General features: G+C 39.1%; 1 protein-coding gene and 1 long non-coding RNA gene across 4 annotated transcripts; one reads left to right on the top strand and one right to left on the bottom strand.

Annotated features, from left to right (window-relative positions):
* Window positions 1–20,335: 20,335 nt before the first annotated feature.
* On the bottom strand, window positions 20,336–43,351 carry LOC110680373. Its single transcript, XR_002502851.1, has 2 exons — window positions 43,282–43,351; window positions 20,336–20,465 (listed from the first exon to the last, which is right to left on the bottom strand). It is a non-coding gene; the product is annotated as an uncharacterized LOC110680373 (long non-coding RNA).
* A 1,953-nt stretch (window positions 43,352–45,304) lies between these two features.
* LOC110680374 (protein suppressor of sable-like) lies at window positions 45,305–58,034 on the top strand. 3 transcript variants are annotated; one of them, XM_021856182.1, is made up of 6 exons: window positions 45,305–45,584; window positions 52,418–52,784; window positions 52,857–53,002; window positions 53,074–53,379; window positions 53,739–55,562; window positions 56,278–58,034. In XM_021856182.1, the coding sequence occupies exons 3-6, from the start codon at window positions 52,925–52,927 to the stop codon at window positions 57,310–57,312; spliced, it is 3,243 nt and encodes a 1,080-aa protein (XP_021711874.1). In that variant the 5' UTR covers window positions 45,305–45,584; window positions 52,418–52,784; window positions 52,857–52,924; the 3' UTR covers window positions 57,313–58,034. The 3 variants fall into 3 exon arrangements, with proteins under 3 accessions (XP_021711874.1, XP_021711873.1, XP_021711872.1); XM_021856181.1 differs by having other exon boundaries at window positions 45,305–45,593; XM_021856180.1 differs by lacking the exon at window positions 45,305–45,584 and adding an exon at window positions 45,694–45,904.
* Window positions 58,035–72,089: the final 14,055 nt, after the last annotated feature.

Here is a 72,089-nt window from a genome sequence, read left to right as displayed (position 1 = left end):
TTTCATATGCAATCATTCGTTTAGGCTCAAAATGAGCATCAAGGGCAGCAATAGCCACATCATAATATGGAGGATCACTGAGCACTAGAGGTACTCGTTTAGCATCGGGAAGGTTATCATACAGCTCCTGCAAGTCGGGGCCGCCGAGAAAAAGTAATTTTGTAAGTTTGTCTGACCGATCCGTGACATTACAGGCATTGAAATAGCATTCAAGTTGCCTTTTCTATTTAGACCACTCCGTTGCTTGTCGATTATCTTCGACGTTCATGTCAAACGGCCGAACAGGTCTACTGGACTCCATTGCTCTAACGAATTTTGAGAAAGGAGAAAAATAAGCTTATTTATTTTTATTATTTTAATCTCTTGACGATTTTACTTCATCTTCCAGCACCAGAGAGCATGTGGGAATTAAGTTTGCGTAGTATAAATATGTTCATATTACAATTCGCTATATAAAAGATTATATAAACCCCAAATTCTATCATATCTGCGAATTATTCTTCTTCATCTCTCACCCACGCTGCCGATTTGTTTTCAATTTATAAGATTTAAATATTCATTGTTATTACCATCCTTCCCAACAAACCGTTTTACCAACTCTTAAAAACGATTCTCAACTAAATAACCTGATATTAGACTACTTATGTTGCTCGGGCTTTATTATAACTAGACTAGCAGTTCAGTAACCCTCCCATATCCAGGACTGACTGTCCTATTCCAATCCCTGAAACCAACAGTTTTAGGATCACATCAACGAAACAATTAATTAATCTACTAAAACCTGCAGTTTTAGTAATCACTCATCTCTGAAACCAGCAGTTTCAGAATACATAATAATAAGACCAACAGTCTTTTCCAGTCTGATACCAGCAGTTTCAGAGTACATAGTAATAAGACCAACAGTCTTTTCCAGTTAGAATCTCTTTTCTAACCATCCGCATTAGAATAAAAAAAAGTATAAATTTGTTGTTCTTTTATCTTTTCCTCTGAATCCAGCAGATTTAGAATATACAATACTAAGACCAACAGTCTTTTCCATTTAGAACCAACAGTTCTAGACAACTGGCGAAAGTAGTTCCCCCGTTTCCACCGCTTCCAACATTTATCGCCCAAAGTATCAGCTCTCATATCACAATAGGTCTAAAAAATGGACGCAGTGATCTCACACCCCACAGAAGATCAGCTCTCATTCATAAAAAAAATTTCTGAATTTGGCCCTGATTCCAGCAACCAATCAATTCCACATTCCAGCAAGTACCATTTGCAATAGTCTACTATCTCTTGTTCATCATTAAAGATAACGGTATAACCACAAGTAAAACAATTCGTTTAACTTACCTGCTTTCCATAGTAACAATACAACCAGCACATAATCAATTTTAAGGTTTTTAACTCGCAGCCACCGTAACATCAATATTTCACTCCCGATTGAGAAAATCAAGTCATACACGTTTACTCCTGTTCACTTCATGACAATTGCTGCAGTACTTATTAAATTAACATAACCTCCAATTGACATAATCCCCGGAATAATTGTCCATCCCATAAATCCACATGTTCTGGTACTAAAAAGCAATCGCTCAGAGGGCGTAGCCTCCTCAATCTGGTGCTGGTAGTAGCTTCGTGCGAAAGGAAAAAAAACTAACCTGTATCAATCCACCAGACGAACCAAAATAACACCAGCCGAAACTCAGGGCGGAATCCCACCTCGTACGCCAATTGTTGTGTCCGGATCACAAAATAAAACACGTCTTCTCTCGTGTATGACTCAAACTAAACTCATCTTTATTATGACATTCACCCCTGTGACTCATATTACTTAACTCTATACAGTATTTACCCAACCCTGTAGCTGAACACATTTTACACTGAGAAGTTATACTCTACACGTTCAATCCCTCACATGAACCTCTCAGCAAAACATGATTGAGTTTGCATCACATCGAATCATAAATAGCCGTTTGAGTGAAATTTCATGCCAGCAAACGTAGCAGACATTACACGCAAAAAAAATGTGCGGTAGAAACTACCTTTTTAGGGGGTTAACTTAAGCGCTCGCACCGGCAATTTTCAGCAGACTAGAAATGCGCTTGATTTTACTATGTCTGTAGTCGAAATAAGATTGTTGTAAATTATTTCTGTCAAATGTACCAGTAATGTGGTGGGATGTACCGTAAATTGGTCTGAAATTGCATGGTAGTTTCAAGAATGGGCGTAGTCAGCTAAAATAGTAAACTTTACCACAGATTTTTTTCCCGTGTAGAAATAATTATAATTATTATTATTATAATCTTATAATCTTCTGCTTAGATTTATCAGCAACTTTGGAAAAAACTGCTCCGCTGACTGAGGTTTTTAATAACAGTTGATTTTGAACACAATACTTTTTACTTTTTCAGCCATAAAAACGGTGGGCTGCATTTGACGTTTCGTGAGAGGGGAATCTGGGCTGCATATGACGTTGATATTTTTCCTCTTCGCGAGTCTCTCTCAGGTTCCAACTAACGAGTCGGATTCGCAAGATGGAAGGCAGTCGTGTTCTAACCAGTGAATCTCCGCTGTAGAGCAAAATCTAGAATGCCGTGAAAAGTGTATTTCAATCTGTCAAACTTGGGTACCTTTTGCAGTACCAAGGGGCCAAATGTAGTACTAGACGTGGTATCTATTCTGAGCCCCACTACTATGTCATTATTTCGTCTTTGTTTTGACTATGACCAGAATTGGGAAGGGTTCTGAGATTCACACTACACGCAAACAAATTTTGTAGTATAATCTACTGAATCCATGGTAGAATTAGGAACTCCACCAACGATTTTCAACCGACTACAAAAATCTGTTAAGTTTACTATAATCAGGTGAAAATCACTGACCAGTGCAGTAAAAGTGACCATGTCCATAGTAGTCTCGACTACACAGCATTGTATTTCAATCCGTGACACTCACCTTACAACACAGTGTGGTCAAAAGTACAATGCCAAACTTGTCAAATCAAGAATGTTTCTAGTCATAAATGCTGCAACTGTGGTTAATTAAACCGAAAATATTTTCTTTTGTTGTGATGTTGACTATGTTCTGGTAGAGTTAACAGATTAGTGAAGTCGGTTGAAAATCGTTGGTGCAGTTTTTAATTTTACCATGGATTCAGTAGTTTCTACTATAAAATTAATTTCAGTGTACAGTAGGCAAGCGTACATTGATAAAAATCATATGGTAACAGTAACCACATCAAGAGTGAAATTAAAACACTTTTACCACTTGATTTCAACGGAAAATAATATGTTCTTAAATCTACATTGACAAGGGTTTATTTTACCATGTCGCTTTTATTTACATTTGCATTGTATTTTCAAACCACATTTTCTAGTATATGTTACTATGTGCATAGTACGAAATGTAGTGCACAGTACAATCCAACACTGAAAACAGCTATGTAGTGAAAATCACTACAAAAGGGGTTAGAATTAATAGACTCGCACCAACGTTTTTCAACAAAAGTGATCTCATGATTATCATAACAAGATCTATTGTAGTTTTTACCATTATGACAGAATTTAGTCAAGGTTGTTGTCTACACTAACGAATAAACTATTGTGTAGTCAAATATACGAGATATGCACCGTTTTCGAGCAGCTGTATTTTCGGGCAGTCATGACTGATGATAGCCGTCTATTACGTAGCCACTCAGTTTCAAAGATTCCGAATTCTGCCGACGATATGAGCGTCTCCGAGTTGGCCAAAATTATGAAGTCACAGTTTGCTTCCTACAAGCAGAGCACTGTTGAAGAGATACGTCGGATGGAATACTCTCTTCAGACTCAAATGACACAGCTGCGATCGGATATCTCACTGGACCTCGAGAAAATACGCAAAGAGAATCAAAAAGCTACAACTGATCTACTCAATACCGTGGAGGTAAATAAATCAGAATGTTTGACGGCTGTCGATAGAAGCATGCGAGCAAATGATCTTGTCGTGAGCGGTGTTCCATTCATCACTGGAGAAAGTTTGGCTAATTACTTCGTCACCTGGTGTCGTTCTCTGGGATATGCTGTAGAAGCCGTTCCATTGGTCGAAATAAAACGGCTCGCAAAAGGTACACCAATGAATGGAAAAGTTTACATGATCCTGATTCAATTCGCAATCACCGTGCAGCGCGACGAATTCTATGCACGTTATTTGCGATCAAGGAAGCTGTCTCTCACGGACATTGGGTTCTCAAGTGAGCGACGCATTTTCGTAAACGAAAATTTGGGACCAGTTGCAAGAGAGCTCCGCACGAAGGCTTTGCAGATGAAAAAGAAAGGTGAAATATTTGGAGTCTACACAAGGATGGGTGTTGTGTACATCAAGATGACCGCCAACGATCAAGAAAAACCCGTATCATCCGAGATTGATCTTCAGGGGCTGCTTTAACCCTTCCTCAATAGCTATTGTTTAATCCTTGCCTCCTATCCTTTTTCCCGTGTTTCCTTCCTAAAAGTCAAACACCGTTGCTGTTGCTGTTGTTGCTGATGCTGCTCAGGTGCCGATTGCTGCTGGAAATGCTGGATTTGCTAGGGGATGCCGATGTCTGCTACCGATAATTGACCATCTCTAATCGTGGTTTGTAATTCAACTCAAGTTTTTGCGTCGTACATGAATTAATACATAATGATTGAATTTTCGGATATGAATTCTTTAGTTTGTAGTCAGCTTCTTGTACTCCTTACTTATTTCCTCTTAATCGCTAAGATCAAAATTTATCCTAATGGCTAGTAGATCTGGTAGAGATGCCTCGTCGAATTGGTGTTTGCCAGGGATTGTGATGAAAAGTGCACTCGTTAAAAATAAACTCTCAGTGTGTTGTATTAACAGCCAGAGTATATGCGCTCGCAAGTTTTGTAAATTAGACGAACTGCGTCAAATAGCTCAAACGAGCTCTGTTGACATTATTTGTGTAACAGAGACATGGCTTAATGAGAAGATCGACGATTCATTGCTGACAATCGAAGGCTATAAAATTATAAGGCATGACAGAAAAGGAAGATTAGGAGGTGGTATCGCAATTTTTATAAAAGAAGCAATCCACTTCAAAGTACTCGAAAAGTCATTAGATAAACCTGAATCGTCTTATTCTGAATATGCGGTAGTCGAGATAGTTACTGGTTCTGAAAAATTATGCCTTGCTGTAATGTACAACCCACCTGTCGTAAACTGTGCTCTAATATTTGATGAAATATTATCTAGTTATGGCACTCAATTCAACGATATACTATTTGTCGGTGATTTGAACACAAATTTGCTGAACCATAATTCAACGAGAACAACAGAACTTCTAACATCAATGTCCATTCATGACATGTTTAGTATCGGATCCGAACCAACCTTTTTTTATAACAACGGCTCATCGCAGCTCGATCTTATGCTTATTAATTGTAGATCTCGAGTTCTAAGATTCAACCAAGTCGATGTCCCATCATTTTCAAATCATGACATGATATTCGTTTCGCTCGATTTCGACACAACTCATACACCTAAAAAAATTGAATATCGCGATTACAAGTCCATTGATATCGATAGTCTCATTGATGATTTTGATTCTCTAGATTGGTTTAATTACTATCGTTCAAATGATGCAAATTTTCTTCTTAGTTTTTTCAACTCAAGTATTTTAGCATTACATGAGAAGTACGTTCCTATCCGTTCATTTTTTTCAAGGAACAACAAAAACGAATGGTTCAACAGTACAATCAGTAAAGCAATTGTGGATCGGGATCTTGCTTACAAAAGATGGAAAAACTCGAAAAGCCCCGATGACCTAAATCTATTCAAAATACTCCGCAATCAGGTAACCATGAAAGTTCGGCAATCTAAAAAGTCACATTATGAAAGAAAACTGGATACTAGTTTGCCTTCCAAAGAACTATGGAAAAGATTAAAAAATATTGGTGTAACTAAAACAGCACAATCACCCACAACTCTGTTCAACTCAGACGAAATCAATGCCAACTTTGCTAATAACTTCACAGATAGTAGTGATGAATCTGAGGTCAACAGTATCTTCAACGAATCTTTCAGGAGCAATCGTTTTTACTTTGACCAAATCAATGAAATTGATGTTGTCAATGCTTTATATCACACAAAATCTAATGCTATAGGACTAGATGAACTTCCAATTAAATTTCTGAAATCAATCAATCCATTGATAATTAGACCTATTGCGCATTTGTTTAATTGTATTATCGCCACGAGTATATTTCCGGATGAATGGAAAAAATCCAAAATAATACCATTCAAGAAAAAGGCTAATCTAAATTCTATACAAAATCTTCGTCCAATAAGCATATTGTCAGCGTTATCCAAAGTTTTTGAACGAATCATCAAGGAGCAAGTCTGTCTTTTTATCAATCGGGAGAATTTGTTGATTTCACACCAATCTGGCTATCGTGCCAAACATAGCACAAAAACTGCAATGCTGAAAGTCTTCGATGACATAGGTCTTGTCATAGATAATGGACGACCAGTCGTTTTATTGCTTCTTGACTTTTCGAAAGCCTTTGACACCATCTCACACCGAATTCTTTGTCGCAAGTTAACAGAAAATTTTGGTTTTTCCAGCCACGCAATGAATCTTATAAAATCGTATTTAGTTGGACGAACCCAAACTGTTTTGAATGACGGGGTTTTCTCTAGTTATCTCCCTATTTCTTCCGGTGTACCCCAAGGTTCAATTCTGGGACCTATTCTCTTTTCTATATACATTAATGATCTTCCAAATGTTTTAAAATATTGCCAAATCCATATATTTGCAGACGACGTTCAATTGTATTTTGGATGTTGCGATGATTCTTCGTCAATTATATCAAGAAAAATCAACGAAGATCTTACAAGCATTGCTGGGTGGTCGATAAGGAATAAATTATTATTGAATGCGAATAAGACTTGTGCTATATTTCTAAGCAATTCTCGATCTAACAGTATCCTTAAACCAATTTTGAAAATAAACAACACTGAAATTGAATTTGTAGATCAGGCAATCTGTTTGGGAATTACGATTCATTCCTGTTTTAAATTTGATAATTTCATATTTGGTCAATGTGGTAAAATTTATCCCAAGTAACCGTACAGCTGTATATAGTTGCATCAATATCACTTTATATGCTACTATAAAATATGGCATATAAAGTCATACTGCATTACATGTCTCATTAATGCAGTATTAAAGTGGAAAAGGGCGCTATTAAAGTGTAAATACAGCTACATTTCCTAGCTCTATGTTGGCAATTGCTAAAGTATAGTTACTGTCTGTACCGTATAAAAGCTTTAGCCAAAGTGTATTTAATGCACCATTATTTTAGATCAAAAATAGAAAAACAAAAATATTATTGTATATTTTTTTGTTCGTTGGATGTAAGGTCAGTGTTGCTTACGAAGTTGTTTGTCTGTTTTTTTTTGTGTGACTGGTGGGATTCGAACCCAAATTAAGTGAGATGTTTTCGATGACTCGCCGCGCCTATCCTCCGGACCATGGATGCTGCATGTTTTGACCGGGAAATTGTCCCAAGTAACCGTACAGCTGTATATAGTTGCATCAATATCACTTTATATGCTACTATAAAATATGGCATATAAAGTCATACTGCATTACATGTCTCATTAATGCAGTATTAAAGTGGAAAAGGGCGCTATTAAAGTGTAAATACAGCTACATTTCCTAGCTCTATGTTGGCAATTGCTAAAGTATAGTTACTGTCTGTACCGTATAAAAGCTTTAGCCAAAGTGTATTTAATGCACCATTATTTTAGATCAAAAATAGAAAAACAAAAATATTATTGTATATTTTTTTGTTCGTTGGATGTAAGGTCAGTGTTGCTTACGAAGTTGTTTGTCTGTTTTTTTTTTGTGTGACTGGTGGGATTCGAACCCAAATTAAGTGAGATGTTTTCGATGACTCGCCGCGCCTATCCTCCGGACCATGGATGCTGCATGTTTTGACCGGGAAATTGTGCAACTTCAAGCAGCGCCCTTTCGTTGCCGGTGGCAAATACTGTCGATTTCACTCCAAGTTAACCCATCACAAGTGTGTAAGCTCCCTCAAAGTGTGTAGTAGGGATACGTCGAATCATGATAATGTTTTTAGTGCACTTATTCCTTGCGGTTCAAGGAACAAGTGCACCAAATACGTTTAGATGATCCGTTGCAAGCGTGCACCATAGTTTGTCATAGTTCAATTGGGGGTGAAGTGCGCAATAAGTTGGCGAACGCTCTTTTGCTGTTGAGATTTTGTTTGGTTTTCATTGTGTTGGGCTAAAACGGTTGCTCATCTTCACGCTTTATGTATCGTTTTAGCATCTTGTCACATCGAGTTGGTGATAGGTGTGTGGTGTACGCATGGGCCTATCAATCGTTAGGTTTTTGGTTCAATTCCAGGGTGATGCAACATTTTTTTTGATTTCAAATTCTGGTTTCTCAAAAGACAGACCTACGAATTTCAACCAGATTTCTTGTGGGAGTGAAAGAAAGATCGACGATAAATACTGCATTGAAGTCTTCCCGTTTTTCTTGCGATGAAGCATTGAGTAAGATGATGCAATGAAGCATTGAGCGGTGACCGTATATCACCCATTAATGCACATTTCATTGCTACAATAAAGCAATGCTACATTGCATTCATAAAATCGAATTAAAGCATTATTGCACGCATATTGCAGAATAAAAGCAATGATGCATTGCTCTCGTTGAATTAAAGTTAAAATACGATAATACCTTAATGCTTGTGGTTACTTGGGGTGCAACTTCAAGCAGCGCCCTTTCGTTGCCGGTGGCAAATACTGTCGATTTCACTCCAAGTTAACCCATCACAAGTGTGTAAGCTCCCTCAAAGTGTGTAGTAGGGATACGTCGAATCATGATAATGTTTTTAGTGCACTTATTCCTTGCGGTTCAAGGAACAAGTGCACCAAATACGTTTAGATGATCCGTTGCAAGCGTGCACCATAGTTTGTCATAGTTCAATTGGGGGTGAAGTGCGCAATAAGTTGGCGAACGCTCTTTTGCTGTTGAGATTTTGTTTGGTTTTCATTGTGTTGGGCTAAAACGGTTGCTCATCTTCACGCTTTATGTATCGTTTTAGCATCTTGTCACATTGAGTTGGTGATAGGTGTGTGGTGTACGCATGGGCCTATCAATCGTTAGGTTTTTGGTTCAATTCCAGGGTGATGCAACATTTTTTTTGATTTCAAATTCTGGTTTCTCAAAAGACAGACCTACGAATTTCAACCAGATTTCTTGTGGGAGTGAAAGAAAGATCGACGATAAATACTGCATTGAAGTCTTCCCGTTTTTCTTGCGATGAAGCATTGAGTAAGATGATGCAATGAAGCATTGAGCGGTGACCGTATATCACCCATTAATGCACATTTCATTGCTACAATAAAGCAATGCTACATTGCATTCATAAAATCGAATTAAAGCATTATTGCACGCATATTGCAGAATAAAAGCAATGATGCATTGCTCTCGTTGAATTAAAGTTAAAATACGATAATACCTTAATGCTTGTGGTTACTTGGGTATGCTAGTCTACGAGTTGTCCGTGCGGTTTCTTCTTTTTTAAATGTCGATATAAAGCTCAAACTCTTCAAAAGTTTAATTCTTCCACATTTCATAGCCTGTGATTTTATTCTTTCGAAATCTTCAATGTACGCTGAATCTAGATTACGAATAGCTCTTAATGCTTGCATTAGGGTAGTATTCAGCCTTGATAAATATTCTAGTGTCTCCCATCTTCAGCATTACTTGTTAGGATGCCCATTCGACAAATTTGCTCCATTAAGATGCTGCTTATTTTTGTTTAAACTTGCGACACATAAAACTCCAGGTTATTTATACGCAAAACTAAAGCCTTTGAGAAATTCCCGTGCAAAAAAATATGCTATTCCGCGACACAACACATCCTCTTATGGCAATTCCTTTTTCGTGAGAGGCATCTCCTATTGGAATTCATTACCCAATGATATAACCCTTGAGAGTTCTTTATTTGCGTTTAAGAGGAAATGTACGGAGTACTTTAATAGTTAGCTTGAAGTTATTTTTAAGATTGTATAAATTATTGAAATGTTTGAATTTTTATTTTGAATTAGTAATGGTAAACGACACACCTTTCTACGCATTCCTAACATTATGTAACAATTCAAAAAGACGCTTGTCTTATGTTACGAATTATTAGTGAAATAAATAAATAAATAAATAAATAAGCTTATTATTTTGACTGTGTTGAAATGACTGCTACGTGATTATTTGAAAATCTTGGTTTGATTATTGAAACAACATTTTGTTTTTCATTTTATTAACTTAAGATGATGAAACATTACACGAGCATAATTTTATCTTTAATTAAATGCATATTCTACGGTATGTTGCCAGCTAATACATTAATGTATTGGGAACCATTTTACGTTTTCCGAATATAAGTATATTGGAGAAGATTTTCGTTCGAACCGTATGTAAGGTCAGTAAAAGCGAAATATTCGCCGCTGAAAGTAATACAAAAATTGAAGGATTGAGTAAACAGACAACTAAATTTACAGATCGATGTAAACTTACCACCGGAATAATAGATCTCCATTTTATGGCCGGTACGCTGATCATAAGTACTGCCCAAGTAACCGTACAGCTGTATATAGTTGCATCAATATCACTTTATATGCTACTATAAAATATGGCATATAAAGTCATACTGCATTACATGTCTCATTAATGCAGTATTAAAGTGGAAAAGGGCGCTATTAAAGTGTAAATACAGCTACATTTCCTAGCTCTATGTTGGCAATTGCTAAAGTATAGTTACTGTCTGTACCGTATAAAAGCTTTAGCCAAAGTGTATTTAATGCACCATTATTTTAGATCAAAAATAGAAAAACAAAAATATTATTGTATATTTTTTTGTTCGTTGGATGTAAGGTCAGTGTTGCTTACGAAGTTGTTTGTCTGTTTTTTTTTTGTGTGACTGGTGGGATTCGAACCCAAATTAAGTGAGATGTTTTCGATGACTCGCCGCGCCTATCCTCCGGACCATGGATGCTGCATGTTTTGACCGGGAAATTGTGCAACTTCAAGCAGCGCCCTTTCGTTGCCGGTGGCAAATACTGTCGATTTCACTCCAAGTTAACCCATCACAAGTGTGTAAGCTCCCTCAAAGTGTGTAGTAGGGATACGTCGAATCATGATAATGTTTTTAGTGCACTTATTCCTTGCGGTTCAAGGAACAAGTGCACCAAATACGTTTAGATGATCCGTTGCAAGCGTGCACCATAGTTTGTCATAGTTCAATTGGGGGTGAAGTGCGCAATAAGTTGGCGAACGCTCTTTTGCTGTTGAGATTTTGTTTGGTTTTCATTGTGTTGGGCTAAAACGGTTGCTCATCTTCACGCTTTATGTATCGTTTTAGCATCTTGTCACATTGAGTTGGTGATAGGTGTGTGGTGTACGCATGGGCCTATCAATCGTTAGGTTTTTGGTTCAATTCCAGGGTGATGCAACATTTTTTTTGATTTCAAATTCTGGTTTCTCAAAAGACAGACCTACGAATTTCAACCAGATTTCTTGTGGGAGTGAAAGAAAGATCGACGATAAATACTGCATTGAAGTCTTCCCGTTTTTCTTGCGATGAAGCATTGAGTAAGATGATGCAATGAAGCATTGAGCGGTGACCGTATATCACCCATTAATGCACATTTCATTGCTACAATAAAGCAATGCTACATTGCATTCATAAAATCGAATTAAAGCATTATTGCACGCATATTGCAGAATAAAAGCAATGATGCATTGCTCTCGTTGAATTAAAGTTAAAATACGATAATACCTTAATGCTTGTGGTTACTTGGGTGTGCAAAAGGATAGGACAAGAAACGGTCAAGGAATGATTCCGCTTCCGAAATTACTTGAGCTGTACGCTGCTGAGAAGTAGAGGTGATTTCATAACATCGGTAACGCCTGCTGTACAAATCAAACGGAGGTGTCACTTTTCCGTACGGAAAAATGTGCCGCTCAATTATTCCGCAAGTAAAAGTGACATTTCGCTCAATAGAAGTAATAAACCATAGAAGGAGAATGTCGCTGGCGTCGCTGTCGGAACATCTTTTGCTGGCGGAGATAGGCGGGGCTATAAATGTCAACGCGAAAATGTATTCAGTTTGACACTTATGTACCCAACATGTTTCGGAGCAAGAACAAAGGGAACACCAGCGACATTATTCTTCTATGGTTTATTATTTCTATTTTTCGCTCATACTGGATAAGCTGTCAAAATTACTTCGGTAAAAAGGATAAATTTTTCTTGAGCGCTTTACGTTTCAGGTGCATACTACGCATTAGCAGGAAATAATTGGTTATAGGAGGAAACGATCGTTCAACTTCACGCGATTGGTTCCTGGTTGGATCTGGAGACGAAATAGCAGCCAATAAATAAGTAAAACAATTAGCTTTAAAAAAAAAAACAATGGGATCCGGCTCCCTATATTGTTAAATTGTTGAAAACTTTTTGAATTAAGTTTTGTCCCGCATTGTTTGCTCAATATATGTTCACTTTAGATTACCTACACAAATTTATTGAAAATCAATTTAAACGCACTTTTGTGACACGCGTCTTTCAGTAAAAAAAATTGTTAACACCTTGTAAGTTACCGAACGTAAAAGGAAATTTTTGAAAGTGTAAGCAAAGCTTCCCCCAGAAGCTATTCATCAAATTGCACGCTAAAAATACTGCACAGCATTGTTCTTCTCAAATTTGTTGAAGTTTCTACCCAAGTAACCATGGAGCATTATATCATTGCATATATAATGCAGTTGCATTGCCGTAAGCCTACCATCACGGAGAAAAATCATCCTAGTTTGAAACAACCAAAATGTTTGTTGAATTTCAAACCATCAAATTTGTTATTTCCAAGCCAAAATTTGTTGTTGTAATGTTAAGATTTTGTTTGAAACTAACTTGTTTCATAGGTTGTTTCAATTTGAAATCTTTATGTTCATATAAGGCATATTATGGTTGTTGCAAACTAAATTATTAGTCAATTTTTACAAACAGCTAGTTTGGTTCTACCAAAAAATAGTTTGTTTGTTTCCCTGATTAATTTTTAGTTTCAAAATAGAATTATAGGTTGATGCAACGATTACAATATGTTGAATCAAACTAAGATTTTGTTTGAATCAAAAACAACCAAAATTTTAGTTTGAAATAAATCAACTTCATGTGTTGCTGCTGTTTTTGTTTTGGATCAGCTCGCAGTCAATCTAAACATGTCCACCGGATTCCGTTTATCACCAGTAAATAGTGTTTAAAACGTTTGTACATTTGCTTCTGAGGTAATTTGATTGATTATATATATTGTTTTTATTGCATTCATCTAACATGCTTTCATTTATCAAATTTGCAGCTGAAACCATCCTAGAACAATGAAACATGTTAGAGCTGCTTGTACTTTATTATCCCAATTAATTTCTATTATTGTCATAAAGACATTATTGTTAATCATCATTGTTGCGACCGAAATGACGAACCAGCCTAACACCAGTCATCGAGGTTGGTGCTATCGGTCATCAGCAATCCATCCACAGTACAAATATTACGTAACTCTTATATAAATTGAATTCATTGTTCTTTTGCTCATCATCTTCTCAAACACCCCATGCTACCGGTTGAAATATCAGTATTGTTGAATTCGTCTAGTAAGACACGTGTTTTTACTGAAAATCTACTCCGAAAAACTACCATCTCTCCGTCGGTCAGAATCACGATTTTTTTGGACCCTTGCGCTAACATATGGTCCTTCGGTAGCCGGATAGCGAGAAATTCGCCGCGAATCGCGTCCTAAGTGATCATCAGTGTCCGTACGGTGGCCTCGTCGCAGTAGTGTCAACTCCAGTGCTTCTGCCAACCCAGACAATATTAAGAGAAGAACTAGCTTATACGTTAAAATTCTCGTTAATAAAGAAATAAAAAAAAAAAAAAAAAAAAAAAAAAAAAACCCAGACAATAGTGATCAAAAGGACAGTGTGAACCAAAAAATAGTGACTGACTCTATCAAAGTTCGTGAAATCCGCAAACATGGAAAAGCTTTTTCGTGAGCGCAAGTCGCTTGAACCGCGGCTGACGCGAATTTCTGGAGTAGTGACAAAGTTAAGGCCTGAAGAAGCCGAAGAAATTGATGTGCAAAGTGAGATTGATGCACTAAGCGAAGTGTGGTCTAGCTACGGTGTCGTGCACCGCAGAATAATAGATGCATGTTCTGATGACGAAACGTATGATAAAGCTGTGAAACATCAGGAGATCTTTGAGGGAAATTACATTTCGGTGAAGAATCGGTTACTTAAGATCATGAAAGCAGTCAAGAACCGGAACATTTCGGCTTCTACACAGCAATCAACCTCTCAGGATATCATCCAACAACTCGCCGCCCAACAAGCAGAACTTCTTCGTGTGATGTCCACCAACATGGCTGCTGCTAGTGCTTCTACCTCGTCCGCCATTGCAAATCGCGAAGCTAACCAAATTCCACTCTCGGACCTCAAGCTCCCTCAGATGAATCTGCCGGTCTTCAACGGCGACTATCTTGAGTGGCAATCGTTTAGCGATTTGTTTGATAGTATGGTGCATCAGAATACATCGTTGAAAGACAGTCAGAAATTGTACTTTCTAAAAACAAATTTGGATGGCGAGGCCGCGTCGTTGATCTCGCATCTTAAGATAGAAGACGCGAATTATCAAGCGGCAATGGATAAACTAAAATCTCGGTACAATAAGCCACGAGAAATTGCTAATAAACATATTCAGCGGTTTCTGACGCAACACGCCTTGACGTCATCTTCGGCTCAAGGATTGCGTACCTTGCATGACGTTTCGGATGAAGTCATTCGGGCTCTCAAAGCCATGGGAAGAGAGGATCGAGATACATGGCTGTTGTTCATCCTCAGTGAGAAAGTTGATCCCGAAACAAAACAGCTGTGGTGCCAGAAAATTGCAGAAATGCGAGATGCTGATATCACTCTGCAAAGTTTTCTAAACTTCATAGAATCTCGAAGTTTCGCACTGCAATCGGTGCAAGCTATTAAACCGAAACCTAGCACCCCGTTTAGGCCACCACCAAAGTTTCCACCACGAGGTGCAACATCATATGTTGCCACCCATATTCCTTCATGCGAACTATGTGCGAAACCACATTTGTTGTACCAATGCGGAAGGTTTCTGCACATGAATCCCAACGATCGAATTGCTCATGTCAACCGATTAAAACTCTGTGGAAATTGTCTAAAATCCCATCCTGGTGAAAGCTGTAGAGCAGGTATGTGCCGCAAATGCAACTCACCTCATCACACATTGCTTCACTTTTCCACATCATCAGCATCCAACGAGGCCCACGCAAATGGAGGAAAACCGCTGCATTCCTTGATTTCGGCCATAGAAGAACCTTCAGCTCTCGATGTTTCCAATGTCCTTCTTGCGACTGTCGCCATCGATGTCTTGGACCACTACGGGCGGCCTCATGCTTGCCGTGCCGTCTTAGATAGTGCATCTCAAGTCAACTTTATCAGTGACAGTTTGTGCCGCAAACTTGGCACCAAAACGAATGTAGCAAGCATGGTACTTGAAGGCATTTCATCAACGCCTGCTCACGCCGATAAATGTGCGGAAATCGTAATTTCATCACGATGCACAAACTACCGGGCAACTGTGCCCTGTTTAGTCCTTGAAAAAATCACAAAAACACTGCCCTGTAAACCAGCTCACATCGACAAATGGCCGATCCCGGGTTCAATAAACTTAGCCGATCCACTATTTCATCTCCCCGGTCAGGTCGATGTTCTACTGGGTACGGAATTATTTTTCCAACTGCTGGAGCCTGGTAAAGTCACTCTCAGCACCGACGATAGCTTACCAACACTTCAGAACACCAAGCTAGGCTGGATAGTCGCCGGCCGCTATCACGACTCAAGCCCGATGATCAGAACTCACCCCTCAACATGCTTATTGACCACTTACGAGGACGATTTGTCTCTCCAGCTTCGCAAGTTTTGGGAGCTTGAAGAGTACAGCGCGAACACCAATCATCTTTCCGACGAAGAAAAACTCTGTGAGCAACATTTCACCGATCACACCTTTCGGAATGACTCTGGAAGGTTTGTCGTCAGGCTCCCCTTTCTCGTGGATCCCAGCCAATTGGGAGAGTCACGGAAAATGGCAGAGAGAAGACTCCATCACATTGAGCGAAAGCTCGATCGTAATCCACCCCTCAAAACTGAGTACCATGCGTTCATGCGCGAGTACCTTGAGCTCGGTCATATGTCCCTCATAGAGGAAACGAGTGCCGCATACAAATCTGTTTATTTACCGCATCATTGCGTTATTAAAGCAACAAGCTCGACCACCAAATGTCGGGTTGTATTTGATGCATCGGCAAAAACGACTAGTGGTCTCTCGTTAAATGACGCACTCATGTGTGGCCCTGTTGTTCAGGACTCGCTGATAAACATTTTAATAAGATTTCGCTTCCCAGCAGTCGTTCTGGTGGGAGACGCAAAACAAATGTACCGCATGATTTGGTTGGATGAAGTTGATCGGGATTTTCAGAGAATACTGTGGAGATGGAATGTAGATGAGCCGGTTAGAGAATATCGGCTGAATACAGTAACTTTTGGAACTAAGAGCGCATCGTATTTGGCCACTAAATGCGTTCATGAATTACTAGAGTCCAATAGAGAAAGGTATCCAATGGCAGTTGAAAGGGCTATCAAAGGCATCTACGTTGATGATGTTCTTATTGGAGCATCGTCCGAGGAGGAAGCTAAAACGTTAAGGGAACAGCTTACGGAGATTTTTGCTGCTGGTGGGTTTCACCTGAGAAAATGGGCCTCAAACAGTGCAGGTGTGTTGGACGGCGTTCCAGACTCAGACTTGGAGCTAAAAATATCAATTGAAGAAGGAGGAAGCAGTACCGTCAAGGCCCTCGGAATGCAGTGGCAGCCGTGCAGTGACGTCTTCCTCTTCTCTTATCATCAAAACGAGATCCTTCAGCCCACAAAGCGCAGCATATTATCACAAATTGCCAGTCTATTCGACCCTCTTGGCCTTCTTGCACCAGTCATTGTTAAGGCCAAGCTTGTGATGCAGCGAATGTGGGAGCTGAAGGTGGCCTGGGACTCGACTCCCCCCGGTGAGTTATCGAAAGATTGGTTTGATTTGGTCCAGAGTTTCCCACTTCTCAATACATTTCAGATCCCTCGGCGTATTATCGATATGCGCAATTGGTCACGACTATACCTGCACGGCTACTGCGATGCATCCGAGGTGGCAATGGGGGCCTGTCTCTACGTTCGCGCCATTGACGATGAAGGAAACACGTCTTCTCATCTCCTTTGTGCCAAATCGAAATTAGCACCAATTGGGAACGGCAGAGTAACGACACCACGACTGGAGTTATGTGCTGCCGTAATCCTAGCGCGCCTAATGGCAAATGTTCAAGCAGCATTGTCAACGACTACTTTTTACGAGATTCGAGCATATTCCGACTCCAAAGTTGTATTGGCATGGTTGTCGGGAGGCGCAGCGAGGTGGAAAACCTTCGTGGCAAACCGGGTGGCTGAAATCACCACTCACATTCCTGCTATCAACTGGCATCACATAGGAACTGAAGAGAATCCCGCGGACTTGATCTCACGAGGCACCTTTCCTGAGCAGCTACAACAAAACTCTCTCTGGTGGTTCGGTCCAGATTGGAATCCAACAGAAATGGAAATGATAACCGCACCTTGCGACGATCTGGATGGCAGTGCATGGCGTCAAATTGAAAGAGAGCAGCGCAACGTGGTATCAGTGTTTCTTACTGTATATGAAAATCAGTTTTTGGATAACATGATGGTTCGTTACTACCCGAACTTCAAGCTTCTTCTACGTGTTACCGCTCGCATGCTTCGTATTGGCCACCGTGAGTTCCGGGATAGTGAGCGGCTCTCGCCTAGTGAAATCGAGTTTGCTTTCAACAAATACCTACAACATACACAAAGACAACATTTTGCGAACGAGATCGACCGACTGCAGAAAAATCAAGAAGTCAACCGAGGTAGCTCATTACATCAGCTTCGTCCCTTCATGGACGAAAACGGACTTGTTAGGGTGGGCGGCCGTCTCGAGCAATCTGATCTTAGCTACGATAATAGACATCAAATACTATTGCCACGACACTCAATTTTGACTTCACTCATTCTGCTGGATCAACATCAAGAACAACTTCACTGTGGGCCTCAGTTGCTCTTGGCATTCTCTCGAAGGAGGTTCTGGATTCTTCGTGGCTGTAGTGCCGCGCGCAAAGTATGTCGCGATTGTGTCTTGTGCAACAGATCCAGACCAGTCCGTTTAATGCAACAAATGGGACAACTGCCTGCAGATCGGGCGAAACCTTCACCACCTTTTTCGGTAACTGGAGTCGACTATGCCGGCCCCGTCAGCGTTGTGGGGCGGAGATCTCGCGGTGCGGTACCGTCCAAAGGATACATAGCACTTTTTGTGTGCTTCGGAACAAAGGCCGTGCACCTCGAAGCAGTGTCTGACCTTAGTGCATCTTCATTTCTTGCGGCATTTTCCCGATTCGTCAGTAGATATGGACTTCCCTCTAAAATGTATTCGGACAACGCAACCAATCTACGTTCTGCCGCAAAAACACTTCGTCAATTGTACCGCCAAATTGATGTTGCTGAACACAGCTCCGACGTGTGCGATTACCTGGCTGATAAGCGAGTGCAGTGGTCATTCATTCCCGCCCGTTCTCCTCACCATGGAGGTTTATGGGAAGCGGGAATAAAGGTAGTGAAGGGATTCCTCAACAAGATTGGTAACAACTACAACTACACATTTGAGGAACTTAGTACTCTACTTGCACAAATCTCCGCTTGCATGAATTCACGCCCGATATGTGCTATTTCGGACGACCCAAAGGATCCTCAACCACTCACGCCCGCCCATTTTCTGATTGGGCGTCCGCTGAATGCTCTACCGGAGATTAATCGTCTTGAACATCACATAGGATCGCTTGCGAGGTGGAAGTACGTACAACGAATGGTGCAAGAGTTCAGAGTACGATGGCAAGAGGAGTACGTAACATCGCTTCAACGTTTAAGCCGATGGCAAAGTGCTTCATGTAATATCGAAGAAGGCGATTTTGTGATGCTTGTCGGAGCTGACGATAGACCTCAGCAATGGCCTATAGGCCGGGTCTTAAAACTATTCCCAGGCCCTGATGGACTCGTAAGAGTCGTTTCCGTGAAAACTGCAAGTGGGATATTTCGCCGTGACATAAGAAAGATTCGACGGTTTCCATTGGACAGCGACGAATATGTACCTGGACGAAATGGAAGGGAAATTCCTGCAAGTAATTTGGTGGGCGGCGTATGTTGCGACCGAAATGACGAACCAGCCTAACACCAGTCATCGAGGTTGGTGCTATCGGTCATCAGCAATCCATCCACAGTACAAATATTACGTAACTCTTATATAAATTGAATTCATTGTTCTTTTGCTCATCATCTTCTCAAACACCCCATGCTACCGGTTGAAATATCAGTATTGTTGAATTCGTCTAGTAAGACACGTGTTTTTACTGAAAATCTACTCCGAAAAACTACCATCTCTCCGTCGGTCAGAATCACGATTTTTTTGGACCCTTGCGCTAACAATCATTTATTAAAATACAAATAGTTTTACTTTCTTATCATGAACGAATTTTTTTATCAATAATAATTAAGAAATAAATAGTATGAAACCACAATCAAACCAAAAACCCCAGTTGAATCAACTAATAAATTTGTTTATTTTAATGTGATTCTTGGTTATTTCAAACCACTTCTTCTGCAACAAATTTCATGGTACACAGCAAAAAAAGTTGTTGAATATTACATCGAAACCGCTGCAACCAAGTCATTCCCTCGGTCGTGCTATATTACACAGCCCGACGTACTCGCGAGCTATTGGTGTAATAAACACGACCGATGTAATTTTTCCGATGTAATAATTTCAACGTACATAATACGATGTAATCGATGCGATGTAAAATGGAAGCTATGTAACCTAAGCGATTGAAAAGAAAAATAAGTAATCACAAATTCTGTTCAATGGTCGATTAAATTGCTTTTTATCCTTTTTCAATCTTCAATCATATTTATGATTTAAAATCGAGTTTTCCCTTGCAGATTGAGTTATTTAGTATTGTAATTTGGGAATTGATAAAAGCAATTTAATCAACCATTGAAGAGAATTTAACGGTAGAAAGATAAAATATGTTTCAAACAAAAAACATCAGTACATAGTTATTTAAATCATAAATTATTTTATTGCATCATTTATAACATTTTTGTTGCATTGAATAGTTATTCAAATGATGGAGCATAATGGCAGGGAAGCTTCAACAGAACCCGTTCATGTTTTCGTACCGATCTAAAAAAGAAAAGAAAATACTGAATTATTATATATGTACATATCCAGGATTTTAGTATTCTACATAAACGACAGGTCTATAGTAAATATTCGAGGAAGTATTGTTATGTAAAACGGAAGATTTCTTCGAATATTTCACAGAAATGTAATTTTGATTTAGGAAAATTCCCAAATGTTAGGCTTCAACAAATTCGCTTCAGGAAATTATCCTACCATAACTTAACCTAAAATTTTAGAAATTCTGAAACAATTTTCTCATCTAGAAATTTTTGAGGAATTTTTCTTCTGGTCATACTGTTGAAATTACATACGCATTTATTCTATACATGGAGATTTCAATGCGACGGTACTCAGACGTCAAAGTCTGTTTGACATTTTCTGTTGACATTTGAGTGCTTTTTAGTTGGAATATTTTCAAACCAGCGAACATCCAACCATCGAGTCATTTCATGTAGCGGACCCCCAACGAGCGAATTCCCACTGTATATATTTTTAGACATTTTTAGTAGAAATTTTTGATATATGATTTTCAAATTATTTGATTTTAAACTATAGATTCCAAACCAACGTTTTCAAAAAAAAATTTTCACCGATCAAAAAATCTATGCAGTTTGATAACATCAGAATACCATTTCATTTTATGCTATAAATTGTCAATTTTTTTAAGACCTCACGTAAGAACTTTATGAATAAAATATAAAAGAATAATTTAAAATACTGTGGATTATGAACGTTTTCAATTTTGAAATAGTTTGAATAAACAGATATAAAACAATTATTGAAAATATAAAAGACCTAGAGATGTTTTACGCAAACTATCATGAATTGTCAGAACTAGCTGAAATTACTCTTAGAACAGGTTTTCGTTTTTTAAATGTATCAATTCGAAGTTTTGTCAAAGAAATACATTTAACTTTGGAATTAATGAAAATATATGGTATGGTCGAATAACCTTCTTCTTTCTGGCGTGACGTCTCAACTGGGGCAAAGCTTGCTTCTCAACTTAGCTACGAAAATCAATAATGTTTATCAAATCATCTGAAAGTGCCTTAAGGTGAAGATGAATCGAAGGCAAACCTCAAATTTCAAGAGCACAAATCTGGAGAACCGAACACCTTTTTGAGCTGAAAACTTAATCGATAGGTCACCACCAGATTATTGACAAATCGATTAAGTTTTCAGCTTAAACGGATGTTTGGTTCTCCAGATCCGTACTCTTGAAAAATTGAGGTTTGGCTTCGATTCATCTTCACCTTAAAGCATCGAAGTCAGATATGACTTTCATTTCATGACATTACGACAAGTATAACAGCTCGATTGCTTATAGATTTCTTTCACATATTACTCCACAGATCTTTCCAGGAGTTTTTTTTTTTAGATTTGTCACGAACTTTCTAAGTAATTCTTCCATGAATTTCGTTATATATACCTTCAATAATTCAATCTGGATTTTTTATAAATAATCACATCAGGAATCATCCATCAATAAAATATTCCATTGATTTCCCTAGGACTTCCTCCAGCATTCAGAGCAGCTTCAAGAATTGAAAATTCCTTCAAGAACGCCTCAATCTTTTTTTTTTTTTTTGAAGATTGCTTAATGAAGCCTTCAAATATTGTTTCATCTAGCAAAAGATCAAGGTAATTTTTTAGATTATGAGAAAATTTAAAAAAATGCGTTGAATTTTGAAAACAAAAGTGTGTGATTTCCAAGTACGCCTTGATGGATTCCTACGAGTATCTCTGAAAGACCTTCTAAATTTTTGATAAAATTCTTCCTAAAATATTCAAAAATATATAAATGAATTAGAATCTTCAAATAATGTCCTACAAGACGTTTTCAAGAAATAATCTGGAAAAAATCGGACCGAATCCCTCAACCTTGGCTAAAGTTTTGAAGAATGCATGGAGATTGAGCAATTTCATTGGAAAAAATATTTGTGAATTGTTTCAATCGCAGCAGATATGATATGCTGGAGACAACCCAAGACAAGTTTCTGGAGGAACTTAATGAGGAATCCTTTGTCAAATTAATCGAGAAATTCTTGGAAACGTTTATAATAGATATCATCAAATAATGCCTGCAGGATTTTTGGAGCAATTCCTGAGAGTAAAAGTGGATGAATATTTGAAAAATTCTTATGAAAATGCCTGGAGTAAATGAAAAAATCGGCTTAGGAATTATTGTAGGATTTTGTGGAAAAATGTTGAAGCTATTTTTTCCAAAACTTTGGAAAAAACTTTTGTGGAAGCGTTGGAGTGCTCTAGGTTTTTTGTACCTAATTCTGACGATATTCTTCTAAGCATCCATTGAAAAATCGCTGGTAGCATCTCTGAAGTATCTGATAGCATTGAAGAAGTAGTCACTGGAGAAATTACTAGGATTACTGAAGCATTCCTCGCGATATCTAAGAAAAATATCAATAAAACTTTGTGGAATAGTTGTCAAATAGTTTTTGTGAATTTTTTTGGAGCCTCTAGAATTTTGCGTTAGAATTCACTGCAGGCATATCAAAAAAGTGACATTAGAGATATTTTTATTGAAATAGAGAATTTAGAGACCATTATCGAAAATAGAGACTTACATTAAAATAATGATCAAGACTTTAAAAAAAATTGCTTACTTGAAAAATCTATTATTTTTCGTGCCTGTTGTTATTTTTCCAGCAAAGTTTATTATTTCTATATAATAGAAAAAAAAAACATATTTTTGTTTTTATTTTATATTTTTTTAATGTTTTCATCTTATCAACTGCTTATGAACAACATCCAACTGGAGCTATAGTTTCTTTTACCAATTTGGCAATCTTAAAATTCCCTGTCTAAACATGTTTTATGCTTAATAATTAAAAATCGTTGAAAGGACTGAACATCCCTGGCCACGATCACAGGGTTTGACGGTGCCAAAGTAGAAGGTGCACCATAATAATACCCGTCTGTGAAACATATCACCTTCCCAATACTTTGGCACACCTCCAACGGTTCATGATTTATCATGAAACGGCTGCATTCAGGCGGAGGATCTGTTAATATGTTTCGGCATATTATCAGGTCCTCTTCGAACGGAGGGACCGCCAGGGCTCATTAGTTACTTATAAACCAGTGCTGGTTGTTTGATGTTTCAATTCGTTTACACGAGCTGTAGCATCCTTTGTACTAATCAGCAATGGTGGTTAAGTTTTGAAGCCAACGTGTGATCAATCGTTTTATAATGCAACATAAGAATGGGTGTTTGGTGGAACTGTGCGTTACACTCGTCGTTATTAAATTTAGTGATTGTGAAGGTGCTAATAGTGATTTTATAATTAAATCTATAGTGATGAAAATTTGAAAATTAAGGTGAAGTGATTCTGATAGTTTTGTTAAAAATATAATAATAATGATGTGAACTTTATTAATTTAATAATGGCCATAATACATTGTGCAATCATTTTTCTGAATATAAACTTAATTGCCTAGTTCTTCAAACGTGCATGATAAAAATATTAATACATAATGACAGCGAGTGCAGAAGAATGGATCGAATTGATTTTTTTTAATGTAACTTTCTTGATCATAGTGCTAAATCGTAGTTTGAATTGTAATGACTCTACAGCAACAAAAATAATGATACATTTAAATTGAATATTTTTAAATTACTTAGTAATGCTAACAGATGGTAATGCTAACAGATTTACATGAAAATGGTGTGATGTGAAAAGTGATATAATAGAAAGTATATCTGAAGTGTATTACGAAAGTTGATGAGTAATAATCGGTGATATACGTGATAGTGTCGAAAATAAAAGTGACGAAAGTGAGTGATGAAATGAAATGGGGAATGAGGACCTTTTAATAAAACTATTTCGTTCTTCACTTTAACCACTCTAGTAGCATTTCAGGCCTTATCATAGTTTGATAGTATTTTGAACTACTAGACTGCAAAACTACGGCAAGGGCTGATTGCTGCTAGCGTACACAGTGACCATTTGAGCAACATTGCTTAGGAACGTCTGTGTGATGAACGCAATAGAGGCTTATAAAAGCAAATGCTGGGAAGGAGCTTAGGGCAGATTAAGAGTGCCAGTACTACCCCTATCGCTACCGACAAAAAAAAAAAAAAAAAAAAAATCGTTGAAAGGACTGAACATGTTAACTAGTGTTTTGATAGCGGCGCAGCCAAAACAAAAATTCGATTCAAGAGATTTTGTGTCATAAAACGACATTCTACCATATATTACAGTTTCAAAATAATTCCCCAGAGTGTAGCCGAAATTCTCTGAGATTTCCAGGTTTTTTTCCAGGTTGAAAAAAATCCTCTTATAATTCCAGGTTTGCCAGGTAGTAGACACCCTGAACTCTCAATCAATCTTCTATTCGAACTAAAAATATGATGTAATCTTTCGCAGAATACTCGATAAAAAAGGTGTGATATTCAGTTGAGTCAGTCGTCGGGTGTAGACGCATTTTTAAGCGCTCCGTAGTTATTTTAATTTTTTTCTTTGCTGTTTACAAACATCGCGCGCGACCGGTAAAAATGCAGTGCAGTGTTAAATCATGCAATATCAGTGACGATCGCTTCCTATGGAAGTGCGAGTTCTGCTTTAAAAATTACCACGCGGCATGCATTGGTGTGCAACGCCATCAGGAGAACTTTGTTTTATCATATATGGTACCTCTATGCGGCGATTGCCAGCATAATTTGAAAACCGGAATTGACACCCGCAAAGTGCTCCATCAACAGCAGCAGCTAATCGATTCAATTAGAGCACAAACTGACGCCAATCTTCGAGTAGCCGCCGATCTTAAAAAACTTAGTGCAATGGGGGATTTATTTGACCAAATTGAGCATCAACTGAAGGAATCGGTGTTGTGCATTAATAATAGCACATCGGCGAGCGTGTCAAATGCTGTATCGGTATTATCGCGTGTGGCCGAAAAGCATTCAGAATATAGGAATGATATGCCCAGCAACGATTTGATTGCATTAAAAAACCATTTGACTGGTCTATTAGATATTTCAATGAAATCTTCAAAACAACATATTGAAGATTTTGTAGAGGCTTTGACGGTAGATCTGACTGATGAATTAAAAAAGATCTGTACCGAGGTTCAGTCTTTGAGTAGCCTAACCATTGAGATGGCTGCTCATTGCAACGAACGCAATGCTAGCATTGGCAGAGACCGATTTGCGGAAGATGAGTCACCGCCAAGCCTATTACAAGAGTTGGCTGAAACTGCTGATGTAAACTCTGGTTCGAGTTCCGGTACCGCAGGTTCACCGCCCAGTTTAAATTCTGAATCAAATGAAAACAAAGAAGACAACTCTGGCTGGCGACTCTTAGGCACGAGGAAAGTATGGAAAGCGAATTGGGCGGAATACGACAAACGCCAACTCCACCGATTGAATCAGCAAAAGCAGGCCGAGAAGGCCAGAAGGCGACGTAAGCGGAACGTGACACGCAATGCTACAACCAACAGTTTGGGTTGTAATGTAAACAACGTTTGCAACAACAGTTCTGTCAATACCCCTCTCCGCTTAAATTCTATGAACTCCCGCCGTACTGTTTTCGGCAATCGCAGGAATGCCACTGCTAATAATGCAAACTCTTTCCACCTTCCACCCGATCGTGAGCTACTTGCAGCAGCAAAAAATCAGTTTTCACGTCCACCGCTAAACTACCAACCAACGATACAATTTGAAAAAAGGGAAACCATGAATCCCTACCAACCAAGCGCCCCCACAACTTCACGAAACATGCCACAAGGAACTTTTTCAACTCCATCATCCTACGTAGAGTGCCCCTGTAGACACACGTGTTTTCGCCAGAACTGACGCTCTCTCCAGAGGAAGCAAATTATGACGACAATAATTGTGCGGAAACCGATGCTCACCAGGACCTGATGACTTCTCAGCCGTTTACGCTCAACCTGACGCAGTCTCCAGACGTAGACCATGACGATCCAATAGTGGGTGATATTCAACAAATTGTTCTAGGTAATATTTTAAATAATAACGATGTGTCTAATGAAGGATCTGGAATTTCAAGTAATGCTGTGCAAAGGGGTGTGTTTCCAAAAACTTCTTCAGAAGCTACCGAAATTTTGGTATATTGCCAAAATTTCAATCGCATGAGGAGTGCATCAAAAATGAACGAAATTTATAAAAGAATAGTAACTTCATCCTTCTCGGTTGTTTTGGGTACTGAAACTAGTTGGAACGAAAAAATTAAGAGTGAAGAAGTTTTTGGTAATGATTTTAATGTATTTAGAGATGATCGCGATCTGGTTCTTACCCAAAGAATGTCTGGTGGGGGAGTTCTCATTGCAATATCTTCGAAATTCAATTCAGAATTAATTGTTTCATCAAAATATAAAGAGTTTGAACACGTATGGGTAAAAGCACATATCGCCGGTGAAACACATATATTTGCTTCTGTGTATTTTCCGCCAGACCATGCTTGCAAATTATCATATGAAATTTTCTTTCAAACCGCTGAAGAAATTTTGTCGCAATTTTCTCCAGAATTCAAAGTGCATATCTATGGCGACTTTAATCAGCGTAATGCTGATTTTATTCGTGATTCCGAAAACGAAAATGTTCTGCTGCCGGTTGTTGGTGAAAACGAATCATTACAACTTATTTTTGAAAGAGCTGCATTTTTAGGTTTAAATCAAATCAATCATGTGAAAAACCGACAAAACTGTTATTTGGACTTCTTATTCTCAAACATAATGGAAGATTTCTGTGTGAACGAATCTCTTTCTCCACTATGGAAAAATGAAGCGTTTCATACAGCTATCGAGTACTCAATCTTTGTTCATAATTATCATAATTCCGACTACTATGACTTTGAGAATTTCTTTGATTATAAAAACGCCAATTATAACGGCATCAAACAGAAATTGAATAGTATAGATTGGCAATCCGTTTTGAAAAATCAGGAAGATTTGGAGTATGCAGTTACGGGTTTTTATTCAATTTTGTCGGAAATTATTCAGATGGATGTTCCACTCCTGAGGAGACGTCGTAGGAATGGGTCAAAAAATCCTGTTTGGATTAATAAGCAAATAAAAAATTTGAAAAATCGTAAGCAAAAGGCTCATAAAATTTACAGACAACAAAAAACTCAAGAAAGTTTAGAAAATTATTTGTATATTGTCAACCAACTTAATCAGGCCATATCCACTGCACTTGAAGAGTACAACACAAAAATTGAAAATGATTTAAAATCTTGCCCAAGGAATTTCTTCAATTATGTTAAAACTAAGATGAAGTCTAACAACTTTCCATCTAAAATGACATTGGATGATAAAGTAGCAGATAATCAAGATGACATTTGTAATCTCTTTGCTGATTTTTTCCAAGAGACTTATACAAACTTCTCGGATAATGACCGTGATTTTGAGCACTATTCTAGTTTTCCTGATTTTACAACCGATGTAGGCGTTAGTCAAATACAGGTACAAGACATTTTAACAGGACTGAAGAATTTAGATTCCTCCAAAGGATCAGGGCCTGACGGAATCCCACCTGCTTTACTGAAAAACTTAGCCAATGAATTTACAGCACCATTATTTTGGCTGTTCAACATGTCACTTGAAAAGGGCAGATTTCCAAAAGAATGGAAAAGGTCATTTCTTATACCCATTTACAAGTCTGGTAAAAAATCTGATATTCGAAATTATCGTGGAATTGCTATTATTTCATCCATTCCAAAACTATTTGAATCAATCATTAATAAAAAAGTATTTAGCCAAATAAAACATAGGATAACGAATGTACAACATGGTTTCTTTAAAGGTCGTTCTACTACAACGAACCTTTTGGAATTTGTTAATTACACTTTAAATGCAATGGATAGAGGTAACCACGTCGAATCACTTTACACCGACTTTAGTAAAGCATTTGACAGATTAGATATTCCTATGTTGATTTTTAAGCTAAATAAAATGGGAATTGCAATGAAACTCCTCAACTGGATTGAATCGTATTTAACAGATCGCCAACAAATAGTAAGATTTGAGGGAAAACTATCTAAACCTGTTCATGTTACATCAGGAGTTCCCCAAGGTTCACATTTAGGCCCATTGTTATTCATATTGTTTGTTAATGATATTTCATATGTGATAAAACATGTTAAAATTCTTATTTGTGCTGACGATATGAAACTTTTTATGGAAATCAATAGCAAAAAAGAGAGCGACATTTATCTGAATGAAATAAGTATATTTGATAAATGGTGTAGTAAAAGCTTACTTAAATTAAACGTCAAAAAATGTAATCTAATCACATATAGCAGAAAACGTAATACACCACAGATTACTGTATTTTTAGAAAATCAAGACGTTCAAAGGTGCGATAAGATTAGAGATTTAGGTGTTATATTAGATTCTAAACTTACATTTACTGACCATTATAATACTATTGTCCATAAAGCAACCAATATGTTAAGCTTTATTAAGCGTTTTAGCTTCAATTTTCGGGATCCATATACGATTAAAACCTTGTACATTGCTTATGTAAGATCAGTTTTAGAATATTGTAGTATTGTGTGGTCCCCACATATGAAAACACATGAGGATAGAATCGAATCAGTACAGAAGCAATTTCTTTTATATGCCTTACGCAAATTAGGCTGGACAACGTTTCCACTGCCATCATACGAGGCTCGATGCATGCTTATTGACATCCAAACTTTAAAGGAGCGTCGCGAATTAGCCATGATTTCATTTGTCAATGATATAGTATCGCATCGTATTGATTCCACCAATCTCTTATCTAGTTTGAATTTCTACACGCCCGCCAGACAGTTGAGGAATCGGAATTTGTTCGCATCAAACAATCATCGAACTAATTATGCCAAGTTCGGACCAATAAATCAAATGATGTCTCTTTATAACCAGCATTACACAGAAATTGATTTGACCATGTCGCGAACTAAGCTTAGGCAATATTTTAATTCCCTTAGATATAATACAACATAGTATTAAGCAAACATGTAGTCTACAATTTGATTGACGAAATAGATAAATAAATAAATAAGCCTCCATACATAGGAACTTATAGAGGAACTTATGGAGGAATTCCTGGATGAATTTCTGGAAACTGCTAGAAAAATTGGAGGAACTTTTGAAGGAACTCTTGAAACTTGGTTAAACCTATAGAAACTCCTGGAGAAATACTGGAAAGAAATCCAAGAGCCCTCCCCTTGGTTATGCGACCTTGCCGCGATGGGAGGGCATAATCCATTAGCCCATATGATGGAAACCAAAGGCGTAACCTGTAGCGGTGGTATCACATTTTGGCATTTTTTGCTTAAAGCCGCGTCATAATTCAAATGGCATAGACGCAATAATATCTCGGATGTGATCCAACGGACATTCTGCGTCATTGATAGAATTGATGCCCATTTCAAATAATTAATCTATTCGAAGTGGACATTAATACTATTGGTGACGATTAGTTTGCCTTTTGCTAACCAGGATGATCCGTAGCCACTCTTACTATTAGCTAGCGAGAAACGGTCTTACTATAACGATATCATGTACGACGTAGGGAATATTACCTTGAGGAAAATGACTAGTAGAAATAAGTGGCGACAATCTTATTTTAATATGATTTTTACATTGCCATAATAAGAAATACCTCCTTTGTAACAACGGTAAATTTTCGCAAAATTTACAAGTAGAAAGTAGGCGTTGTGAAGCATTGCATTTGCCACCGAAAAGTGAATCTTGTAGGAGAATGTAATAGAAACCTAAGGTAACTTTAATCTTAAATATTCACTATAAAAATGACTATGAAAAGTAAGACGCTGAGATCGATCATTAGGGTACACTTGCTAGTTTCGAGAAATTGTTGAACATACAAGGAAAGAGACTTTTTTCTTTAAGGATATTTTTTAGGCAATTTAATGTGAAATTCCTAGAGAATAACTTCTAATGGAATTTCTGGGGCAAAAACAAAAGGAATTCCAGAGGAATCTCGAGGTAGAATTTCTTGAGCAACTTCCTTGAGGAATTCCTAAACTTCTGAACAAATTTCTGGAGAAAGTCCTTAATCAATTTGGAAAGGAATTCCTTAAGAAATTTCATGTTTTCTTTAGGAATTCCTGTATTCCTGAAGAAACGCCTGTAGCAAGGGAGTTGTATTCCTGTGGCAATTTTGAGTCCTGGCAAGTTTTGAGAGAAATACTGGTGGAATTCCTGACAGAACTCCTGGAGATACACCATGGAGAACCTTGGAGTTCTGTTCCAAAGATGGAATACCTAGAGAAATTTTGAGAAGAACTCTAGAGGAATTTATGAATGAACTTATAGTGGAATTCCTGAGGAAATCTTAGTGGAATCTGTTGCTATCGCACCTGTCGCACCTAGGTATAAGAATCGGTTGAGAAGCATGCGTCATCGTAGGTAAAAGTATGGAATATTCGTTGAGAGAGATATGATATTTGTGGATTGTGTTGAATTGTAAATACCTGGTTTGAATAAAAAGAATGCTGATTGAGGTATCAGTCAGTATCTGTCTGGGTGATAGGTACAACTTCTGCAACAACCTTCTTTCTACCTAAATGATTTTCAATCGGTTATGGACGGGACAGCCTCGCTAGTATCTGGACGCTAAGACCACACTTAGCGGAATAGCTTCTCAACAGAATCCCTAGAGGAACTCCTGGGGGCATTCCTAGAGAAATTCTCGAAGAAACTTCTGGATGAATTTCTGAATGAATCCCTAATAGAATTACTGGATAAACTCCTGGACAAATTTCTAGGGAACTCCTAGATGAATTCCGGAAGGTATTATTCAAAGCAACTTTTTATGGAATTTCTTGAGGTATTCCTGGATCCCGCGTAATTTTTTTGAGGAAGTCCTGGAGGAATTTCTAGAGTTATTTCTTTTACAGTTCTTGTAGGAACTACTTGTCGATTTCTTGATGAAATTCGTGTAAAAATTAATGAAAAACTCTTGGTGGAATTGTTTGATAAAATCCAGGCAGATCCCCCTTTCTGATGAAACTCGTGATAGAATTTCTGAAGGAATCCCTTTCAAGGGATGAACAAATTTCTTGGTGGAATTCCACAGGGAAATCCTGGAGGAATTCCGTGAAGCATCTTATAACGGAACTCCTCGGTATTTTTTTTGTAAAAAGTCCTAGAAGAATTCCTGAAGGACCTCCGAGACGCATTCTTAACACCCAAAAGGCCAAGGTAATTTCGGTACCAAATTTTCAAATTGAAAAATTCATAACTCAGGTGAATTTCAACCGATCTTTATGAAAATTGGAGACAAGGTCCAGTTTTTATTCTAGTTTTGATCTAACGGATGGTATGGACCAAAATGCGGATGGTTCCGGATTTATTCCAGATTCCCTTGGGGTACCTAGCTTAAGCCATTTGGGGTATTTCAATCAAAACTATTTTTTTCTCTATGGAATCACATGGAACCATTATTATAAATCGAAGCGTTATCAATGGTGATTCTAACAGAGAATATTCTGAATTTCTAGAGAACCTCCGGATGTTCCGAGGACCTCTGGAGTGCCCCGGGGGAACCAGAAATATGGACACTTGCATTTTTACCTAGAAACATGCCTTGCGACAGCTTATTCTTCATGATTTCTCATAACTAGATGTCCCGTTACTGCTAAAAGGGTCTTGGACCAGTTTGGCCACTTCCGGAACATCCGGGGTGCCCTAGCGGAACCCGTAGTAGAAGACATTGTCAATTTAATTCCAAAACACATCGTGTGACAGCTCATTTTTCATGATTTCTCATAACGAGATGTCTCATTACTGCGAAAATGTCTTGGACCAGTTTAGCCACTTCCGGAATCTCCGGGGTGCCCCAGCGGAACCCGTCATAGAGGACATTGTCAATTTTATTCCAAACCACATCGTGTGACAGCTCATTCTTTATGATTTCTCAAAATCAAATGCCCTGTTACTGTAAAATGGTCATTGGCCACTTTGGCCGCTTCTGGAACCCCTGGGGTACCCCGGCGGAACCTTTAGTAGGGGACAATCCCGGTTTTGCTCAAAAGTGCATCATGTGACTGCTCATTTTTCATGATTTCTCTTGCATAGGCTATCAATCGGCATAAAAACAGTTATTGGCCACTTTGGCCTCTTCTGGAACCCCTGGGGTACCCCGGCGGAACCTGTAGTAGGGAACAATCCCGGTTTTGCTCTAAAGTGCATCATGCGACTGCTCATTTTTCATGATATCTCTTGCATAGGCTATCCATCGGTATAACAACAGTCATTGGCCACTTTGGCCTCTTCTGCAACCCCTGGGGTACCCCGGCGGAACCTGTAGTAGGGGACGATCCCGGTTTTGCTCAAAAGTGCATCATGCGACTGCTCATTTTTCATGATTTCTCTTGCATAAGCTATCAATCGGCATAAAAACAGTTATTGGCCACTTTGGCCTCTTCTGGAACCCCTGGGGTACCCCGGCGGAACCTGTAGTAGGGAACAATCCCGGTTTTGCTCTAAAGTGCATCATGCGACTGCTCATTTTTCATGATTTCTCTTGCATAGGCTATCCATCGGTATAACAACAGTCATTGGCCACTTTGGCCTCTTCTGCAACCCCTGGGGTACCCCGGCGGAACCTGTAGTAGGGGACGATCCCGGTTTTGCTCTAAAATGTAGTTTTCAAGCAATATCTGTATAATTTCTTTTACCTTTTATTACCAGGATTTCCTTTGTAAAAAAGAGTCGTTTCTGCTTGTAGACATAACGTGAGATATCCCTTTTATTTTTTTTGAATGCAATTTTTAAATTATTGTAAGATTTAAGAACTTCTATATTGTTCTCTACAATCGTTGGACCAAACAAACAACTGTTTTGCATCGATACAGAAAACGAGATTTTTTTGATAATTTTAAATTGTATTTTTTTTTTCTTTCTTGTCACTTACAATTACAAACAATTAGAACAAAATTTCATGGTCTGTTCTTCGTGCTCATGAAGAACACACACATATTTTGTGCGTACACAGCAGTATACGCTGGTTTTTCGATCTTTTGAGCGATGACAAAGCTGACATCGCTTTTTTCCAGAGGTTGTGGAGATCTTTGATGGAGTTCCATTTTTGCAGTCTGCACTTTTGTAAACCTGCTTTAGTTTTGTATGGACGTTGCAAGTCGTAATTCTGCATTTTGAGCAGCTTGCCATCTCTCCCTGTTGTCCGCACACCCCACATTTTGCGGTTGGTTTCAAACAATCCCCATATAAACCTTCGTAAGTTTCAATAAAAGTTTTTATGTTCTTTCTCAGCTCTTTGTCATGGCCAATGGTGTCCGTCCGCTTCCTGACGTGCTCAATGGCTAAATCCTTAGCCAGCCACTCCAAAAATTTCCGTTTTCGGGATGGGCAACCCTTTTGCCAGCTTGGATTCGCTGATGTGAATAGTATATATGCATTATGCACACATAAATCGACACAATTTTCCATCAGCGCCAAGGTCCACCTCCTCGTCTTTCGCTGACAGGTATACTCTCCAGTATGCCGGTCAGTTAGGTCCACTCCAGCCTTGTATTGGTTGTTTAATAACACCACCCGAGGTTTCTTCATGTCCTTCAGAATCTTATCCTAAAAGTTGGAATATATGCAAATGATGTACTAGACAGTCAACCTTCAAGTAATCGGCGAACAACCTTCGCTTTCATAGGCGTTTTAGTTACCGATCGTTTCGAATCACTTTTTGGAGTCCTTATGGATCGAGATGTGCTGGCTTCAGAAGAACTGTGCTCATTCATTCCGTTGTTCTCAATTTTATCAGTCTCCTTCTCCATTGCATCAGGATCTGATGATAACAATAGGATGTTTTTTCCTACTTTTGGAATCCATGATGTTAGCATGATGTTTTCGTGATACGCCTGGAGACATGAACCAACTTCACGCTGAACATCTAGTTTTTTCGTTCTGTAAACAAGAAACTCATCCGGTATTTCCCGCTTGTTGGCACGCAGTGTGCCGACGCTGGTGAAACCAATGCTCAAAAGATCTTCACAAAGCGGAACACTGGTGAAAAAGTTATCGAAGAACACACGTCTTCCCGTTTCCTTGAACTTTTCAACCATGTCCAGAATAACACGCCGACCTTGATTTTTATCGCTTTTGCCTCCAACTTTTCCTAAGGGAGAAAATTACATTCAATTGTTGAGTCTTTCATAAATGTATAATTATGGGTCAATTTAATTTGAATGTTATATAGAATTGAGTGACTAATAAGTGTAACCTTACTGAACATATATTGAGTGGATTTGTTGGAGTGACCTCTAAGAAAAAGTAACTTGATATTTCAATGAAATTTGAATGTAAAAAGAAGTAAACCAACGATAATGATTTTGGCTCCGTTATGCCCTGTGGCGCCCGAGCCTACCAAATAAATGGATAAGTAAAAAAAAATTCAATGAAATTTGTACTCGCATGTTCCAATATATCTGATGAGTGGCAGGAGATGATTTGCCCTTGTAATTGTAAATAAGAAACATATCCGTTCTAACCTTAACAACTGTAAAATATTGGCTTTCAGTATTTCATGTTAGTCACTTTTTTGCGAAAAGAAATATTTCCTTTGATTGACTTACCAGAGTATACCTCGAAAAAGATGAAAAACGAATTCTCTGCATCAGAAATGCCCCAATTTTTTATGCCATACGGATGTGGTTTCGCTTTGATGTAAACGATGAAAAAACATCGCCCACGGTATGACAAAATTTTCTCGTCAACAGTCAAGTTCTTACTAGGATTGTACTTCGAAGAGAAATTTTCTCGAAACTTGTCCAAGAACCAACGAACCTTCAATAGGCTGTCAGATGATGCAGATGGACCGTTCAGCTCACGTTGTAGCGCACGACGATTAGCAGTGTCATGAAATCGAATATGTCGCGTGATCTCTTTGTATCGATTTCTCGACATAACAGCTTTATAGAATACGATCCCATTCACAGAATCCGTCGACCACAACTCTTCAATACTCGCTTTATTCGCGTGCATTCGGCCTGCGTTTATGAGAATTCCCAGCCATGCCTGAATCGTGCAGCGCGAAACTGGGCGAAAGCTTGTATCCCCTTGTGCAGCAGCTTCTCCATTAGTGAAAACAGCGATCCTGTCCATTATTTCCTTGTCAAAAAACTCCATAAATGCATGTATGTATGTTTGATTCATATTACGGACAGCTTCTTATTCCGGACACTCTACTTTGTATGGGAAACATTTCACACGAAATGTTTCAATTTTTGCCATTCGAAAGTTCTCACTTTCGAGGCTCATTTTAGTTAACATTATCCATAGATACCTATGAAAATTTATAATGCTTAACTGCCTTGGATGCCTCTTGAGTGGTTTGCCCATTTAAATTGATGATTTGACTTTTATATTTATGACATTCATGAGTTGTCCGGAATTCGAATCAAATTGTCCGGATTATGAGACAAAAGTAAGGAAGTGTCCAGAATAAGAATCATGAAAAGTCCACACATTTCTATTTATTTGAAATTATGTATGTAGCGGAATGAAAATCTTCACCCACCATTCGAAAGTTTATTGGTTTAAAAGCTTGTTAACGCTGAGGAATCATGCAGAATGATTTACTTGATATGCTTTCTGATGAGTTACACTTCACTGAGGCCTTAAGTGTCCGTAATATGAATCAAAACGGTATGGGTGATGTAATACGTTCCAAACTAATGTTAAAACTTCTGTCACACTTGGATTCCGCCACTTTTACCGGGAAGTTACAAGGCTGCTTTGTCGTCCACTTAAAATCTCCTGCTCTATTTTCAAACTCGATTTCATCGTCATCATAAGCGAACGGATGCTCTTCTACACATTCTTCGTCACTATCTAAGTCACACTCGTTTAAATCTTCATCTGAATTTACGTTCACAATATCCGATTCAGATTCCGACGACATTTTTTCCTTTTGAAACTTTCGGAATTACATGCACGAGTCACACGGTAATTGTAGTGACTTCAACGGCTACGGGAAGGCAGAGGCCAACATGCGAGGATTTTCATGCGGAATTCGTAAGGATTGTACGTACCGAGGAAGAACATTTATCGTAAGGAGTAAATTTGGCACAACCGAACCGATCAACATACGAACTAATTGTGATTCCATTCACGATCATAAACGAAGATCACACAATGCAATCGGAAATGCGCTACGTATTCTATTGTTCGTGCTTCCGTTCGGAAAGTGATAAAAGAGAGTTGAGAGAGCACTCTCACGAACTAGCCTGGTGGTACAGTCATAATACAAGCACCGGTCATTTACATTTGAATTGCATGACGAGTTGGCTGACTAATAATTGTGACAGAGCTGTTTGATGAGTGTAGTAGATACTGTATATGTTGTTTGCACTTGCTGTACCTTACAGATATGTTTGACGCATTTGATTCCTGGTGTGTGAATTCAGTTTACCTAAGAAGAGTGACCTGCTGGTATGCGACATTTGGCAGGACGTCATGTTGCAGTGTTTGATACTCGAAACCATCAGAAAAAAAGGGTCCGCCAGTACAAAGATATTATACTCTTCCCATACAAGTTAGAGAATTGCTATGAGTTAAAGCTGTGGCTATGCGTATTTTGTAGAAAACTCATAACTGTTATCTTCTACAGGCTTCGTCGGGAAATCTCAGGATTTTCGGGAGTGATAAAAGAATAACGATCCTTTTCTTGTTAACGGATATCGTGGAAATTATATGTAACAAATCATGAAAAAAGAACTACCACTTGACGTATTTTGTCCGAATTCCATATTTGTATAGAGTGGAAAAGAACATTTTTATTTGTGATAGATAACCTACTTATAAAAAATAAAAAGAGCATATTTGTATTCTGTATGAGCGCCAGAAACTATTTATAAAATTATTACGTTTGTACTCAAAAAAAAAAAATGCATGTTAATGAATTCGAAACAATAAAAAAAAATCATAGTTGTGTTCTGCATAGCATAAAATGTTTTTGCTTTGGTCAAACGGTTGTCGAAAACATAAGTGGAGTCAATGAATCTTACACTTGTTTGAAAATCGCATTCATAAAATAAGAGAAAAGATATTTCACGGCAAGTCTAGAAAGAAAAGAAATAATGTCATTCAAAAGGTTCTTTTTACAAAGGAAATTCTATCGATGAAAAATCATGAAGGAAGAGCTGTCACACGGTGTACTTAGGATCGAAAACAAAAACGTTTCCTACTACAGAATTCGATGCAAACCCTTAGGAGTTTCTGGATATGTCCAACATATCAATGACAATTTTCATACTACAGGTGACCTACATATTTGAAGAGAGCTGTAGCATTATGCTATTTTGAATAGAATGGAATTGACCCCCACCACATGATTCGGCGGTATACACCAGGGGTTCCGAGAGTGATGAAAGTGGCCATGTAAAGAGTAGCTCACTTGTGAGAAATCATACAGATATTGCTGGAAAACTGCATTTTACAGCAAAACCGGGATTGTCCCCTACTACAGGTTCCGCCGGGGTACCCCCAGGGGTTCCAGAAGAGGCCAAAGTGGCCAATAACTGTTTTTATGCCGATTGATAGCTTATGCAAGAGAAATCATGAAAAATGAGCAGTCGCATGATGCACTTTTGAGCAAAACCGGGATTGTCCCCTACTACAGGTTCCGCCGGGGTACCCCAGGGGTTCCAGAAGCGGCCAAAGTGGCCAATGACCATTTTACAGTAACAGGGCATTTGGTTTTGAGAAATCATAAAGAATGAGCTGTGGTTTGGAATAAAATTGACAATGTCCTCTATAACGGGTTCCGCTGGGGCACCCCGGAGGTTCCGAAAGTGGCCAAACTGGTCCAAGACCCTTTTCGCAGTAATGAGACATCTCGTTATGAGAATTCATGAAAAATGAGCTGTCACACGATGTGTTTTGGAATTAAATTGACAATGTCTTCTACTACGGGTTCCGCTAGGGCACCCCGGATGTTCCGGAAGTGGCCAAACGGGTCCAAGACCCTTTTAGCAGTAACGGGACATCTAGTTATGAGAAATCATGAAGAATGAGCTATCGCAAGGCATGTTTCTAGGTAAAAATGCAAGTGTCCATATTTCTGGTTCCCCCGGGGCACTCCAGAGGTCCTCGGAACATCCGGAGGTTCTCTAGAAATTCAGAATATTCTCTGTTAGAATCACCATAGATAACGCTTCGATTTATAATAATGGTTCCATGTGATTCCATAGAGAAAAAATAGTTTTGATTGAAATACCCCAAATGGCTTAAGCTAGGTACCCCAAGGGAATCTGGAATAAATCCGGAACCATCCGCATTTCGGTCCATACCACCCGTTTGATCAAAACTAGAATAAAAACTGGACCTTGTCTCCAATTTTCATAAAGATCGGTTGAAATTCACCTGAGTTATGAATTTTTCAATTTGAAAATTTGTTACCGAAATTACCTTGGCCTTTTGGGTGTTAAAGGAACTACTTCTTAAAAATCTTCAAAAATAAATTCTCTAACCAGTTTTTTTTAATGGATCATTGAATGTAGTTTTTGCAAGTGCTCACCGCATCAAAACAAAGGCGCCACTGTATATGGGATTTAACATTGTGACAGCATTGCTGTTCTGCCAAACACACAAGGCTACGGTGGCGCTATCTATGCTTTCCATAGCGGCCGTTTTGATTATTTTAATGATCCATTATGGTGGAATCTCGGGACGAACCCTCTAGCGACCTTTCATGGTTCAATTGACTGATGTTTAATAGATCTTATTCTTTAAAAACCCCTGGTGCAATTCTTCATCTTCTAAAGAAACTCTTAGGTAAATTTTGATAAGAAGCCCTGCAGGAGCTCCTAGACACATTTCTTAGGATATCTTTAAAGAACTCCTTGAGGAACTATTTCAGGATGTCTACTCATGTACAGAAATAAATTTCCCTGATATTTCCAGGTTTACAAAAATCATTCCAAGTTCAAGAAATTCAGTTAATTTTACTTGACTAAAATTTTATTTTCAGCTCTGAAACAGTTAAACAAAAAATTCTTACGATAAATTACGAAGTGTTTTTCACTTCAATTAAAAAAAAATATTTGTGTTTTGCTCAAAGTGTATTCAACATAAGAAAAAAATATTGGTAGTTTTTAATTAATTTCCATGAAAAACAGCTTTTATTATCAAATGATCAAAAGTGACTTTAATCATCAAAATCAGATATGAAAGACATAGTCTATTCGAGCTTAATGAAAATATCCTTTACCTTAAAATGGGGTTCATATTTATGGACAACAGCGACGTACGCAGAATACTTCTCTGAAGGTCGTTTTGGTTTTTGTTTTCATTAGAGTTTAGTTTTTCATTTGAATAGACTAAGAACATCGATATTTTCTTACTCCTTGCCATATTTTTGATAAGTAGGGTGCAGAGCTACTTGGGTAATTCCATGATTCACTTTAGCATGGGGGATTTTTCCCGGCCGAATCGTCTGAAACTTTGCAATAAGAAGCAATGCAATATGACGCATATTGTGGCCAAATATAAGCTCAGTGGCTTTCAAAAAACCCCACTGCCGAAGTGAATCAAAAGTGCCAAGAATAGGATCCGTTGGTTTTTCCATTGATTTCCCTAGCACTTTCTCCAATATACCCGTTTGAAGCATCTGGAATTCCTAAAGCATTCCTTGGGATCTAAGAAAAATATCATTAAGAACTTGTTGAATGGTCGCGTAATAGACTCTGAAGGTTTTACTGGAGCCTATAAAATGTAGCATCAGGATTCACTGGATAAAACACAAAAAAATACCTTCGAAAACTATTTTAATTTGAATAGGGACTTTAGAGGCCTTACAAAAAATAAACTTTTTAGAGAATTGCTTTAGAATAGTAACCAAGGGGCTGTCCATTAATTATGTAAGGGTTTATGGGGGGAAGGGGGTTTGAGATTTCTTACGTGCCATACAATTTATTTTTAATTTTCATACAAAAAATCTTACCATGGGAGGAAGGGGGGTTGAAAAACCCCGAAAATTGACTTACGTAATTAATGGATCGCCCCCAAGACTTAAAAAGAGACCGACAAACCTTAGGAATGTCCTTTTTTAAACATGTTTAATACTGAAACATCTAAAAAAAAAGGAATGAGCACCTTAAACAGTGTTTTGATAGCGGCGCAGCCGAAATTTTTTTGATTTAAAAGATTAAGTGCCACAGGACATATTCTACCATATATTACTGATTCAAAATAATTTCCCTGACAGTGGCCGAAATTTCCTGAGAATTTCAGGTTTTTTCCAGGTTTAATAAAATTCCCTGATAATTCCAGTTTTTTCCAGGTAGTAGACACCCTGTATTTAAGGTGAAGATGAATCGAAGCCAAAATTCAAATTTTCAAGAGCACAAATCTGGAGAACCAAACATCCGTTTGAGCTGAAAACTTAATCGATTGGTCACAGGCTGGTGGTGACCAATCGATTAAATTTTCAGCTCAAACGGGTGTTTGGTTCTCCAGATTTGTGCTCTTGAAAATTTGAATTTTGGCTTCGATTCATCTTCACCTTAAGGGACTTCGGGACGAATTCCTGAAGGACCTCCCGGAGAAATCCTTGAGGAATTACTGAAGAAACTAAATATCTAAAGAAACTCATGCAGACATTTCTTATGGAACTTATACAGGAATTTCATTATTTTCCGGTTTTTTTTTTGTGGTGGCTATTTGAAGCATCCTTTACCAGATCATCGTGACACTAGACATTAAAATCCTGTTTTTGAGGTCAAATCCGGGATGGCTCATATTGCCCCCGTTGCCCTATATGAGTAGTTTCAAAATAACGATTTTACAGCATAGCTGAGCCTTTCGGATCATGAGTCAGATACAGTTAACTCTCCATTACTCGATATCGAATTAGAGAACCACAGTAAAAGTTGGTTTTCATGGCTAACTCGATGGTCCCTGGTATCAAGGCCAGAATTCACAGGGAGTGAAAAACTTTATAGTACTAGGAAGGGGACGGACCTGGTGTAGTGGTTAGAACACTCGCCTCTCACGCCGAGGACCTGGGATCGAATCCCATCCCCGACATAGTCACTTATGACGTAAAAAGTTATAGTGACGACTTCCTTCGGAAGGGAAGTAAAGCCGTTGGTCCCGAGATGAACTAGCCCAGGGCTAAAAATCTCGTTAATAAAGTCAAACCAACCAACCTATAGTACTAGAACACCATAGGCGATCGCTAAACATTACCTAATCATAGAACGGCTTTTTGCTCTATTATATTAAGTAGATACTCTATGCTCTTATCCGCAACCCGGTGCACGCGCCCTGTTGGGTCTTGAAAAACCTCGTAGAAGATTACAAACCGTCAATGGCATTCCTATATACTAACCCACATTGCACATTTAAGGGTCTGATTGTGCTCATAACCAACCCTCAGTGTGTACTCTTCTCACCAGTTACAAATTATATTTTCCTGGAGTATAAATGAAATGGTAACCGTAAACTTTGCCATTGTATTGAAGTTCATGCAACCTCTAATCAACACTACAAAATACAGCGATTGAATATCTAAAATCATCGCTCCCTGGAAAGTATAATCCCAAGCACAGGGAAAAAAACGGGAAGAACTTTGGTACGAATTTCTGCAAACTCCTAAATGCATTTTTGGAGAAATCCCCCTCCTAGAAACTCATGAACTCCTAGGAGAAAACCTTAAGGAATTCGTTAGGAAACTCCCGGAGAAGTCCTGGAGGCACTCCTTAAAAAAATCCTTGAGGAACACCTGGAGGAATCCTCAAACGAACGCCGAGGGAATTCCTCCATGTACTTCTGAAGTAAGTCCTAGAGAGCAGTGATGCATTTTGAACTGAACGCGAGCCAAAAATGAACGGAGCAAGTTCAATTTTTGCACGAGAACGCAGTAAACTTTGAACTCTCGAGCCAGAGCATGCCGCTGCTCTCGAACGGCCCGTTCAGATCGCAAATCATTACAATTGTAATTGAAGCATGAATTTAATGTTTTACCTGAAAAACATTTCTTGAATTGATGATACATTCAATTTTATCATACATCAATGTGCTTTTTCTTACTTTGAGCACCTTAAAGTCAACATTATCATGGTGAGATGGCGTGAAATGTGTCAAAACAATCTGCGTTCACTTTTCTGCTCTCGAGGGTTCAAATTTTTGAACTGAACAATGAGCAAGCCTACTTGATCGCCCGTTCAATAAACTGAACTGGAACGCGAACTGAACGCGTTCAAATGCACCACTGCTAGAGAGATTACTGTCCGAACTCCTGAAGAAATTACTTGAGGATCTAGGGTAAGAAACTTTTGTATGCATTTAATTAAAATTTCTGCAGGATTTTTTAGAGTACTATTTTACTATAGTACCTACTAGAGGTATTTTCTAGAGAAATTTTTTGAAGGAACTCCTAATTCCCTTCCATTCGTCAGTAAAATCTTGAAGATATTCTTGAAGGAACGCTTGGAGAAATTGCCGAAAGAAATCCTTGAGAAGTTCTTGGAGGAATCCCTGAAGGAATCACTGAAGTAAAGTCTGAATGGACTCCTAATAGAATTATTGGAGGAATCTTTGAAGGTTCTGTTATACCTACCTCCAGTGTTGCAATAAATAACACAAAGAAATTAAACTGGAAACATCAATAAGTAAGCTTCAAGTGTGGAATTAGGAATCGTGTTTCCGACTAGTACTAAAACAATCACATGCGATCAAGAAATAGCTTGCTTGCGAATCGCTGCATAGGGGGATCTGTGTTCCGCAACACGATTAATATTCAAAGAAGTAAAAAGGAAATGTTTATAACTTTTAACATTTCCTCCCAAAACAGCAAATCTTACCTTACCATTCGCACTTAAACAACTTAGATGTTCATTTTGAAAAACGAAGTCAGCTCGGTCGAAGGGAATACCGCAAAGTCCCTCCCCCCCCCCCCCCCCCCCCCCCCCTCCGAACCGCACGGCGAGGCTTCCTGCTCAGATACTCGCCCATGATTTCGCACGCCAGCTGTTCAGCTTTCGTTTTGATCTGCTGCTGATTGCGCTTCTGTTGGTTCTCGTGGTCGATGATCCGGGGTCCGGGTCACGGGCATTTCTGCGCTGCGGACGAGGGACATTATCCAGTCGTGGTTCCTGGTGGTGATCTCCTGCTTCTGCTGTTCGACTCGCTTATCCTTGGACTGAGGCACGTGCAGCGTTTCCAGGTTGGCTACAATCTTCTTGTACTCGTTGGCCTGAACCTTCAACCGCTCGGAGCGTTCGTCCTTGAAGGCCTTCTTGAGCAGCGACAGCGTTCCTTCGAATTCCTTCTCTTTCTATTTGAGCCGCTGGCAGACTTCGTCGTACATTTTCTGCAGTCGGACGGTGATCGTTCCGTGGTCCTTCCAGCTGCTTCTTGACTTCTGTGCGCGAAGAATGATAGGGGCCACGGGTTTCTCCTGCGGTTTGACGGTTGTTCCGGACATGATTACGTATTCGTCATCGAGCACATATTGCGCCAGCTGACTCATGTCGGTACTGGTCTTGCTCAGCACAGTTCGGATGTTCTGCGAAGGACCCAAATCGTCTTGTTCGTAGACTTACGTGATATCTCCTGGAGAAATATCTGAGGACACTCCTGGGGGAATTTTCGGAGTAACTTCTGGATGACGTCCTGGGGGGTCTTCTGGAAGAAAAACTACTAAAATAACTCCTGAAGGAATGTTTAATTTACTTGTAACTTACCTTTGAATCAAGTTATTATGTTTATTAAAGCCGGAACTATTAATAATTACAAATGAAAGAAGCGATCGCGGACGCGCGTAGAAGCCGCCATGACACTTCGACCGAAACCACCGAGCAGTGTCAGTGGGCAGTGTTGCGAGATTTATTATTGTATTCGTATCGCATGCGAAATAGCATTGAGTTTGTGTAATATCACTAAAGTTTGTCGGAATGACTTGGTTGCAGCTGTTTCTGTGTAATATTCATATATTTCGGATGTGAATATTACACAAACTCAATGTGATGAAATATGGTAAAGTTTTTTCAGTGTAATTTAGTAGCGATGTAATATAACATTAAAGAGATGTTATTTTGCACTTGAAATAAGCGGTTACGTCGAATTTTTATTACATTGGCATGATTTACGTCGATGCAAATTACATTATTTTTTGCTGTGTAGTTTCAAACTAAGATTTGTTGAATTTATCTAGAAAACCGTGGTTAAAGCAACATAGATTTTTAGTTTGTTTTAAACGGTGCATATTGTTGATTTAAACCATGATTTTGTTTGTGCAAATTTCAACCCAAGAAATTGATTGAAATTAACTAAAATTTGGTTGTATTTAACAATTATTTTTCTCCGTGATTAAAATAGGTTAAAGTGGAAATGGGCACTTATACAGCTGAACTAATGCAAAAACGACGCTAAAGCAATCAAGCAGTTTATAAAATAACATTAGCGCAGCAATGCAATTTATAAAGTGATATTAGTGCATTGATACATTTGTAATGTAGGATTAATGCTTGAATGCTTGACAGCTCTTGAAATTTGTCGAATAAAAGCAATGTTGCATAAATTTTGTTGATATGCAGTAGAATACGTGCAATTTTATAATGCTTGTGGTTACTTGGGTAATTATTCCAGAAATTATTGTTGAATTATTTAATTATCAATAACAATTGCTATAAAAAAAAAACAACAAAAGCCAGACAAAATTAGATTTAATCATTTTAGCCAACATTCTTTATTCAAGCATTGGAATAAATCAGACTCTCCGATTGATTGATTTTTCACTTTCATGTTGAGTAGAAATATTTGAGCGTGAAAAATATCGAGAGCTTTTGGAGGTGTAGCGGGAAATGAAAACTTTTCATGCAAACGGTTGATCAATCGAAAGTGATGTTTATTTACCAGCCTTGTTGTCAAAAAGAAACTCAATCATATTGTTGTTTATAAAACATACAAAGTGATGAAAAGTGGTTTAAATCATTCAAATGTGCTAAATGTTGATAGTTTCGTACGAGAATTTCAACGATTCTATTCTATTCATCAATGGTAGTTATTTACATATGGTCATAACTTTACGGTTGTATTTATTTCGCCGACATTGCTGTAACGGAAAGCTTCCAACGACGGTGTAGCGAACGGAAAAAGCAGAATGAAAAGGTAACGCGGGTAGGTATATAACACACATGAGTGAGGGAGAGTACCCTATGTACAAAAAAGCGCTTTCGCATGTACACCTTCCGTCGTAGCAGCCATTGACGAACGTCATTTCAGTTCTGTACGTGGAAGAATGCAGTCGTATTTTTCATTCGCTGTTGAAAGCTAATCCAATTTTTTGATCTTGATAAAATGCTATGAGAAATGTAATTGATGATCAAGAGCCGTAATATTCAAGTGATTATAATTAGAAACGGAGAGCATCCTGTTTATGAGGCACCAGTAAGCGGAAATTAACGGAAAGAAACGAGTCGCAAAACATCGTTAGTATGAGCTTTAATTTTCGACAAATTAAATTTTCTCCTAATTTTGTTCCCTTGTTGGAGCGTCACACGAGTAGCAAAATCTAAGTTCGAATCAAAATGGCAGGGTTTTGTTGCATATTCCATGGCTCTGCAAAACGCGTTTCAAGTGAAAGTAAATCGAACACGCGGCGGTCCAAAATCATGTTTTTGCAAGCGGAAATCGCGATTTTTCGGTTAGTAGGGCTCATTTTCTTCATTCGGAACAAAGGTAGCCATCTTTGTTTTTCAGTCCATGTTGAAAATCGATTTTACTGCGGCTACTCGGATGGACAATGCACAGGTCGTTAGATATCATTCGAGAGATACGCGATTCATTCGCTGCCAGAATTATTGTGTATTAGTGTGAGTTTGAACCATTCGTCGTTCGCGGGAAAATCGTGATTTGGTGAAATTAATTATTCGGTGATTCATGTATTTATCCATATTGGGACATTTGCCTTATTACGTACCATCAATTATTACCTGCTCATTTATGGGCATGCAAGATTGAGCGACAATTAATTGCGTTGCAATCTTTAGTAATGAATATCTATTTACCAGCCTTCAGTAAATGTCATTGAGCGAGGCACAAGTGGCAAATACACGGACCATTCATGAACATTTTTGCTTGTAGAGGTAACCTTCGGAGCGAAGAGCCCGATTAACAGCACGCCTCAGTGCCAGTAAGTGCTTATATACCTACCGATACATATACGAGACGCACACTATCATACAGTCTCGTGAATCAGAGGCTCGTTTAGTGGTTCTATTATAAGTTGGTACAACAATCAAAAAGGGCGTGACCGAGAAGCCAGTATGAACTGGATATACGACTCATAAATTGATTAGATTTTGGGTTTGACCGATTATTGAACTGCCATGGGTAAGTTAATCAAGTAGACATTCTTAGTTTTCTTGTTTTTGCTCAGCAGCAAACAGAGTGATGTACTCTTAATACCTACATTGAGAGTATTGTAGTGATTGTGTTCCAATTTTCCTATTCCCATTTTCAGATCCTTATGGTCTTGGAACAATATGGCTTTATTAGTCGACTTGTATTTTAAGGCATGAACTAATGATGTACTGGCTAAAAACGCATAATTGTCTCATGAGAATAGGATATCCAAATAAACATGATACTGATATGCTATTATTAACAGTGTAGCAATTTTTGGGCATTTTGATATAATTTGTGTAATTCGTCACCACATCAAAACTCCTTTGAACATGCTACGGCAATTAGCACGCTTCTTTGATAGAAGAACAACAATTAATTAAATTATCTGAAAATAGGACCGAAAAGTGCTAAAATTGTCAAGTATTTTGATACTGTTGACTGATATTTACAACTAATGTGTCGAACTATATTTGATGTTCCATATTTACCCACGGAGCCATACTAAAACCAAAATTCTTGTTTTTGTGATGGGCACCCTAGTGGGGCCCTTTCCCAATTTAAATCAACTTTAATTGTACAGTAATGCTACCTTTTTATATGCATATAAATAGCAGCTTGACCATCATTGTTACTGTGGTATTATTTAACAAACGATCCATCAATCCCTCACGGCTCCCGTGTTACCTATGCCATTTTTCCTATCTTTTGTCTTATTCTAAAATTTATAATACAAACTTGCTGTAGCAAATCTCGAGTTTTAGTGGAACAATGAAGCTGAAAATGTACTAGGTTGTACACTGCATATGTGTGAATATAGTGATGCAGTTTCACATTTGGAATTTAAGATTTGCTTTTTCAAATAGATATGATAATGATTGATGATTGCAATGACTTCTCATGCGACGATTTTTATTTCTACTTCAAAATGCCGTAAGGCAATATGGTGCTTGTCAAACCAGATAAACAGCTCCGAACATAGAACGTTACGGACCTTCAAAATCAAAATTTACAGCGATCATAAACCGGATTGCCATAATCGGTGATACTAACGATCATACTTCTAACGCAATAACAAGACTTAACAAAGAGCAGTGGTTTCCAACAAAAATAAGCTATAGGATCGCTAGATAGTTTTGTTCAATACCACTTCAATGATGTAGATACTCAATCGAGATTGTTACAAATAAAACAGTTTGTTTTCCTAATACAGTACTAACCCGATTTTGCCAGCCCCTGATTTTGTCAGCTTTTTGATCCGATTTTGTCAGCCTATTTTAAATTTGTCAAAAAATTGTTATCGTCATGTTTTACCACGTTTAAATTAAAATTGATGATGATGTTTGATGTCATGCACGCATGGGCGTTGCCAAAGGGGGCAATGGCAATACCTTTTATTAAGTGTTAAAAATCGATATAACCAATATAAGGGAGGGGGAGCCCCTGATAAAAAAAACTGGCTACGCCCATTTCCATCGCCCTCTTAAAATAGGACCAAAATAAAATAACCCGATTTTGTCAGGTTCCTTATTTTATCAGCCTAAAACTCATCGAGGGGCTGACAAAATCGGGTCCTTACTGTAGTACTTAAATTTAATCAATGTTTCAATTATTTATTAAAAACATTAATTCAATATGTGATGAGTGACATCTTTTACCGTAATTAGTAGGTTTATCGAAAATTTTATATTATTTATTGAATTCGAATGGAATATTTATTTCAGTTTTCAAGTATTCAGAAAATATTTTCTTGTGTCGTTGCCCTGTGTTTTGTTTCAATTATAGGTCATTATTGTGAAATATGACACATTTTTTTCTAATGCTTCTGTTTGAAAACCAATTAATTTTCAAAACGAAATTTCAGACATCTAAGAAAATAAAATACTCCAGTGTATTATAATGGTCTATAATTTATTTTCAGGGGGCGGTCGAGGAATTATTGCTTCCGTCGCTCTACTAAACGCACTCTTACCTTCTTCAGTTTGTACCCATCCCGCTTTCTTATATGCTTCGTATTTACGCTTATGTACCTGGTCTCTGTCAGACTTCGAGTGAACTAAAGAGGGGTGAAATGAATGAAATGAGAACAGCGCAGTATGAAAGTTTCGGTACAATTATGAATGAAAGCTTAACCCAAAACCAGTGACATCATGCAACTAGTACCCACTTCGTAAAAAAAAACTCATGCTTTAAAAGAAATGCACAGAACTGAGTACGACTCATACAAATTTGGGCTTTTCTGAACCAACACAGAATTCGGGTACTTCTTATAAATACTAAAAAAATGCAGACGCTCTTTAATCAATTAGCAAAAATATGAAGTCATTTTTTCAATCTATGTTATTATATTCAAATTGCATTGCACATTGGTCCGCAAAGCAGATATACAATGCAATTCTTTTTAATTTTATAACTGTTTCAGAAAATTTGAAACATTTTACGCACTTTGGAAATTTGCATATGATTTACTAGATTTTGATCCGCTGATTTAAAATATGTTTACAGTATTTCGTGTTCTGTAAAAGTACGGGAATATATATGCTCTTCAAAATTCATACCCAGGGTGTATTTTAATAAATTTAGACTAGATCCTTCATACCCCCAAAATTCAGCATATACAATTTTGGGACAAAACATTTTCAAATTGTTCGATTTTCCATAAAAAAAAAAGATATCAAATATGGTAGTCTAGATCTCAGATCGCCTCTTTTAGCCGAGGGATTAGAGTCCACGGCTACAAAGCAAAGCCATTACATTAAGTCCGACGTGCTAGGAACATTTCATTCAAATCAGTCTACAAATAACTGATCTAAGCTTTCTTTATTGAAAATTTTGTATGGGAAACCAAAAGAATTGTGGGATGAAAAAGTTTTATCCTTAAATTCTACATCGTTCGAATACCAATTTATGATCTGTAATTATCACGAACTTAATTAACTGAACCACGCTATCCTCCAAATTACTACTACAACTATAAATTTGATATGCCCTTGATATGTAAGTGTCAGTTTTATTGATCGCTTCACAAAACCTAGTATTTTCACAACAATACAACTTATTCGCTCTAGAACCACCTAGAGCAGTAATTAGATCAGCCCGTTTATTTGTTATCATGATATTATAGAAAAGCTTATTATAAAAAAATTAGCTGACTTATGGTGAAGATGAATCGAAGCCAAACCTCATTTTTTCAAGAGCACAAATCTTGAGAACCAAACATCCGTTTAAGCTGAAAACTTAATCGATTGGTCACTAGCTGGTGGTGATCAATCGATTAAGTTTTCAGCTCAAACGGGTGTTCGGTTGTCAAGATTTGTACACTTGAAAATTTTAGGTTTGGCTTAAATTCATCTTCACCTTATGCATTACAAATTTACATAAAGTGCAATATTGAGAATACGAGCACATAGGTACAAACAGACGTAATGTTCGAATTATTTTCATCGCACCGCAAAAATGTGCTGGATCTAATATTTGATAGTTGACCAACTGCTCAACAATAGAACAGAATAGGGGTGTATATATAAATTTTTCTAGCCGTTCTGAGTTTTCTACGGAAAACTTATACAACTTGGTTGAGGAAACTTATATTAGCAGAAATGTTAGTGCTTGCGCAATATTGCAACTGGGCTGAAGTTTTTAGAATCAGTTTAAAACAAACATTTTCATGTTGCCTAAATCGAACGGTTGTTTTTATTAAAACGTTTATCATCGTTGTAATTACTACACCTATTTTTAAAATTGTAAGCCTCACAGAAATGTTGAGATTAACAGGATTGGTGACTGACACATGATCCATTTATTTTTTTTTTGTATTTGCCTTTCCGTGTTGCCAAAATCGGACGGGCACCTTACTATTGTTTACTATTCAAATAGTTGTTTATTGGATTGATCTGATAAGTATATAATCATATTCTGCTAACTACAGGGCTGGCAGCAAGTCACTAAAAAGCCACTTATTTTAATAAAAAAAGTCGCTTTTTTCAACTCTTTGGTCAGAAATAACAAACCGGACATTTTTTCTTGGAGTTAGTCCAAGTTTTTAAAATTTGATCATCCCCGTATCATTATACACCCGATTCTGTTTTTGAACGGGGAATGCGTACCGCGCAAAAAAAAGTTTTCAGTTCAGTAACATCATTTCTCGATGTTTCATGCAAAAAGAAAATTTTGGCGAAAAAAAAGGTATGGAAACTTTTTTTGCACGGCCGTGTAAAAAATATCCGTGCAAAAACAGAATCGGGTGATTAAATGATGCCTAATAACCATAACAATATCAAAACATTTGTATAAGATTTTTGTTAAAAAGGTAGTCTTTGACAGAATTCCCTAATAGTCTAATGAAACATAAAACATCGGTTGATTTCACCATTCATTATAGTAACGGTAACCATTTGTAAGTCTAAAAGTTTCTGTCACTTTTTATTGAAAGTTTCAAAAATTGTAAAGATTACTCGTTTACTGTAAAGAGGTTAAGTAGGCAAATAATTCATACGCTCAGCTACAAAATAGTTTTGTTGCCCCTTTTTGCCTCGAGAGGCGATAATTTTACAATCATGTTTCGCTAGACCATAGACCAATATATCTCATGTTTCACATTTTCGCTAAAATTTTGGATAAACTTCCAGTATACTAAGTTTGTCTAAGATAACATTGAGCAACAATAAAAGCAGACAAATTAATGCATTTAATCGACTTGGATTTTGTCCGACGTTTTTTAACAATGATTTACACGTTTTTTAACAATGCTACGATGGAGAGAAGATCATACTCTATCTCACAAAGATGATAGTTTTTATCTTAAGTCCATTGATTTGCATAAAAACAACGAGCTACACACTCGATTACCAATAGGTTTTGGGACTTACATGAAAAAAGGGTGATCATAAAACTAGGAAAGACTTCCGGGATGATTATGGGCACCGGGTTAAAGAAAACAGGTCAATTATTGTGAAAAAAAACAACCTATACCCAAAAACACAAAATTTCGAAAAAAAAACTTAAGGTTTTGAAAATGTTGAAGAGTTTTAAAAACATTGGCCTCAAATATAATCATTTGAAACTAGATGATATGTTTCTAATAAGATCCAAATACTCATATAATATGATACTACTTAGACCTAAAACTCTATTATAGATTACCACGTGGATCTCCAAGGGGAAGTGACTAATAAAAAGCGAGGGGAAAAGAAGGTTGGGAGGGGAGCCACGTGGATTTCTATTTTACAGTTTTTTCAAATTAAAAAAAAACTGAAAACCTAAGTATCATTATAAAATGATCATTTTTCACCGATTTATAGACAAAAAACTACTTGATTTTAGCGGGAGGGGTGACAACGATATGCCACATGAGGGGAAGGAGTGTTAATAAAGTGTTAATATGCATTAATTACGTAAAAGAATTTTAACAATATGTTTTAAGAAGAATTAAATTTCTATTTCAAAACCCCTAGTTATTAAACAGATCAGAGCAATGTATGTGTAAAGTACCCTGCCATGACGATATGAACCTTTCGCAGAGAATTTAATACGATATATATAATAAAACATTTCAAAGAATTTTTACATAATACCAATGAAATCTTTTATACTTCTAGAAAACCAATCACACACATTCACCGATCGTACTGTACGTAGAGTTTATGCATAAAGTGATATTTCTACAGTAAAGTTTGAACCAAAACTCAAACGACAATGAGTGAACACGAAGACTTGGAAGACGGAGAGATCGAGGATGATGATGAGGACGTTGTCGTTGTGCCGGAAGCAAAAGAAACCGAGGCGCCACCCATGCAACCCATCGCCGTTAAAGAGCAGGAAGATGTCTGGGACGATGATAGCAATGCTCAGGAAGTTACCAATAAGATGCAGAACGTCAGACACATGAATGATGCAAAAGCCAGACTGATCGATGAAGTAGCGCCACCAAAAATCCTAAGAGATCCAAACCTGCTCCCGTCGTCGGTATGTTCCGTGGCCACGTACTGGAAAATTTTGTAGTAATTTTATTGATATATTATTTTTGATATATTGCAGATGATTGGGCGACAAGCGTGGAGGCAGCGATCGCCAATGCACTCAAGAAAGACGGCGTTCAACCTCCGATGCCTGCCATTAGCCATCGACATGACGATAACGATGATGAGCGGCCCTCCAAACGGAAGCGGCGAGAAAGGCAAAAGGTATGTAAAAACTTGTCCCTAGTTGTAATAAGCTTGCACCGAATTTGAACGATATATGATATCACTTGCAGAAGAAATCCGCCTCCGAAAAACCGGAAGAGCAAGATGAAATGGAACTGGAGTATGAGATGATGAACGTACGAGGTGGCAGCCCAAGGCCGGGAATGGGCCGTGGAGGCGAAAACCTCCCTGATCGGAGTGATTCCGAGGACAGTTACTCATCGGATGATTCTCGCGATCGGGAAAGAGATCGAGACCGGGAACGGCGGGATCGTGACCGGGAAAGAGATCGAGAGTACAACCGCCGAAAGCGTAAAAACCGCCAGCGGAACAGGGCAAATCGTGATAACAGGAAACGCAAACGGGACGATTCCGACGTAAGTATTGGGAGGTTTGATGTTTCTCAATCTATAGGTTACAGGGCTGGTAGCGAGTCGCTTTTAAGTGGCTTGGTTACTTTTTAGAAGTCAACCACTACCTCAAACTCATGTCAACTAAAATTTAGACTAATAATTTATACTACTCTTAAATTCTTGTGAACTTGAAGTAATGGAAAATATTTGGGACCACTCTATACTTAGTTATCATTTGATCACTATTTTTTAAAACTAGACCACTAATATAATTGTTTTTGGCATCACTTTTCGTTACTAGCCCTGGGGTAACTGTTTGTTATATTTGAACAGTTTGTAATTAGTTGGGTTCAGTGTTAAATATGAATTTATTTCATTTACAGGATGATAAGCACCATCGCAACAGTGGTCCGAGGAAGATGGAATTATGTAAGTTCTATCTTATGGATTGTTGCGCTAAACGGGAAAAGTGTCTCTACATGCATTCGGACTTCCCCTGCAAGTACTACTACCTGGGTCTCAAGTGTAAAGAGAAGGAAAAGTGTTTGTTCAGCCATGGTGAACCGCTATCAGATGAGCTGAGGGCCATCTTGATGAAGCACCTTGAGACGGCTCCTCAAGAGATTCTTGGTGACTTCCCCCGTATTGGCCGGGAAAGCGCCGCTAACATGGTGAACGCAACGCATCGTAAGTTGATGGAAAAGTACGGAATGGCCAAGGCTGGGGGCGATGGCGAAGCAGGAGATGGTAAGCTTCCTTCGTTGTTGGATATGATGGGGCAGGGTAACAAAAACCGTCGATCGCGATGGTGTGAAAAGCAATCAGGGTCTGGTTCACTTACGGGTGGTAGTGGAAAATTGTCTGGGAACGCGGTAGGAGAGGAGTTCTTAAGCCTAAAGTATTTATCAGGAGTTATATCCTCAGATCAGATTGAAAATCTGGAACGCATGGGTATTCATGATCTGAATCAGATCATGACTCTCACAGTGGCGCAGTTGAATGAACTCGGGTTGAGCGTTACTCAAATTCATGAGCTTCAACTAAACGCACTGAACATGCAGAAATTGCGAGAGAATATAGCCAAACAAAGTTCCCAAACTGATGAGCAGGAGCTCGGTGAATCAACGTCAGTAGTGTCAATGGGCAGTAGTAAAGATCTCGATATGCGTGTAACTCCATCCCACACTTCGCTGCCAAAAGAATCAGATAGCATGCCCTCGTTAGGTGGCAAAGACGTGGACATGCGGCTTCTGCCAATGATGAATGCTAGCCAACAGGAAGCAGTAGTTGGAGGAGACCATTCCAGTAGTTCTCACAGTGAACTGGTCACCACGTCTCTGACTAGTTTGATCAAGACTCCCACGGTTGATTACTCACAGTATTTGAAGGACTCCAATCTGAACGATGATGACGATATGGACAATGCCGAAAATGCTGGTAATCTCTTGATTGCAAACGATGATGACGACGATGACGAGGAGAACAATCTTAAAATCAGTATCGAAGAAGATGATCAGGATGAGAACGGAAGGTATAGCAATCACAGTGATCAGGAGTATGAAAACGAGGCTCCAAGTTTGCAACCAGCAGTATTCGACACCAAACTCATAAATCGGCCATCAACAACTCAAAAGATCGATTATACGAAGTCTTTTGGAATGTACAAATCCGCAGAAGACGAACCTGAGAAACCTAGTGAGTCTTGTATATTGGATGGTTTGGGAAGTGATTTCGATCCGCCGATCAAGAAGAGACCAGACATATTTAGTCGAAAGTCAATGTACAGTAATGTAGCTTTACCCGAGAGTAGCGGTGACAGTTCACCTTCGTCTCTCAAGCAGTTAGGTTCGCCTGGTAACACCCCAACCATGGGATGGACTCCTACTTCCGGTAATACCAACACTTCCACCTCCAGCACCGCAAACAAACCGAACGTTTCGGCCAGCAAACCTTCCAGACCTTCGATCTACGATGATCCCTATGCAAGTGACAACAGTGATGACAGTGATTCCAGGTCAAAGACCTCGACATTTACCGATCGGGATAAGGATATGAGATTGAATTTCCTAAGTTTGGACGCCAAGATGGGCGAAGATGGAGCTTCCGACATAGATCTTCGCTTACCGTTCAAACCCATCATGACCAACTATATTCCGGCAACGGAGATCGATGCATCCATCACGTCTCATGCTCCCATCGTCTACAAGGTGAGTACTCGTTTTTGTATTACCAGGTCACACATTTAATGCAAGGCTGTTACAACGGGCGCAGTTTTTTTTTTGCGTTTGGCACGTATTCGATATAACTCGGTGCGCATTCCTGTTATTCCATGTTGATGAGAATATTAAAAATCAATCTTGTCAGAGGTATTCATACTTTTGATTTTTCTAATAATGATTCTAACTTCTTCTGTTCTCTTGATTGCGAATGATATTGAGATCTCGAATAAAATGATTCTCAATGGGATCGCCGGATGGCACTAGCACATGCTACTGTTTGCCATTGACCACTTGCTTTAAGGCTAAGTAGCCGGTCATTCCTTTTGGCAACAATGATGTTTTTTCAGCTTGCTTTTCAAAGTGATAAAACTCAGTCTTGATAGTTTATATTGACTTGAAAAAGTATCACTGTACGCGGTAACATGCATTAAGTATGCTGATACTTTTTCAGTTGTGTCAGTGCAAAACGAACTGTTTTTCTTTTAATCGAAATCGTGAGATGAATTAGCAACAATCATCAACGACACGTACAAATTTCAATGACGGCCTACTTCGCCTTAAAAATCCTGGTTTTATGGCACGGATTTTGCGAATTCGAAATCAAGTTTCCCGTAACAGCTCTCTTAATGGTATAATAAGTTCTAAAATTTAGAGTTTAGAGAAAACATAATATCTTTATGCAATTGTATTCCCTTGATTTCAGGTTCATGAAGTAGACGTTCCCAATCCCAACTACAAAGACATTCGAAGGAACACGCCACGACCAGACCGAACGAAGGATCCTCGGTTGCGAAAGATATTCGGAATGTCGAATGAAGACGATAGCGAGAATAGTTCCAAATCCGATCTCTTACTGCTTGGATTGAGATCTCCCAAATCGACATCGTCTGCTTCTGCACAAGGTCCAGTAGTACCTCGTGTAGACCCCCGAACGAAGAGAATGCAAGAGAATAAAATCCAAAGTCCAGTTCACGACGGTAGTAGCGGAACAGGCGTAAACATGTCCAATTCGAATCCGGCTCAACTAGATGTTCAAACTATTCTGCAACGGTCAAGCTGGTATTTAGATCTCAGCTCCAAACATAAGATCATGGTGAACCAGCAGCTAGCAATCCTTACAACCGAAATGAAGAAATTTCACAACTCGGACAAATCTCCCGACAAATTGGCCGATTTCATGCACCAATTGGGCAACAATCAAATGCTGCAGTTCATCCTCACGAACTTGAACGTCTACGTGGACGACTCGGTAGCATTTTCCGAAGTTCCTTTAGTGCCTGCTCAGCCTCCACCACTGATGTCTGTACCACCTCCCAATCTTGGCATGGCTCCCATGGGTCACATTCCCCCAGTGAATATCCCTCCTCCAATGCAGAAACCTCCATCGCTCTTTGACCTACCCAGGTTCAACTGCCCACCGGAAGTTCGACCGGGTCTGCTAGGCGTAGCTCCCAACATGCCTTTCGAACAGTTTCTAGCAATGGGACAAGTTAACAAGCCCAATAATCCGCCTCCCCTGTTGGATGAATGGGTGGATGACTATAATGATGGAGGTGGCTTTGTCCCGAATTTCGAACGAAACAATTTTGGAGGTAACATGCGAGGCAACAATATGAGAAACAACCGAGGAGGAGGAGGTAACTTTAGGAACAATGATCGATGGAATAATTCCGGAGGAGGTGGAAATAATCCCAATCGTCGAAACAACAATCATCGTCGTATGGACAAAAAGAAGTAATTCGTACTTTAGCAATCAGTTAATGAATCCAAGTTTTGTTGGATTTTCATTGCTAGAAGAACCACAGGCAAACGGTGTATTAAAAATCAATACGGGTTGTATTGGTGTCACAAGTCCGCCGTTGGCATGCGTATATCTTCCCTAGGTGTAGCTTCGAATTCTCCCTCAATCTGTGAGATTCGAAGCGAGCTGCCGACGAGCTTCCATTCCTGACTCCCTTTTTAAAATTTGTGTTGTTTTTTTAATGTCATGAAAAGGCTGCTTTGTAAATATAGAGTTTTTTTTTTGTTAAAATTGCGTGAGATAAGTGACTCAATCGTCATACTGATAGTTTACCGTACCCAGAAATTACTCATTTTTTCGAACGTAAATGTAAATGAATAAAATCTATCATGAAATTTTAGCGTAAGGCAATTCAATCCCAATGAGTATATTTAGATTTAAAATATGCGCCGCTTTGCATACATGCTTCGGCGCTCATTAATAGCAGAAGGCTTGACTGAAAAACATATATTTAAATAAAATTTTAAGCAACTGAACTATGCTTAGAAAAACTCCGAAATTATTTTGGCAATATCGCGTGGAGTAAAATGTGTCAATGTAGAACTTATATTACGTTTTCAGTCAACACGTAACATTAAGAAGTATTGTAACTAGTAGCGAAATGAAGAGATTATTCATAGATTCAAAAATTATGTCCAAATGTTTACTAGAAATATGCATACTTTGTCTTTTTCATTCTCAATTATTACCACCACCATGCTCAACTTCATACACTCCGTTTGTATTCTGATCGTCCATCACCACGTTTCCCAATCGGGGATCCGCAGACCACGTGAAAAGCTAGCTGAAAAGAGCAACTGTCTGCGAGTCATTTTCTCGCAATTACCATGGTTGGGAAACGGTGGTCTAACACTCTTATGAGCCCAAATGATTCTTCTCCTTCAATCTTGTCTTGAAAAGAGTATTCGATTTGGGACAGCTACCACTGAGGGGGGACATCGCTATTTCTTCATGCCTTTCAGCAACGATGCGCACCTGCCTATGACAATGATGATCATGATGACATGCATGTATTGCATTTGATGATTCAAAATGCAATGTATTATGAATGCTTTTTTACAGGTGGACACTCAGAATGCTACAGGTAGGTATTTTGGAGCACTAAAAACCGTTTACATTTGACCGATTATCAAGTCGAATAAACTTATGGACTGTGGGTATTTCATGAATATCAAGTGACTTTAATCATCAAAAAACGCTAATATTTCCCTGCCCTGCATAGAATACCCTCGGCTAATACGGTCGGTGTTCAGACAGACTGCACCAAGTGATTTTCAATGGTTTCAAGAAAATGTTCCGCTGATATTCGAAATATCAAAATGTTTGCATTATTTGCTGTAGTAATGGAACTTATCTGCCTTAAAAATAGAAACGGAAAAATCAGAATTGTCAGTGTCGTTGTTGTATATTTAGAACGTCAAAATATCATAGGTCCGGTCTGTCTAAACACCAACCATATCGTCCTCTGCAACCAATAATAGGCCAGGAGAAGTGGATGAACTTGTCATTCATTTTTCTGTCAAATCTCATACAAAATCTACTTTTTCTCTGACAGAAATTCACTCTAGGTGAACCACTTCCCCTGGCCTATGGACCTGTGCATGAGTTCACGAATTTGACGTTTGAGCGGTGCCGAATTCATTCGTTGCCATGGTCACGTAAATAACACGGCACCGCTCAAACGTCAAATAGTGAACTCATGCATCGGTCCATGGACCTATGCACGGGTTCACTATTTGACGTTTTAGCGGTGCCGTGTTATTTATGGGACCATAGGCCAGGAGAAGTGGATGAACTTGTCATTCATTTTTCTGTCAAATCTCATACAAAATCTACTTTTTCTCTGTAACGTCATTTAGAACCCTATTCGTAGTTTTCGTTCTCATTGATAAAATTTGTTTGTATTTGTTATGTATACTAGAGTTCGTCGTGAATGTCGCAAACTGACAGCATAACTTCAAGTTTAGTCTGAACACCAACCAAACAAGACGCCACCTATGCACATTAAAAAGAACTAAAGAAATATTTCGTAAATTCAAATCTATTGCGTCTTAGAGAATTGACCAGAATTTCTCTCGTCGCTCCTACTAAATTGCGCCGATGGGCTAATATGAAAATTCCCAAATTAGCCAATTAAAAGAAAACAAAAGATAGTACAACCATTGTACGCATTCGGGTGGAAATTGCGTTCTTCTAAATTAGCTCAACCCTTTTTTAAGTCTGGATCGCGATTGTTCATTTATTATAGTGGAGTGCGTCAAAGCGATAAGATCGTTATTAGTCGGAGTGATTTTGAAAGTGTTTGAGTTTAACTTAAATCTAATTGTGACTTTGTATTTTGGTTTAAACTAAACTCGAAGTAAGTTTCGGGAGTTTTAGATTTACTTAATGTATTAATTTCAGTTTATGTGTCTTTTATGTTCATCGTTTAGAATTTTGAATTTGTCGAGTCGAATTGTAATATTTTGAAAAAGTGCCTGAGATATTGTGAGATTTGGTGAATAAGAATTCAGGTAAGCCTAACTTGATTATTTAGTGAGCAAATTAAGTGAGAATCCGCGTTGAATAGGCCCTCCTTGTCCAATCAACGTGGGCGGCTAATCTGGGCTAGCACAAATCGGAAGCCCTCCCTCGGATACGGCTGGGACTACAATCGGCCGCCACCAAGAGGCTGTAAGTTCCCGAGAACGGCACCGGTCCCTGAAATTGCTGTGCAACATCGGCTACCAACGCTCGTGTGACATTTCGCTTGCCAATAAGTCGTCCGGCGTGAGCACCGTTCCAAAGCTCTTGACTCCACTACAAGGGGACGCCTTTACCCCTTATGCGACGCCGACGCGCGAATCACATGTTGGCTTTACCGGTCGATGGAGTAAGTTTGACCCACAGCTATTGGAAGTTTTGCAATTGGTAAACCGCATGGGACAACCGACGAGGGATTGTCGCCGAGAAGAAAAGGTCAGATCTGACAATAGAAAATAAGAACTTGCTCAAACATAAATTCAAAATTGAATTAAATCGTGACGTCACAGTAGGGATTAGGCTTGTTTGAATTTGAATAAATTAAATAAACGTTAAATCTAAGGCAATTTGAACTCGATAAATTTGAATTATAATTTAGTAGACTAACTTCGGATTTTATGTTGATTTTTTTTTAATAAACTTACTTCTAGATTAGTTAGATTACTCCACTAGTTTTATTACGTCACGAATTGGTATTTGGCTATCAATCAGAATTGCCAGTGTCGTTGTTGTATATTTAGAACGTCAAAATATCATAGGTCCGGTCTGTCTAAACACCAACCATATCGTCCTCTGCAACCAATAATAGGCCAGGAGAAGTGGATGAACTTGTCATTCATTTTTCTGTCAAATCTCATACAAAATCTACTTTTTCTCTGACAGAAATTCACTCTAGGTGAACCACTTCCCCTGGCCTATGGACCTGTGCATGAGTTCACGAATTTGACGTTTGAGCGGTGCCGAATTCATTCGTTGCCATGGTCACGTAAATAACACGGCACCGCTCAAACGTCAAATAGTGAACTCATGCATCGGTCCATGGACCTATGCACGGGTTCACTATTTGACGTTTTAGCGGTGCCGTGTTATTTATGGGACCATAGGCCAGGAGAAGTGGATGAACTTGTCATTCATTTTTCTGTCAAATCTCATACAAAATCTACTTTTTCTCTGTAACGTCATTTAGAACCCTATTCGTAGTTTTCGTTCTCATTGATAAAATTTGTTTGTATTTGTTATGTATACTAGAGTTCGTCGTGAATGTCGCAAACTGACAGCATAACTTCAAGTTTAGTCTGAACACCAACCAAACAAGACGCCACCTATGCACATTAAAAAGAACTAAAGAAATATTTCGTAAATTCAAATCTATTGCGTCTTAGAGAATTGACCAGAATTTCTCTCGTCGCTCCTACTAAATTGCGCCGATGGGCTAATATGAAAATTCCCAAATTAGCCAATTAAAAGAAAACAAAAGATAGTACAACCATTGTACGCATTCGGGTGGAAATTGCGTTCTTCTAAATTAGCTCAACCCTTTTTTAAGTCTGGATCGCGATTGTTCATTTATTATAGTGGAGTGCGTCAAAGCGATAAGATCGTTATTAGTCGGAGTGATTTTGAAAGTGTTTGAGTTTAACTTAAATCTAATTGTGACTTTGTATTTTGGTTTAAACTAAACTCGAAGTAAGTTTCGGGAGTTTTAGATTTACTTAATGTATTAATTTCAGTTTATGTGTCTTTTATGTTCATCGTTTAGAATTTTGAATTTGTCGAGTCGAATTGTAATATTTTGAAAAAGTGCCTGAGATATTGTGAGATTTGGTGAATAAGAATTCAGGTAAGCCTAACTTGATTATTTAGTGAGCAAATTAAGTGAGAATCCGCGTTGAATAGGCCCTCCTTGCCCAATCAACGTGGGCGGCTAATCTGGGCTAGCACAAATCGGAAGCCCTCCCTCGGATACGGCTGGGACTACAATCGGCCGCCACCAAGAGGCTGTAAGTTCCCGAGAACGGCACCGGTCCCTGAAATTGCTGTGCAACATCGGCTACCAACGCTCGTGTGACATTTCGCTTGCCAATAAGTCGTCCGGCGTGAGCACCGTTCCAAAGCTCTTGACTCCACTACAAGGGGACGCCTTTACCCCTTATGCGACGCCGACGCGCGAATCACATGTTGGCTTTACCGGTCGATGGAGTAAGTTTGACCCACAGCTATTGGAAGTTTTGCAATTGGTAAACCGCATGGGACAACCGACGAGGGATTGTCGCCGAGAAGAAAAGGTCAGATCTGACAATAGAAAATAAGAATTTGCTCAAACATAAATTCAAAATTGAATTAAATCGTGACGTCACAGTAGGGATTAGGCTTGTTTGAATTTGAATAAATTAAATAAACGTTAAATCTAAGGCAATTTGAACTCGATAAATTTGAATTATAATGTAGTAGACTAACTTCGGATTTTATGTTGATTTTTTTTTAATAAACTTACTTCTAGATTAGTTAGATTACTCCACTAGTTTTATTACGTCACGAATTGGTATTTGGCTATCAATCAGAATTGCCAGTGTCGTTGTTGTATATTTAGAACGTCAAAATATCATAGGTCCGGTCTGTCTAAACACCAACCATATCGTCCTCTGCAACCAATAATAGGCCAGGAGAAGTGGATGAACTTGTCATTCATTTTTCTGTCAAATCTCATACAAAATCTACTTTTTCTCTGACAGAAATTCACTCTAGGTGAACCACTTCCCCTGGCCTATGGACCTGTGCATGAGTTCACGAATTTGACGTTTGAGCGGTGCCGAATTCATTCGTTGCCATGGTCACGTAAATAACACGGCACCGCTCAAACGTCAAATAGTGAACTCATGCATCGGTCCATGGACCTATGCACGGGTTCACTATTTGACGTTTTAGCGGTGCCGTGTTATTTATGGGACCATAGGCCAGGAGAAGTGGATGAACTTGTCATTCATTTTTCTGTCAAATCTCTACAAAATCTACTTTTTCTCTGTAACGTCATTTAGAACCCTATTCGTAGTTTTCGTTCTCATTGATAAAATTTGTTTGTATTTGTTATGTATACTAGAGTTCGTCGTGAATGTCGCAAACTGACAGCATAACTTCAAGTTTAGTCTGAACACCAACCAAACAAGACGCCACCTATGCACATTAAAAAGAACTAAAGAAATATTTCGTAAATTCAAATCTATTGCGTCTTAGAGAATTGACCAGAATTTCTCTCGTCGCTCCTACTAAATTGCGCCGATGGGCTAATATGAAAATTCCCAAATTAGCCAATTAAAAGAAAACAAAAGATAGTACAACCATTGTACGCATTCGGGTGGAAATTGCGTTCTTCTAAATTAGCTCAACCCTTTTTTAAGTCTGGATCGCGATTGTTCATTTATTATAGTGGAGTGCGTCAAAGCGATAAGATCGTTATTAGTCGGAGTGATTTTGAAAGTGTTTGAGTTTAACTTAAATCTAATTGTGACTTTGTATTTTGGTTTAAACTAAACTCGAAGTAAGTTTCGGGAGTTTTAGATTTACTTAATGTATTAATTTCAGTTTATGTGTCTTTTATGTTCATCGTTTAGAATTTTGAATTTGTCGAGTCGAATTGTAATATTTTGAAAAAGTGCCTGAGATATTGTGAGATTTGGTGAATAAGAATTCAGGTAAGCCTAACTTGATTATTTAGTGAGCAAATTAAGTGAGAATCCGCGTTGAATAGGCCCTCCTTGTCCAATCAACGTGGGCGGCTAATCTGGGCTAGCACAAATCGGAAGCCCTCCCTCGGATACGGCTGGGACTACAATCGGCCGCCACCAAGAGGCTGTAAGTTCCCGAGAACGGCACCGGTCCCTGAAATTGCTGTGCAACATCGGCTACCAACGCTCGTGTGACATTTCGCTTGCCAATAAGTCGTCCGGCGTGAGCACCGTTCCAAAGCTCTTGACTCCACTACAAGGGGACGCCTTTACCCCTTAGGCCGAGGCCATAGTAACGCGTCCGCGTCCGCGAACGCGATGCGATCAAAGGATTTCCTGTTGTTGATATTCTGCTTTGCGGGCTCGCACACGCGCACGCATCGCTCGACGCGTTTACTATGGCAGCGCCCTTATGCGACGCCGACGCGCGAATCACATGTTGGCTTTACCGGTCGATGGAGTAAGTTTGACCCACAGCTATTGGAAGTTTTGCAATTGGTAAACCGCATGGGACAACCGACGAGGGATTGTCGCCGAGAAGAAAAGGTCAGATCTGACAATAGAAAATAAGAACTTGCTCAAACATAAATTCAAAATTGAATTAAATCGTGACGTCACAGTAGGGATTAGGCTTGTTTGAATTTGAATAAATTAAATAAACGTTAAATCTAAGGCAATTTGAACTCGATAAATTTGAATTATAATTTAGTAGACTAACTTCGGATTTTATGTTGATTTTTTTTTAATAAACTTACTTCTAGATTAGTTAGATTACTCCACTAGTTTTATTACGTCACGAATTGGTATTTGGCTAGATTTAAGATTGGTGTTTGGGTTCTTTTAGTGAATAAGCATTTCCCCCATTGGTTAATTTTGGATTTATTTTTCGGTTTCGGTATTTTTTATGATTTGGAATTGGTTCTGGTTAGTTTTTGGAGACGTTTGGGTTGTTTTAGTGCGACATCGGTTCTCATTTACTAGGTGACCTGCCCTGAGAGGGTAGTTTCATGCCGGGTACTTAGAAAGAGCTAACGGTCCTTCTTATTGGAAGGTGGCGCGTAAGCCGTTTGCTTAGCGTAACAGAACGGAACGTTACATTTTGGCGCCCAACGTGGGGCCTGGCTTTTTAAGCTTGGCATTGCTGATTAATAATTTGAAAGTTGGCAATTGGAAAATTGACTAGAATCTTTATAAAATTGATTAAATATTCGATCTGAATTGAAATTAGGATAACAGATTTTGAATTTTGATTGCAAATGCAATCGGCTATCGGTTTAGAATAATAAATTATTGAATTTCGGTTCGTTTGAAGTCGGTTAGTTTAACATCGGTTTAAATTCGGTAATTTTTCGGTGAAATTTTGTTGTTTTTTCTCGATAATTGCTTATAAAGTAGAACATTCGTACAACTGTCATTCATTTCGAATTTGTTTGATTATAAAGTTAATTTAAACTAAGATTTTCTTCTAAATTGAATTCAATAATAGTGAATTGAAGTAATTGTTTGGTGTGGAAAGGAAATTCTTCAAAATGGAGAATTACTATATGAATGCGGATGATTTAAATGACGAAGAAGTGGCCTATGAGCTGAAATTGCGGAATTCGGCCATCGGTTGCAGCACAGATAATCGTCGTGTCCTTCGCTATTTGATTCGTCGTGAGGAAACCCAGGAGTTTCCAACGTCGAACACCATCAACGACGAATACGTAACCGTTGCTGCAGCTGTGAAGCAGATTGAAGATTCTCTGCTGGCTGGCAGACCGATTGGGTGTCGATCTAGGCTGATTCACCAGTATCGGCGTCTTCGTAGATGCCACGCGACTACAGCGTCTGGAGAGCAGACTCGTCTGGCGCTGATGAAATTTGTTTTTGGATTAGCAGGACGTTATTTTCAGCTCGATTTGAATCGGCTAGGAGCTGTTTCGAATGCCGGAGTTTCTTCGGAGCCTACCGGAGTAGTCTCGCCTCCGAATCAGAGTGTGGGTGGTCAGATGCGGCTTGCTACACCCCCGATGGTTAATCCAGAGATGCAACCTTCAGCTGAAGGAGCTGTTGGCGGCGAAACTCGCAACGACGCGGTTGAAGATCCACTCCAGATGTCAGAGAATGTTTTGAATCCGTTCATTGTCGAAAATCGCCATTCATTGGACAGCCGTTTCCCAGCCCCAGGGAATCTGCAGAGTGAAATGCAGCAAGCTTCGCTCGGTAGAATGTCCGCTGAAGGAAATCCTCTGCCTTTTCGTAATGTTCGATTCCGTCCCGGAGAAGATTTGTCATGCTTGAATCCTCCTAGACAGAATTTGTCATCGGTTGACCCAGAAGCCTCTGGAGGTAGTGTTCCTCAGCCCCTTAATGTGATTGGCTTTAATGAAGAAAGGAACTCTGTTGCAGGAACCGTTCCGAAACCTTCTCGTGGATCACGAACTGATTTTTGGTCAATGGGACCTCCGATATCCCAAGGGGAACCATCTTCCAACCCACAAGAGGGCCAACATCGTCCGTGGTTAGATGAAAGAGTTGGCCAACCCTCTAATGCTGGAAATTCAGTGCCAGAGCCACGAGAAACCGTTTCTGCTCAACCTGCAAATACAAACGCGAATCAGCAACCGAATCTTAGGGAGTACGTACATATTTCTGAAATAGAAAATTACGTACAATCATGCGTGAGAACTTTGCTGAATGAACGATCAGATCGTCCATTGGTGGGTGAGACTGTTGTAAATAACGTGAGGGAACAGTTTGCTAATTTTGGAATAACATCTACAGGCGAACGTAACGAAAGTGTGCCGAGATTATCGCCACCATTACAGTTACAGAACGCCCCAGGACCTCAATCCTCGAGTAACAATATTCCGTTTACTCCTTTGCTAGGAATCGGCACAGAAGGAAATTCAATGCCATTCCAGTCTCAGCTTAACTCGACTCAGATGCCTCAATTTGCAGGGAATACCCAGAGTCCGATACAATTTCCGGCCTCGTTGTCTTCAGGAAATAACGGTACATTAGGACAGCGAAGATTGCCACACCAGACCTGCAATATTATTGAAAAGTGGCCTAAGTTTGCAGGAGACTCAAATCCGGTCCCGGTGATCGACTTTTTGAGACAGATTGATCTCCTTTGTCGTTCGTACCAAGTGAGCAAGGAAGAATTGCGAACACACGCTCACCTCCTGTTCCGAGATGATGCGTACGTTTGGTATACAGCTTATGAACCCAAGTTTAACTCGTGGGATACCTTGCTGTACTACTTGCAAATGAGGTACGACAATCCAAATCGCGACAGGTTCGTAAAGGAAGAAATGCGCAATAGGAAACAACGCCCTAATGAACTATTTAGCGCTTTCCTTACCGATATAGATACCATGGCACAGCGCTTGATCAAACCATTGACAGAAGGAGAAAAATTTGAGCTCATTATTGAAAATATGAAACTTTCTTACAAAAGAAGACTTGCTTTGGAAAAGATTTACTCCGTTGAACACTTGGCTCAGCTTTGCTACAAATTCGATACCTTGGAAGGGACTTTGTATGGCCAACGTGTCCAAACAAAACCTCATCTGGTAAACGAAGTTCTTCTTGAGGAAGAGGACGAGTTTGTGGTTCAAGCTGATGATGAAGAAGAAATAGCTGTTCTCCAAGCGGAGAAAGTAAATTCAAACAAAGCTCGTCTATCTCCAGCTGATAATGCTCGAAGCTCTTTCAACAATGGCCAACGACAACCTTTGTGCTGGAATTGTAGGAAGGTTGGTCATATTTGGAAGGAGTGTGACCGCCAGAAGACAATTTTTTGCCATGTTTGCGGGCATCCGGACACTACGGCTTTCCGGTGTCCTCAACAGCACAATATTCGAATATTATCTGAGGTGAAATCAAAAAACGATTAGGTAAAGAGAGATATGGGGACCCCTCTCTGAACCTTAACGATCAAGAGGTCTCCAATCGTAGGTTCGAATACTTCAATACCACGTATACTATCCATACTCAGTTCAATCGTTGTCCCACAATTATAGTTAATGTTTTGGGCATAGAAGTTGAAGGTCTTATTGACACTGGAGCTAGTGTGACAATCATGAGCTCGCAGAAATTAATAGACCGTCTCGAACTTAAGATTCTGCCTAGTCGTCTTAAGGTTTCGACAGCTGATCGAACTTCATATAGCTGCCTGGGGTATGTCAATATTCCGTTCGAGTTTCAGAAAATCACCAAGATTATTCCTACCGTTATCGTACCGGAAGTTTGCAAAACCTTGATTCTCGGAATCGATTTCCTGAAAGCATTCAACTTTCAGTTAACGATTAACCCGAATCAAAGGCCAATGATTGCAGATCCGTCAGAGAATCATACCTTATTACTGGCAGAAAGTTATTTTAGTGAAGATGAAGGCAAAGTTTGTTTTCATTTAGTCCCTGATCTTGACACCAATCAATCTCTAGATCCGAAGGAAGACGATGATTCATTAGAGATGCCAACCGTAGAACTGCCATCCAATCCTATAACAACCTCGAACGATATTGTTACGGAACATAAATTGAGCACTGAGCAGAGAGAACTTTTATTTAGGGCTATCCAGGAACTTCCAGCAACACGTGAAGGTCACTTAGGACGCACTAATCTCATAAAACATTCGATAGATTTGATTGTAGGCGCGACCCCCAAGAAAATACCACTTTATAAGTGGTCACCGACTGTAGAAAAGGTGATCGATGAAGAAATGGAGCGATTACGTAGGCTTGACGTAATTGAAGAATGTCTGACCTCCACAGACTTCTTAAATCCGTTATTGCCTATTAGGAAACCCAACGGAAAGTGGAGAATATGTCTGGACTCGCGACGATTGAATTCTGTCACGAAGAAAGATGAGTTTCCCATACCAAACATGTCTCAGATCTTGCATCGTATCAGTAAAGCTCGATACTTCTCAGTCATCGATTTGACCGAGTCGTATTATCAAGTTGAGCTGGACGAAAATGCCAAAAATAAAACTGCCTTTAGGACCAACAAAGGCCTCTTCAGGTTCAAGGTTATGCCTTTTGGCTTAATCAACGCCCCAGCGACGATGTCTAGGCTCATGACCCAAGTTATTGGCCAGGATTTGGAGCCATTCGTGTATGTATACTTGGATGACATCATCATAGCAGCTGAGACTTTTGAAGAACATGTACGACTCATAAAATGTGTTGCCGAAAGGTTACGAAACGCGGGTTTGACCATTAACCTTACAAAATCCAAATTCTGTCAAACCAGCATACGATATTTGGGGTACGTCATCTCTGAAGCCGGATTATCGACGGATGTTGCAAAGGTACAACCAATCCTCGATTATCCTGCGCCTAGGTCGGTTAAAGAAGTACGTCGTCTACTAGGTCTGGCTGGTTTCTATCAGAAATTTATCAGCAAATATTCTGAAATCACGACTCCATTGACCAACTTGTTAAAGAAGGGACGTAAAAAGTTTGAATGGACTGCTGAAGCGGATGAAGCTCTCAACAAGCTGAAAGAAGCGTTGGTATCTGCTCCTGCGTTAGCAAATCCAGACTTCTCAGAGCAATTCATCATCGAAACTGATAGTTCCGACCTTGCGGTTGGTGCAGTTTTGGTGCAATTGCAGAAAGGTGAGAGGAAATGCATTGCTTACTTTTCCAAAAAAGTTATCCAGCACACAACGTCGGTACAGTGCAACCGAAAGGGAATGCCTGGCCGTACTATTAAGTATTGAGCACTTCCGACATTTTGTCGAAGGGAGTCGCTTTATTGTGCAAACAGATGCAATGAGTCTTACTTTTCTCCAGACCATGTCTATTGAGTCTCGGAGTCCGCGTATCGCTCGGTGGGCTTTGAAGTTTATCAAAGTATGACATTGAGCTGCGATATAAAAAGGGCTGCGAGAACATCCCAGCTGACTTGCCTCAGTAGAAGCATCTAATACGGTGGACATTCATCTGTCAAGATTCCATATATTGATGGACTCAAGTATCAGATTGAGCATAATCCACACGAAATATCCCGACTTTAAAGTAGTCAACGGAACGTCTTTAAGTTTATTACGAATTCGACTTTGATGGAAGACGCCTGCGCATAGATGGACCAGCAAAGTAGTTCCAGGACCTGATCGAAGAGAAATGTATTAAAAATGTTCAGCTGTGAAGGCCCATCTTCGGTTTCCTGAAACCTCGAACCAAGACTTCGTGGAACGCTATTAATAGGCCAAGAATGGCTATGCCGACATTAAACCGGTACTGTCTTCAGGTATGCGAAGTGTAGGTAAGGAGTCAAAAGTTCGCCAACCAAGAACGTTCAACCGCCCAATGTGGTAACCCAAGTGTGTTCAAACGACCTTGGGCGATGAATCTCCATAGATTTTCTTGGCCAACCCCGTCACGCAAAGGAAATGTGTGGATTCTGGTCATTTGCGATTTCTTTTCGAAATTCGTTTTGGCACAGTGTATGAAGACAGCCACTGCTCCTGCGGTATGTACTGTAATGGAGAATCTAGTCTTCAATCTCTTCGGTGCACCGTCAATTTGTATAACCGACAACGCTAAGGTTTTCGTTTCGGACCCCTTTAAGAAGTTGTTGAAGGAGTACGGAGTTACTCAATGGAATCTAGCTGTTTATCACCCGGCTCCTAATCCAGCCGAAAGAGTTAATCGAGTGATAGTCACTGCAATCCGCTGTGCTTTGAACAAACAAGCCGATCATAAAAACTGGGATGATTCGGTGCAAACGATAGCTCGTGCCATTCGGACTAGTGTGCATGAAAGCACTGGACATACACCCTATTTCGTGAACTTCGGACGTGACATGATCAGTCACGGCCAAGAATACGAAAATCTTCAAGAACTCGGGGATGGACAGGACTACGATGCCACAAAACGAAAAGAAGAGCTTACGAAACTCTACGAACTAGTTCGCTCTAATCTCTATAAGGCCTACCAGAAGTATTCGCGACCTTACAATCTTCGATCGAACCAAAAACATACGTTCAAGAAAGGCGACATCGTATATAAACGTAATGTTCACCTTTCTGACAAAAGTGCCAATTTTGTGGGCAAATTTGGATCGAAATTCACTAAGGCACGAATTAAGGGAGTGCTCGGTACCAACACTTACATCCTTGAATCGGAGGATGGACACCGTATACCCGGCACTTTCCACGGTTCGTTCCTTAAACGAGCATAATAAGGTCAAGCTATGACTGCACTACGGTCGCGTAGGGCATACACCATTAAAAATAACAAAAATACACTTATGTGGTGCAACGTTAGTCCGATCCGAGATGTCCTCGTGTTTCCTCGATCGTTGACAAAATCTTGAGCTAATGTTACCGAATAAAACCCAGCTATGACTGTGTCCTTAAATCGGAGGCCCAGCAACAATCCTTTCCACTAAAATACTCCTGGAGGTGCTACGGAGCTCCAACGTTCGAGATGTCACATCAGCTGTTTCCTCACGTTGTCGAGAAATGATTTCGCTCAGTATAGTGCTCTGATGCAGCTATTATCATTGATAGCTAACATAGAATGAGCAGAATTTCTGTTGGGAAATTCCCACATCCAACTTCGATCGTGCGTTATGATGCAGGAGAAGCGTTGGGGCAGCAGGGACGACAGTCCAGGGGCTTAACGGACCCCCCCCCCAGGACCTCTGCGAGTTGGGGAGTTGCCCAGGATGTGGTGAAGTTCGCAGTGGGCTCTGATGAACCTTCATAAAAACCACAAAAATCCGAATGCAACTCTGTCACAGCGACCGGTGCCGCTTAAAGTACCCTAGCCCAAACTAACAGGAGTGCCAACCGGCACATCAGGATTGATACCAGTGAGATCCTGATTATGGCATACTGGTCGCGATACAAACGGACAAGGCATGAAATTACGAGTAGGAGTGCTTCGAGCACATTGGGACCAACGCCAGTACGGCCCCAATTATGTATACTGGCAGCGCACGACAAAGGACAAGTAACGGTATATGTACTGGATAATATGCTTTGAGGCTGACAGCGGCGACATTCTACTCCCTTAGTAGTGTCGGGTGACACTGTTCCCGAAACGGCGAGTGGGTTAATGGCGCAGGCTGCCCCCGTCCCGTAAAACCGTGGCAGGCCTTAGAGTACGTTCCAAATCCGTCGCCTGGTTGTTCCAACTGGGCGGGAGTAGGCTCAGATGCCATTACCTGACCTGCGCCGATCCGGCTCTGAACATAGTACCCCATAAAGGACTATGTCAACCCTAGCATGGCCTCCCTGCTTGCATAGATAACCATGGGATTATAAAGGCGACTATTCCAGCGGAGATGGATAGCGGCTCTTAGGGGGACCCATAAGAGATGATCAACCAAAACAAACAACTAGCGGAATGTGAAGGAGAGGCTTCTGGACCTATCAGTAACCGGCTAAGGTTCCCGCCAAGGAAGGAGGCGACCAACTTTATTGAAAACAGTGTGGGCAAAAGCCTAGATACTGTGACTACGGCA

This window comes from Aedes aegypti, unplaced genomic scaffold (genome assembly GCF_002204515.2).
Source record: "Aedes aegypti strain LVP_AGWG unplaced genomic scaffold, AaegL5.0 Primary Assembly AGWG_AaegL5_hic_scaff_1244_PBJ_arrow, whole genome shotgun sequence".
NCBI classification, from domain to species: Eukaryota; Metazoa; Arthropoda; class Insecta; order Diptera; family Culicidae; genus Aedes; species Aedes aegypti.
Note: the sequence above shows the minus strand (reverse complement) of the source record. Positions and strands in the feature narration are given on the sequence as shown.

Excerpts from the sequence above, each read along its gene's own strand:
- LOC110680374 (XM_021856182.1), top strand. The coding sequence starts at position 52,925 with ATGCCTGCCATTAGCCATCGACATGACGATAACGATGATGAGCGGCCC. Across the intron at positions 53,380-53,738 it reads GCAAACGGGACGATTCCGAC|GATGATAAGCACCATCGCAA; the intron begins GTAAGTATTGGG and ends TTTCATTTACAG. Across the intron at positions 55,563-56,277 it reads ATGCTCCCATCGTCTACAAG|GTTCATGAAGTAGACGTTCC; the intron begins GTGAGTACTCGT and ends CCTTGATTTCAG.